At 37.1% G+C, this 72,089-nt stretch overlaps 1 protein-coding gene across 1 annotated transcript; it reads right to left on the bottom strand.

Moving 5' to 3' along the window:
• Positions 1 to 30,039: 30,039 nt before the first annotated feature.
• LOC125412047 (phospholipid scramblase 2-like) lies at positions 30,040 to 67,995 on the bottom strand. The gene is given in 8 exon segments (XM_087905923.1): positions 30,040 to 30,232; positions 32,850 to 33,011; positions 34,262 to 34,423; positions 35,762 to 35,982; positions 38,504 to 38,546; positions 42,104 to 42,141; positions 42,144 to 42,302; positions 67,767 to 67,995. Coding segments are annotated over 8 exon segments (1,074 nt in total). The 3' UTR covers positions 30,040 to 30,172.
• Between the last annotated feature and the right edge of the window lie 4,094 nt (positions 67,996 to 72,089).

The raw sequence follows: 72,089 nt of genomic DNA, 5'->3' as shown, positions 1-72,089 counted from the left end.
CTTGAGGGTCACAGGGGAAAGCAGAGAGGGAAGGGACTTCATAACACGAGCACTTGAACTGGTAAGAACTAAAACAACTATTCTTTCAAGGACGCCAGAGGACTTCTATTTCTAAAATGGAGACTGCCATACTTATCATGGGAGAAACATCCTCATGTTACATGTTACATGGCCATAGGGCTAATACACCGCTCTGTGAGCTGGCCCGCCTACATTCCGCACAACCTACCTACAGTGGACTCTTTGTTTGCAAAATTAACGTGTGTGCACTAGTGTAGGATGGTGAGAAATAAGTTTAATGGGTCTGTATTATGTGGCTTGCTGTTTTGCAAGGACTTCAGACACAAATTTTTAAGAAATTTGAGAAATATTTGTGAGAATTTATTTTATTTGTGAAAAACAATTATCTGAAGTAGTTGAGATAACCATAAAAAGATTTTTCACTGAAAAAACCCTGTAATATGACCATTGTAAGTTTTTCTGCCTTTTCATGTGTATATTTCTTGTAGACATGGACACTTGAACATATGACATGAACACTTGGCATAGGCATATGAAAGGCCTGAGATGTGTGGTATGCTTTGGATAATATCTGTGTTTTGATTACTTGGGTATTAAATTCTCTTCTATAATTCACAGCCAAAAACACTGAAAATTTTTGATGTGAGCTTTTATTCTGAGCATGAGACAGAGTGGAAGGTTTTGAGGATGGGGGAAACACAGAGATAATGGAGCCAAGGAGGAGCTGATTACTTACTAGGGCCCCGTGAGAAGCTAGAAAGCACCAAAATGAAGAGAATGTCTAGGCAATTTAAGGTAAGACCCTAGAAAGTGGGATGAGGAAACTGGACCTGAGCTAAGAAATCCAGGGATTTCTTTCATCCAATGCCTGGAGGAGGCTCCCTGAGCCATATAAATAAGCTTTAAAAGAAAAAGCTTCTTTTATTACCTAGTACTGAAGGCTACATGGACTAGGGACTGGGACTGAGTTTCTGCATTGTCCATTTTTTATAGGCTATTCAATCTATTGACTTGTAATTTCTCATAGTAGTCTAGTGAAAGAATAATTTTTGGACAAAGTTGTGTTCGTGTTTAGAGAAAAATTGATAATCCCATACCACTAAAGAACCATAGTAGGACCATTGGAATGAATTATTATTCAATCCCTATCTGTAGGCCTGTCTATCTATTATCTATTCATCTGTAAGGTATACTTGACATTGACTGAGAAATTTAGATAAAAATATATCTGCAAAATTTTTAAAAAGTTGCAATTATTTTGAAAATTATAGCATAAAGGTGTAAAATTCTAGATCAAACATTTAAGCAACATTTTCAGACACTCATGGTGAAAAATTTATTTTTAACCAAGGTCTCAGCCAGTTCTTATAATCAGAATGTTCTAGTAAGCTATACTATAAAATAATAACAGGTCTCATTAATTCATAGCTCTCAGTTTTATCTGTGTAGATTTTAAAATATGGGTTAATTAAGTTATAAGAACAAGTTAGGAACCATTCTAAGCTAAAGCCACACTTTCATAATTAATAATAAGTCTCCGAGTTATTGTTTGTGGGCTGGTAGTATAAAGATAGTTCAACAAGAAAGCCTGTTGAAACTATAAAGATATAAAGAAAGTTCTGTATCAATTTCAGTCTCTCTTCTTTTTCCGTATGTTCAGTATGCAGTTGTTAATGTATGGTATCTTTTGTATTGAAGGAAAGTGAGTTGGGTAGTTTTTTTTTTTTTTTTTAATCAAATTTACACAAACTACAGTCTGTTCTGGAATATTTTGATTAATCACACTCTGACAGCCCACCAAAGACTGCCAATAAAATTTACATTGAGTCTAAGAGTTGAACTAGCTACTAACCAGCTAAATTAGCCATAGAGGTTTTAGAGGACCCAGGACATATAGAGAGACACAGAAAATAGTAAGGAGGAGTTTAGAGAGGTGATTTTGGGTCAAGGATGGAGAGAAAGTGGAGGTAACTGTTTGCTTCTCAACCACTTTTCTGATCAATAAGGTTCTTACCCTGATACTTGACTCCTGAGTTTTTATTGATAAAGAATAAATAGATAAATGCCTGAACAGTAATTAAGGGGAGAGAACTTCAAGTGAAAAAATACCTCCATCAGATTTGTCTGTAAGCCATTTCCATGATAAAGCCAATAAATAAGCATCCCTCCACAGCCTTGCTTCAGATCCTGCATCCATAACCCTGCTTCCTTGGTTTCCTTCAGTGATAGGCTATAAGATAAAGTAAACTCCTTCTTCTCCAAGTTGCTTTTGGTCATGGTGTTTATTATAGAACTGGAAAACAACAAAGACAGTGAGATACTATGGAGGAACATAGAAGACTTGGTAGCTTGTGTGCCAGCGCATTTCAGACAGTAACTATAGTTCTCCGAAGGATGGGTACAAATCTCAGAGCTGTACTTAACATGGGAGAGACCATAATCACACCCCTATTTTCAATGGGCCAGCTATATGAAATGTTGACAAAAAATAGTAAATATTGATATTTAGGAGGAGTATTTTGAAAAAAATGTCAGTCATTCATGATTAAGCATTTATTACCAAACTTCCATATGTAAAACTCCATTCCTTTCTACTCCACAGTCTGTGGTATTGACAGCTAAGCTTTCCTGTGCACTGTTTATACTAAGCTTAAAACCTGGAAGAAGGAAAATGGAGACATGGCTGAAAGCTTACTTGTTCTTTCTACCTAAATGAAAGACAAATGAGTTGTAGTGCCACATCTGCTTTCACTCAAGATGGTGTCACCATCTAATACCATTCAGATGAGTGAGTTTCCCTGGCAACAGGCTTTCTTTTAAGGGAAACAACCTAATTAAAGTAGTTAGAACCATCTTTGGGAAACTAGGAAAACAATATTTATAAGCCTTTAATGTATAAAATACTGAGGGTGTTTCCATTTGTTTTGTATAGCTTGTACAGAGCTTACTGGAAAAAAAAAGACTCCATTTTGCTGCTGTCATTTTGAGAAGTAAATTGACTGTGTGTACTTGAATAGACACCCCTCTGATTCTTAGAAGTAGTTCATCACAAGACAATGCTGTTGCCTAGAAATAACCACAATGTGCAATCTTCTACCAACAACCTCCATCCATCAGCCCCAAATCAGAGCAAGTCACTCAGGATCTGACCATCGCTCCTTCAAATGTTTACCTATGTCTTCTGTGTGAGCACAACTTCAGCTGGATTTTGTTTGAATGATGGAATCACAATTTCCATTAAGTAACAAATGCTTCCTTTGCATACATGATAGACAGGCTCTTTTATGGTTGATAACTGAAATATAGATAGTTGATTACTTTTATTTTGTATTGTTCTAGTCTTTAATATTATAAAGCTAATATGTTTATTTATGTAAACTTTGATTAAGTTATTAGTAAGCATAAATATTCATACTCTGACAGTGTTCATATTTCATAACCTTCTGTTTCACGCCAAGAATCCATGTTGTGTCCTTTCAAATTCATGTGCCATCCAGGAAGAAAACAGAAACAGTAAGGTTGGTTCCCTGCATTTAAACGAAAGGGAGGTTTCTACCTGTCCACTTGAGAGTCCGCCTGAGAACTGGCTGTGAACATACTGTCCTTTGGCTAACCTTTAATGACCTTTCTTTGCTGTGAATGAGAGAGTCACAGATCTTTTCTAAAAGACATCTTCAGTTTTGCTACATTTTTGACAGCATCAATCAAAATTCCTGACAAACAAACACAGTGACTTCTAGCCTCCCATTTGGTTTAAGTCCTAAACAGAGTTTCCATTTTCTCTGAGCATGGAGATGCAATTTAAGCCTACTTGAATACATGTCTCCAAGGTTGCAGACCTAATTAGCCTCAAAGAAATTTGATCTTCTTTGTCCTCAGCCAGGCTGATTTTATTCTTCCTTGACAATGCTAACAGTCCTAATTAAGAAAATATGCTGTGCTTGAAAATGAAACTTTGGCCTTTGTAATAAAGGCTAAAGGTTATTCTTTCCATATCTCCAAGCATAAAGTCTATTCTGTGATGGATGCCAAGAAGCAAACATGTTGACAAAGCTAGATTTTTACATTAACATACACTTAGTATGCCTTGCTTACAAAACCAACATATTCTATCTATAAAAAATGAGAAACTGAGAAGTATAATTAAGAAATGAACAACACTGTTATCCTATTTTTTGAAATAACCATTCTTAATATAATATACAAATATTTTGTCTATATACAAATGTGTATAACAAATCTCTAAAGTTATATAGTCATATCTGTTGTGGTCAGAAAGAATGATAAGAGAAAGAGTATCATTCTTTCTTTACTTTTTTTTTTTTTTTTTGGTTTTTTGAGACAGGGCTTTGGAGCCTGTCCTGGAACTAGCTCTTGTAGAACAGGCAGGCCTCAAATTCACGAAGATCCACCTGTCTCTGCCTCTCAAGTTCTGGGATTAAAGGTGTGCACCACTACCACCCGGAAGAGTATCTCTCTGTGTCTCTCTCTTTCTCTTTCTCTTTCTCTTTCTCTTTCTCTTTCTCTTTCTCTGTCTCTGTCTTTCTCTCTCTCTCTCTCTCTCTCTCTCTCTCTCTCTCTCTCTCTCCTCTTGTTCACTGTGTGTGTGTGTGTGTGTGTGTGTGTGTGTGTGTGTGTGTGGGCGCACATGTGCATGCATGTATGACATGTTTGTGTGAGTGTGTTATATGTACATACCACAACACTTGTGGAGGCCATATGACAACCATGTACAGTAGAAATCCTTGACTTCATTTGTTTGGTTGGTTTTGGTTTTTGGGTGTTCTTTTGTTTTGTTTTTCTGATGTATACTGAAGCTATCTTGCTCAAGAACTCCTGGAAATTGCTGTGTTTCTCTCCCATCTACCCAGAAGAGCTATCACACCTGGTTTTTATATGGGTTCTGTGGATATGAACTCAAGTTTGTCAAGCCCCTTTACCCCCTGTGCCACCTTCCCAGCTTAATATAAAAGTTTCAATAAGGAACAAACACAGTGGACAGGAGGAATAGCACAATTCTTAGGAAGAATGGCATCTCTACAAGAAATGGGATTTATTATGTAAGTTAGGAGAATTTGTTGCTTGGCCATGCTTCCAGAGTCATTTGTGTGAGGTTTTGCTTTTATGGATAGTGAGCGGCTCACAATCACAATTTTGTTGTATGATAAGCTTTATAACATCATTTGCTCCTCAAGAGACAGACTATTCAGAGACGCTCAGCCCTTAAGGCTCTGAAACTCTGCCATTCAGGAGATCTACAGCTTCTGGTCTTCATCTCTTGTCTTCAGCTTCTGGTCTTCAGCTCTTCATAGACCTTGTCATCTGTTACCTCATCTCCTGCCCTACTGCTAAAGCTCTTATGCTGCCCTTCAATCACTGTTGCTCCTCTGGCTGTTGCTGCCACCATCATGGCAGTTACTGCTGAGGCTCTCCATGTTACCATGTCAGCACACTCTACTAATGGTGAAGCTTAAAAGTAACCAAGAAATTCCCACTCAACAGAAACCTGTGTTATAGTAACAGGGGAAAGCATAGGAGTGTCTTGGTGGCTTTTGAATTAGAGGACAGGCCTGCTTCCAAAGCCAGAAAGAAGGCGTGGAGAACATGTCTACTTCCATCACAGCAGGCTTTCCCTTTAATGCCAGACTGTTTGTACCAGTTACAGCACAGGTCTTCATCCAAATGAGATGTTTTAACAAATAAATCTTGCCTAAAGATCAAAATGCAGAGCTCAACAGCTAGAGGTCAGTGAGTGGTGGCAGGACTCAGGAGGCAGAGGCAGTGGGATTTCTGTTAGTTTAAGGCCATCCTGGTCTGCACAAGATGGACATTGTCTAAAAGAGAAACAGAGCTCACACAAAGGTGATCCCAGTACTTGGGATCACACGCCTTTAATCCCAGCACTAGGGAGGATGAGACAGTAATGATATGTTGGGTGGAGAGAAGAATATAAGGCAGAAAGAGAAAGGAGGTCAGGCAGTCTGAGGTTTGGTGGAGACAATTGCAGTCTGAGGATGAAGTCTGCAGACAAGATTGTCCCTTCAGTATGAGCGTTGGTAAAGTCCCTTAAGTGAGACTATCTGGAGGCATCTACTCCCTTGTATTTCCCTACCCCACTAGCTCTTACGTTCTTTCTGCACCCTCTTCTGCAATAATCCCCGAATTTTTGGAGGAGGGGACATAATATATATATGTTCTATCCAGTATTGAACATTCCTCAATCGTTGTTCTGTGTACTTTGGTCAATTCTGGGTCTCTGTAGTAACACCATAATGTACAATTAAAAGATTTTCTTATGAAAGCTGAGCAACACATTAATCCGTTGATATAATATTAAGTCATTTATCATTATAATTAGAAGTCAGTTTATTAGTTTTGGTTTGGTAGCATAATAGTGGTTCTCCCCTAGAGCCTAAGACCTGTCAAGACAAAGATTTATCGACAACAGTGGTGTCAGGTGCATGTTTCAACTTGAAGATTGAACCTTAAATCCAAGCAGGAAGCGTCTGGCTATGCCAATGATGTTTGTGCAACTGTTGTATGAGTGGCCATGTCTTGACAGGCTCGTCCGTCTTGAGCTAATGGGGTTCACAGCTGGGTAAGACTGATGAATACCTTGGTCCTCTGAGAGTGTACACAGAACATTCTAGCACTAGGAAAGCTAGAAAGCAGGCATGAGGCTTCTAGGTCAGGAAAAGCCTAATATCTCCACAATCTATTCCACAATAGGGTCTTTCTGTCCAGGTCTGGAAGGTAACCACTTCCAGCACTGACAATAGCTTTGGAGTTTTTCAGGGACCCCACTGAGCAACAGCTACAAAAGCAGCAACCCCTCTTGACACTGGGCTTTTTATTTATTTGTAGTAACACCATAATGTACAATTAAAAGATTTTAATTTTTTAAATTATTATTAGACTGTGGTGTCTAATAGTCATGCTGTTATCAGGTAACTGCATTCAACTCTTGTAATACATATATGTGAGTTAAATAAGGTACTTATGAGTTGTATAATATATTCATCCCTACTCATAGTTCCCTCCTCTATGCCACACCCCCACCCCCACCCTAATTTAATAGTTCCTGTTCCATTAATACCCTTTAAGACTTTATATCACAACTTTCTATAGCCTCTCTCTTGAACTGCCCCACCCATTGCTACTTGTGATTTTCATGACCTATGAGTACTCCAAATTAAATATCTGAAGCATCAACACTAACATCCCCATGTTAACATTTGAATGAGAGAACACATGTAACATCTTTTTAGGTCTGGGTTATCTCACTAGACTCATTGTTTTCAATTCCATACATTTACTGAAGTTTTCACTTTTATTTTTTTCTCTCATACATTGTATTCTGACCACAGTTTCCCCCCTTCTACTCCTTCCAGTTCCATACCACATCTACTCTTCCCCCAAATCTCCTCCTCCTCCATCTCCCTTAAAGAAAAAGAACAGGCCTCCCAGCAATATCAACTGAACATGGCATAACAAATTACAGTAAGTCTAGGCATTAACCCTCATATCAAAACTGTATGAGCAACCCAGTAGGAGGAAAAGGGTCCCAAGTGCAGGCAAAAGAGTTGAAGATACCCTACACTTCCAATGTTAGTAGTCTCACAAGAACATCAAGCTATACAATCATAACATATATGCAGAGGACTTAGTTCAGACCCATACAGTCTCCATGATGGCCACGTCAGTCTTTGTGAAGCACTAGGAGCCCTGCTTAGTTGATTCTGTGGGCTGTGTTCTCATGGTGTCCTTGACCTACTCTGGCTCCTACAATCCTTCCTCCCCCACCTCTGCTGCGTTTTCCTGGACTCCCCCTAGGGCTTGGCTGTGGGTCTCTGCATCTGTTTCTATCAGTTGCTGGATGATGTCTCTCTGATGACAATTGGGCTAGGCACTGATCTATGAGTATAGGGAAAAAGCAGAATATCATTAGAAATCATTTTATTGACAGTTTTCTTTTATTAGCCATGGGTGTTTCGGTCTATCCTGGGTCTCTGGGCTGTACAGGTCCACATCAGGCAATGCCAGACTTAGACTCCCTCTAGTGGTGTGGGTCTCAAGTTGGACCAGTCATTAGTTGGCCACTCCCACAAATTCTGTGCCACCCTTATCCAAGTACATACTGCAGGCAGGGAGATTGCAGGTCAAATGTTTTGTGACTGGGTTGATGTCACATCCCACTGCTGGGAACCTTGACACAGAAGACAACTTCCTGAACAGAACACTGATAGTGTAGGTACTAAGAACAACAATCAATAAATGGGAACTAGAGAAACCGAAACCTTCAGTAGGTCAAAGGTCACCATCAATAGGACAAAACAGCAGCCTACAGAATGATCTTAACCAACCCCACATCTGACAGAAGGCTAAAATCCAGAATATATGAAGAACTCAAGAAACTAGACAACAAACCAAGCAATCCAATTAAAAATGGGGTACAGATCTAAACAGAGACATCATAATAGAGGACTCTCAACTGGTCAAGAAATATATAAAGAAATGTTCAAATCCTTAGCCAGTAGGTAAGTATGAATAAAAACTACTTTGAGATTCCATCTCTTACTTGTCAAAATGACTAAGAATAATAAAAAAGCACAGTGACAACTCAAGCTGGCAAGAATGCAGAGCATTCACTCCATTGCTAGTAGAAGTGCAAATTTGTAGAGACACTATAGAAATCAATTTAGCAGTTTTTCAGAAAATTGGGAATCAATCTACCTCAAAACAGCTATACCACTCTTGGGCATATACCCAAAGAACACTCCATCCTACCACAAGGACACTTACTCAACTATGCTCATAGCAGCTTTATTCACAACAGTCAGAAATTGGAAACAGCCTAGATGTCTCTCAACCAAAGAATATATAAAGAAAGTGTGGTACATTTATACACAATGAGTGTTATGTAGCTGTTAAAAGCAATGACATCATTAAACTTTCAGACAAATGGACTAAGTTAGAAAAAAATCATCCTGAGTGAGGTAACTCAGACCGGGAAAGACATGCATGGTTTGTACTCTCTTATAGGTGTATTTCAATTTTTTTAATAGAATAATAATTTTCACTATGCAAATATACAATGTTCATTATTCATTCATCAATTGATGGAGACAGCTCTACTCCTAACATTTCCTGGCTATTGTGACGAGAACAGCAAGGAACATTAATCAGTAGGTACATTTATAGAAAGATGCAGACTTCTTTGAGGATAAGCCCAAGAATGGCATAGCTGGATCGTGTGATAGATCAATTTTTAGGTTTTTGAGGAACTGATTTTCATAGAATCTGCACTAATTTGGACATAGTGACTAAATGTTCTCATCTCCTCGAAGCACACCCATGCCAGCACTATTTGATCTTAGCCCCTCTAACTGGAGTAAAATGGAATCTCAAAAATTGCCTGATTGTGGAGTGTGTGTGTGTGTGTGTGTGTGTGTGTGTATGTGCGCGCGCGTGTGTGTAAGGCATAACATTACTCTTAATCAAGGAAGAATAAACAAAATAAGAAAAGTACCCATCCCTGCCCCCTCCCAACGTAGGTGGCTACTGAGTCTTTTCCTCATTGACTGGTGTCTAACCTTATCGTCTTTTGAGATTTAGTTTTAAAATAGTCAGTAGAAAGAGTATAAATGGGGAAGAGGGCAGGAGCCTCTGCTATCTGTGGGGACATAAGAAATGAATGCCATCCTGAAAGAGTGAGTACTATTGACATGTGTATGGCCATGTCAGGGACCCAATTCCTCAGGCTGATGAGAAACTGTCAAATATTTCACCATGGGTCTGACTCAGAATTGTCTATGCCTTACTCTGGTCCATGTACAAGTATTTATGATTAAAGGCAATGTATGCAAATACTACAACAGCAATGAATAAGCTTAGGTTGCAGTTGTAGTTGGTACCCCTTAATCAGAATGCTCACATCCCTCCTGACCTCAGCTTTTCTGCGTACGTGTCTATGTAGACACAAAGCCCTTTCTTAATTTCCTTTAAATCCCAGCCAAGTTTCCAGAGCCAAGGTCTGCAGGTCACAGCACAATACGACAAAGGGAAAAGGGCCACCACTCTAGGCCATCACATTCCTGAAAAAGAGCAGAGGGTTTTTGAGCAAACAAAGGTTTTACTAAGTGTACTTTCAAGTTGTTTCCTTGACTGTCGAGAACAAAGAAAACATTTAGAAGTGCCATGTATTTAGTGTAAAAGCAGGTTAATGAGAGCAGTGGGTGATAGTACTGAATCACCTGACTGTGCAGAGCCATAGAGATATGCTGACCTCTATCCAGAGATGACTGATGAGGTAAAAACAAGCAAGACACTTATGTCAGATGCAGCTTGAGGAAAATTTTCAAAATCCAAATCAGTTAAGGCTTTTTCAAGCAGAGGAGAATGAAAGCCAAGTTATCTATGCATGAGATGCCTGGCCAATGTGATTATCCAGTTCAGTGAACATGGCTCTGTATTTGTTATGGGGCCATAAGGAGCCAGAGCATGTCTCCTGTGGACCTAGCAGTCCATGAAGATGCTGTCAGGTACTTGTGGATGAAACAAAGACATGTAGGGAGGGTTTACTGTGGAGCCAACATGCAGTCAGCACATTTACAGAGTTCTCTCTTACAGTTCTAGCTATTTCCTTTGTTGAAGTCTTGAGGTTTATTACTGTTTGTCTCTGAAACTTACTTTAAAAGTTGTGTTGAAGGCATGGACTCCAATGTAACCACGTACAGAGTTGGGGGTCCTGATGGTGATTGGGTTACGAGGGCTCTAACCTTATCGATGGGTTACATGATTGATCAGTTCACAGCTTAGGGACTAGTAGGAAATGGGGACAAGTTGGAGGAAGTTGGCTTTAAGTTGATTTTCTCGTTTATTTTTTCACAGCAGCAGAAAGCTGACTCCCATAGGGTTGGAAACTGTTTCTTCCTTGCTCCTGTACTACCAATTACTTTGACATTCCACAAACCACAAATGTTTCCAAGGGCTTTGAGAACAGTGGATAATTTCCAGATGGTTTTAATCTCCTACCCATATCTCTAAGAAGAATCAATACCTAGGGCAGCTAAAGTCAAACAAAAGGTGTTCTTCACACCATTCAATGTGAAAGTCAGAATTACTCCTTAGACGGCAGAATTTAAGTTGTATATGGATATGGAAACAAGAAAAATGTTAGCCTTATTATGTCTTCCCGTTTGTGCTCTTCAGCAACTAAGAGAATTGTCAATTGGTGGTAACATTCTCAAAGCAGGCTTTCTTCTGGGCAATAGAGTTCAATGGTCAATATGTGCAAATCTTCGCTGTAAATAGATGTGCTCTCATCCAGGCTTGGTTTTTCATGTAGGCAGCATAGGCACATTAAACTGATTATAATTTTTGAAGTCTTGAGGTTTGTTTTGGTTTATCTCTGTCATTTACTTCCAAACTTGTGTTGAAAGCTTAAACCTAAATGAAGCAGTGTACAGAGTCGGGTCCCTAGATGCTTATCAAGTTATGAGGGTTCTACCCTCGTTAATGGGTTATTGGTTGATCAGTTCATAGCTTAAGAACTTTTAGGATGTGGGGTCCTTGAATAAGGTTGGGTTATGATGTGCATCAGCAGGAAAAGTCCTAGGACTTTTCATATTAGAAATCATTTGTTTATACTTCAGTTGCAAATGAATTAGGCCTATATCATTTAGTCTTGTGCCTCTGGGACAACATGCTTAGCATAAGTATTAAGGGAGTAAGGCAGCTCCAGCTGGAGTTAGAATTGAAGCAAAAAAAATGGGGGGTAAAGAAGTGAAGTCAGATGCCCTACAACTATCCTAGTGTGTAAACGATTAAGGCCAGGAGACTCTGGGCCAAGGCCAATCTGTGTGCTTTGGGAGACCCTTTCTCAAAAGATGGGAAGAGGGAGAACAGTGTTAGACAACACGGACCCACAGAATTAAAGTTAGTAACCATCAAGCCGTGGAAGTTTAAGAGTAGAGGAATGAGGACAAGATAGGCGTGCAGTCTCTCTCTGTGCTGTCACTTACATTAAATCGAGTTCTGGGTATGTCTCGCTGGAGTCACTCGCGTGGATGTAGCTGCAGTTCGTCCCTGAGCCCTTACATACCTGTCACAGGTTCATATTCTGGCTCTACGTGACCAGCTGTGGAGGCCCACAGATGTAGATCCGTTCTATCTTGACTAAAGATCAGAGGGTTTAGACCTATTCTTGCTCCTTAAATGAAACAGAATGTTTTGACCTAAGGCATGGCTACTGGATGTCTTACTCTTCAAAGACCAGCCAATAGGCTGTTTTGACTCAGAGCATGGTTAGCAGATGTTTGGAGATGAAAGAAGGTAATTGGGCTTACTTATTCTTTGAATCAGGGAAATCTTTTGTCTTCCCCCTCTTGATTGGGGTATATAAGAACTTTGAGTTATAAACTTGGAGCTGATCACAGTATTCACTGTATGTCCTCATGATTCTATCTTCTATTTCTCATCTATTTCTTTCCTCAATCCACACTATCCTCCTCTGGAACATACAGACCCATTGGGCTGGACTCAACACCCAGTCAAGAGGGCATAGGTACACGGTCCATCTTTGTGCCATCCATTGTTTGAGCATAGGTGCAATTTGTCTGTATCATTGTACATTTTCTTCTCTGGGCCCTTGAATTGGTGTCCTCCAATGGAGATCAAATCTTCGTGGTATTCTCATTCTGTACTGATCTTTGTGGATTCTGCCCTATAACCAGAGCATGTCATTTTGGGGTTGGTTGGTCAGTTTGATTGCTCAAGATGTCTTTCAGTCTCTAAGTACTGGATAGACAGATAGAGTTCTTCTATGGGACAATGATCTTTTATCCTGTCACTTGTATTATTTTTTAATAAAATGCTGATTGACAAGTAGTCAGGCAGGAAGTATAAGTGGGATGACAGCAACCAGGCAGGAAGTAGAGGCAGGGCAATGAGAATTATGGGAAGAGGGAAGTTTCAGTCTGCAGTCATCACCCAGACACAGAGGAAGCCAGACACAGAGGATACAAGATGTGACTGCCTCACCGAAAAAGGTACCAAGCCAAGTGATTAATGTAGACAAGAAGTATGGGCTAATATAAGTTACAAAAGTTAATAAGAAGCCTGAGCTACTAGGCCAACAGTTTATAATTAATGTAAACCTTTGGGTGATTTCTTTGAGACTTAATAACTGTGGGAACCGGGTGGGACAGAAACCTCAGTCAACAGAGTTCTCAGCTTGCTTTATGTTTGTGTATATTATACCCTATGATCATTCAGCAATTGCCACTGTTCACCCTTTTTCTGGTGAGTCGGTGAGTCAAATACTAGTCTATAGTTCACACAGTTGTCCAGCACATAGGACATTGTGTAGTTATGACTCACCTAAACTATCTCTAGGTAGAGATAATCTTCTGGCCCAGTCTTACTGTATAGTTCCCTGATATTTGCCTTATTTGCCCAAATGAGCTGTGAGGGGAAGGACTTTTACCTTTGGAATCTATGAGACACCAAAAGCAGAAGTCTTTTGATAATGGCTTCTTGCCATGGCTCTAGTGGAGTATGGAAAGGGAATAATTTTTGTTATACCTACATAGCACATGAATTCCAGGATTCTCGTCCGGTTGGGCTGTAGCCTAGACTTCTTATTAACTTCTATAATTTATATTAACCCATAATTCTTGTCTGCATTAGCCACTTGGATTGGTACCTTTTGTGGTGAGGCAGTCACATCTTGCTTGCTCTGTATCTGGTTTCCTCTGTGTCTGGGTGATGACTGCAGACTGAAACTTTCCTCAATAGTAAATTCAATGTTGACAGTGTTTTTGAATATTTGTTCTGTATTATACTTAGACCCCCCCCCTTCTCTCCAGTCCAGTTCTCTCTCTAAAGTGCCTAAAGTTTTTGTGCCATTGTAGGTGTCGGTCTGTCTGTAAGCCATTCTTATATACTACATAAATGGCATATATTTAAAAAGTAAAGTCAAATGAAGAAAAGCATAGGAAAATCCTACAACTATCCAACAGCTACATTGTAGGCAGTTAGGTAATTATAAGTGATTATTGTCAAATGCTATTGGAGAGATTTATGCTAATGGATGCTCACTTTATTTCACAGTAAGGTGTTAATTTAATAAGTTACTTACTCTCTTTTTACTTAGAACATTAACTAACTCACTTTGGAAAAATAAAACCTAGAAGCAGAATCTAATTGGAAACACTGTTAAGCAAGGAAGCACTCCTGTATCTGTTGAGGGTTTCATTATGCTTCAGCTGGGGGAAGTTCCATAAAACCTACCTGAAGTCTTCACAGTTCTAGCTAAAATTCATACTTACCAAAGATGCAAGTGGAAGAATGATCCTGGAATTTTACTCCTTTTATTTCAACAAATAATGCAATTAAAAATTTCACTAAGTTTCTGGGACCCAAGAATATAAAAGTTGATCAAGCATGTATTCAAATACTTATGGAACCTAGCCAGGGAAGAAGAAAAAAATTAAACCAATAGTAATGTTTCCAGGTAACAGAAAATTTAAATACATTTGCATGAAAAGCTATGGAAACAGGGCCAGGACAAGAGAACAAAGGGCATAGAGTCTTCAGTGTCATTTTAGCCCCCCAGACATGGTACTTTAAAGATCATTTTTACATGGTTCAAGTTATCTTTAAATAAATTATAGGAAGTCACATTGATTCCTGTGATTTGCTCAAACTGAAGGAGCACCATCTAGACAACTACAAAGGGACCTGGAACTCCAGGAGGTAGCATCCTTGGAAGGGAGAATTTGAGGAGCAAATGAACACTTTAGAACCACTCAATCTGGGAAAGAGAAAAGTGAAATTGGAGAGAGAAAGTTGCTTCACAAAAAGTTACAACAAATGAATCAGTACAAAGAGTGCTTAAGAGCAAGCTTGCTTATTGATTAGGAAAGACTGTACCATAGAAGTTAAAAATAGACTTTCCAGAGAAATACTGAGATATTTGTTCAGAAGCAGGAACACTTAAATATACTTTTTAGCTCAGTGAAAAGTAAAAGTGGAATATTGTCTGTTCACATATCACCAAATTTCCAGGGTAGAAACAGCAGCCTTCATCTGACCTCCAGGTCCATTAAAGAACTGAAGGTCCAAGAAGCCAATATTGACTTCTCTTTGGTGATTCTGCCTTATGCACTGTAGGAGCTGCAATCTCTCTCATTTGGTCTAGAATGGGAAGCTACACGCTTTGAGGTAGAGTAAATGCAGATCTAAATCCCAGATCCACCAATTTGCTGAGCAGAGGATAAATTCTAAAATTTACCATTTTCTCTTTGAAACATGGTCATGCAATTTAAAGTTTCCACCTAAGTTCCATTTTACATAGGAATTTATGTAAATGTTTTCTTCTGATGAAGATTCAAATTAACAAAGAATTGCATTTTAAAAGCATATGGTGGTGAGCTGCCACGTGGTTGCTGGGAATTGAAAAACTACCTTATCATCTCATTAGATGCTGAAAAAGCCTTCAACAAAGTACAATATCCCTTCATGATAAAGGTCTGTACATATCTATCTGAAGGACTCCGCATCAACATATCAGAGATGCTTGCACATCCATGTTTATTGCAACATTCTTGAGAAGAGCCAAGTTATGAAATCTGATTCACTCTCAACAGATAAACTGATACAGAAAATGTGGCAAATGTATGCTCTAGGTTTTTAATCAACTGTGAAGAAGAATGAAATTAGGTTGTTTTCAGAAAATGGACACAACTGTGGACATCACATTATGTGAAATAATGCCCGCTCAGAATGGCAAATATCAGATATCTTCATACATTTGTGGACACTAGATTTTATACAGATTCACAAAATCATATATATATATATATATGAATATATGTATATATGTGAATATATGTATACATACATACATGTATAAATATATGAATGTATATATAATTTACAGGGGTAGCAGAAGTAAAACTGTGTGTAGAAAGATGACATGGGAAAAGGAAAGAGAGAAAGTGAGGGAGGTGAATATAAGGAAAACACAGGATGCACTTGAATGAGTGTGCCTTTATGCACAGTATCATTCTAGCAATGAATGTATACCAGTTAATGCCCCTGAGAGGAGTAAAAGCATGTCCCACTGCAGCCCTAAAGCTGTTGAGCTCCAGTGACTACTGTCCATTGCATTTGTTGGCAATGCCTCCTTGTTTTGTTCTGCTTGTTGTTGTCATTATTTTGTTGTACTGAAAGACCCCTGGAGCAGGGAGACTCTCACTCAAGTCTCAGGATAACATGACCCCCCAGAAACTCACAAGAGACCATCCTTGCTGCAATCACACGAGGTTTATTAACAGGACAGGAACCAGTGCACTGGGACCGAGATTCATATCCCACACAGAGGAGGAGTTCGACCCTGAGTAGCTGGGAGAAGGGGTATTTAAGGGAAGAAACCATAACCCGGTAATCCAAAGGGGGTAGGGAGGGCACCACTGGAAAATTCCGAAAATACCAGTGATAATCACAGGGGTAACTCCCCGGTTCTTAAGATTATAATCTAACTTTATGGTCAGCTAATTCCTGGAACAGAATCACTAAACTGGCTAACCAAGATTTTTGGCTCTTCTCTTCCTGCTAGATTTTTGGCTCTATTTTTCCTGCTAGAGGGGTCTGGATTTTTCCGGGTCTTTCAGTACCTCAAGCTCAGGATCCATGTTTTTGCAAAAGATCCTGAGAATGTAATAACAGTTTTGAGTGATCCAAATTCAAAAATTCAAATAGACTTTTGAAGATTCCTGGGGAGTGTGTAAAATCTTTGCATAGAGGTAGAGGGAAGGTAATTGTGATCATAGAGCAGCTAGAGAGAGAAGGTGACACAGGTGGGAAGCACACTGTTCTTCAGGAGCTAAAATCATGAGATTGAGTGCAGTTTCCAACTTGGCATGTAGGAGTTGTTTCAGTTTTGAATGAACATTTAGATTACTTCATTGCTCCTTTGGTGTCACAGCCATCACATACAAAAAACTTTGACTGGTCTTCTAGGTGATGAAAGGTCTGTGGCCTGTTGTCCCTTCTGCCCTAGCTACAAGCAGCTATATGAATGAGGACTCTGAGAGAGCTAGTACCAGTCTGTCAGCTGACTATAGACATACCACAAAGGAATCAGAACTGGGCAGTAAAATCTTGAGTTGAATATAATAATTACTTAGTAAATTTAATGTGGTTTACTATTTAATAAAACATGGTACTAACAGTTTTAGTGAAATAAAACTTTAAATATTATTGGCAGAGGCTGCTTGTTTCTTTCCTGGCCACCCTGAATATAGCCAGACTGAAAAAGATATATAGAGAAAGTAGGTGGAGTCAGAAAGAAGCCATAGGGTTTCCAGAAGAAAAAGAACCAAGCCACCAGCTGTAATTTAAGCCTCAAGCCTCATGGTAAAATATAAAATAATAGAAATGAGTTGATTTTAGATACAAGAGTAATATGCTTAAGTGATTGGCCAAGCAGTGATTTGTTAAAAAAAAAAAAAAAAAAAAAAAAAAAAAAAAAAAAAAAAGAGGAGGAAGTGGTGCTGGAGAATTGTCTTTATTCTGTCAATCATGTTTTAAATAAATGCTGATTGGCCAGGCAGGGAGTATAGGTGGGTCAACCAGACAGGAAGTAGAGGCAGGATGATGAGAACAGAAGTATTCTGGGAAGAAGGAAGCTCCTTTGCCAGTCCTGCTCAGATCACCGAAGAAGCAACATGTGAGCTGCTCCTGCTGTGAAAGGTACCAAGTCATGTTGCTAACACAGATAAAAACAATGAGTTAATATAAGCTACAAGGTCTAATAAGAAGACTGAGCTAATGGGCCAATCCGTTATATAACTTATAGAGATCTCTGTGTGATTTTCTTTGAGGCTTGTGGACTGTGGGGCATGGGGCAGGACAGAAACCCTAACAAGCAGGCCCTGCATGTTACAGAAAAACATGTAAACAGAAAAGGGGGAAATGATGTAGCTGGAACATCTATGTGTTACTTTCATTGGTCAAATAAAAAGACTGCGTTGGCCTTTGATAGGACAGCAGCTTAGATAGACGGAGTAGACAGAACAGAATGCTGGGAGAAAGAAGCAGAGTCAGGCAGACACCATGAAGCTCCAGCCAGAGATGGACGTAGGTTAGAATCTTCCCAGTAAGCCACAACCCCATGGTGATATATAGATTACTAGATATGGGTTAAAGCAAGATGTGAGAGCTAGCCAAGAAGAGGCTAGATATAATGGACCAGACAGTGTTTAAAAGAATACAGTTTTCGTGTAATTTATAAATAGACATATGCAAACTTGTTGGTTTAACAAAAGTTTTATGTTTTGTCTATTTGTAATATACTCAATATGATGGATAACAAATATTTACTAACCACATCTTAGTTAAATATTATTAGAAATTTTGGTGTAGGAGGTCCTTCTCTTTATGTGTTGCTCTCATTGGTTAATCAATAATGAAACTGCTTGGTCTGATAGGGCAAAACTTAGGTAGGTGGAAAAGACAGAACTGAATTCTGGGAGGAAGAAAGCAGAGTGAGAAAGCTGCCATGGAGCTAAATGCTAAATCTTTCCTGGTAAGCCACAACCTCATGGTGAACACAGATTAAGAGAAATGGGTTAAATCAAGATGTGAGAGTTGGCCAATAGGAGCCTAGAACTAATGGTCAAGTAGTGTTTTTAATTAATACAGTTTCTGTGTGATTATTTTGGGTGTAAGTTAGCTGGGTGGCAGGGACAAACAAAGGACCCCCGTTCTCTACAACAGAAATTATTTTGAACTTTACAGAGAAATGTTTATTGCATAATTTGAAGTGATCCGTTTAAAATAGTTTTTATCTAAGTTATAAAAGATTTTTTTTATATACATTCTCATTTTCTAAGGAAAAAGTTTTCTTTGGCCCACAGTTTTGGAGGTTTCCAACCTTGGTCCTTGTTCTTGTGTCTGTGGAGAGGCAAGCACAACCTGGCAGACAGTGCTTGATAAAATAAAGCCACTCACCTCAGTGCAAAAAAGAAAAAAAAATGAGAAAACAAACAAGAGACTATGTCTCACAGCCCCTAGGAATGCCTGTCCCCAGTGGCTCAAAACTGCCACAAGGGTTCCACCTCTTCCCGAAAGTGTCACAAGCTAGGGACCAAGTCCTTTGTGGGAAATTTCCTACAGAAGTAGAAATTTCTTACTGGCAACATTTGTCGGCATGTTTTTATGTAAACATGTTTTTTGCTAATTAGATTGTAGGTCTAGGAGCTTTTATTTAAAATTTATATTCATGTGATAAACATACCATAATCAATTGAGGGTATAAAACCTCCTTCCAGGAGCAAAATTCCATTTCATTAAGTATTATAAATAAGATCTGGCCAGTGGTTGCAGACATCAGAATTATATAAGTTAATTATTGATGCTATCTCAGGAAATTAATATTAATAGCATAAATAGCAATTCAATTTCATACAACTTGCTGCAGAATAAGATGTTTTCCTAATAAAAATGTCCATCGTTCAAAGCTGCATACTAGGCTTCTAACACCCAAGTATGAAAGCAACATGAAACTGAAGCAGCATTTGTCGAGTTACCCCTAGTTACATTCTCAAAATGCAGACTATAAATTTTAAAAATCATAATATTTTAAATACATTTCACTACATCTATAAATATGAAAGTTTAAAGTCAAATAAAACAAAAAATATTTTATTAGACCTATAATGATTTAGTATTCTGAAAATAACTAAGTTATATTTTCATAGATCAAATAACTTCCAAAACACCTTAGTATACTACAGCCAGATGTTCCAATTCCGATGGGCAGATGGGTCCTGTCCTGGGTGCCCACATCCATTTCATTATGAATTCTAGATTATGTGTGTTTGAATAGATAGACAGACAGATAGAAAGATTGATAGATAGATAGATAGATAGATAGATAGATAGATAGATAGATAGTGAATTCTGTAAAGTGACATAGACTAAATTGATTTAAACATTTAGTTTTAAATTTAACACTTACTGAAATGATGTGACCAGAGTCAGAAATCAGTGTAAAGATTTTATTTTCTCTTTATGGTATGTACATCATTTATGCTCTATTTTTTAAAAAATATTATTTGTGGACATATTTATATTTTGCATTTGTATTCTATACTTGAACTAGTCAATAATAATCTTAGAAATACAACATGGTTCAGTTAACCCTATCATTACCAGTTAAGTCAATCCTTATCAATATTTCCATGTGATTACTTCTATATCCATTAATAATTGTTTTTCTATTTCAGAATTATTAGAAAACAGATGAATTCTTTCTCCTCTGTAATATCCAATAATAAAGGAAAGATGGGCTGACATTTTGTCTAAGCAAGAAACGGATAAAACATTTAAAATATGGCTGTGGTAAATATTCACCTTCAGTACCCTTATTCCCATGAAACTATAATCTCCATGGCAACAAGATGCACTATTGACCCTAATTTATGGTTAATCATGCTTTCTTTTCTTTGTATTGTACAGAATTAGACTTAAGAAATAAATATAGAAACCCAGATTCCAGCTCAATATTTCAGAAGATGATTCTGGCAGTGTCTCTGAAGGTGCTAAAGTTCTTACAAAATCTACTCTTATCATTTTGGGGACAAATATTGTGTGATCAACTCTTTTGCATATTGAAAAATGCAGTCAGACAAATATCTAAGACAACCATGGGTTTTTTAAATAAAAATCCCCCCAAAAGGATAAACTTGTAAACTTCAGACTTTGGATGCATTATATCATACCTTTCTTTAAAAGTTTGCAGAAATGAAAAATGATGTTTTGGAGGTGGCCGTGATCTTTCATACCATATAAGAAGGCTCTACAATCTCTGTTTTCCCACAACCACTAGGGATTGCCTATCTTTGGAATTTTAATCACCATCATGGGTGTAAATCAAAGATCATAATTCTGACTCATTTTTATGATGACTGATACTCTTGAATGTTGTTTTTTATACCATTGATTGTCTGTAATCTTCTATGGCTAAGCATCTACTCAAATCTTTTGCCCATTTTTTATTTATGTTGTATTGTTATTTACTGAATTGTCAGAATTTTCCTATATAATAGATAACATGTCTTTAAAAGATTTGTAAACATTTCCTCCAATTATGTGCATTGTCATCTTCTTACTAGATGGCTTCCATTAGAGTACATAAGTTTCTAATTTTGATGTAGCAAACTTACTTGTCTGGTGTTATCACTACTGTTTGTTAGCTTTATGTATTGTAATAGAAAACCATCCCTTAATCCAGGGTTAATATTTTATTCTTATGTCTTACTTCTACTATTAAAGTTTCAGTTGTGTTTTTTTTTCTTTTGCCTTTTATCCACTTTGAAAGAATGTCTGTCTACGGTGTGATACAATCTTCCAACTTGACTAGTACATGTGTAGATGTCCAGGTGTTTCAAAAAAAATCTGTGGTTGATACTCTTTCTCCCTTTGACTTTGCTTTCTGAATTCTATAGCAAGTCAACTGTTCATAACATAAACTATATTTCTGGACATTAAAATCCTCCACTGGTCTGTATGCCTATTTCATGTCAAGTCCAGACTATCTTATTATAATTTTTGAAATGAGAAGGTGTTAGTCCTTCAAATTAAACTTTAAAAAAAAAGATTGTTTTGTAAACTAACTTTTAAAAAAATCAATAAAAATGAAGTCTTATATGTTTACTACTTTTAAGTTCATCTTTCCAAACAGTTTCTGGTTGGAGAAACTAAGTGTCGTATACAGAATTGCCTTCCTCTTGCTTGCAGTAACACCCAACATTTAATTGGAGTAGCTTGCATGGTCAGAGCTTGAGTCCATTGCCATCACAGTGGTGCGACATGGTGGTTTGCAGGCAGACATGGTGCTGGAGAAGTTGAGAGTCCTACATCTTGACTTTCAGGCAACAGAAAATGTTCTGAAACACTGGGCATGACTTGACCATACATGAGACATCAGAGCTTACCCCCACAGTGACACACTTTCTTGAACAAGGCCATGCCTATTGCAACAAAACCACAACTCCTATGAGCTTATTGGGCACAATTACATTCAAACTACGAGATTTCACTCCCTTCTTCCCATAAGCACATAACAATATCAAAATGTAAAATGCATTTAGTTAAACTTTGAAAGTCCCCATAGTCTATCACAATCTCAAGAATGCATCAAAGTCCAAAGTTCAAAGTCTCTTCTGAGATTCATGTAATCTCTTAATTTAATAACCTATAAAATCAAAATCAAAACCAGATCACATACTTATAAGATGCAATGGCACAGGACATACATAAACATTTCAAAATGTAGACAATGGAGCATAGTGAGGAAATACAGGACTAAAGCAATACCGAAAGCAAACTGGGCAAACTCCAAACATCTTCGTCATTCCTGTTATCTAAACACTCTTCAGATTGCTAACTACTTTCAGCTTTGTTGGCTGTTACACACTCCTTTCTCCTGGGCTGGTTCCACTCCCTGTTAGTAGCTTTCCTGGGCACGTATCCAGATGACTCTGGCATCTTCAATATCTTGGCATCTGTAAGGCAATCCAGGGTTCACTTTCGCAGCTTCACACAATGGCCTCTCTAGGACTCCATTAGGACGTTGGGGATACCCCATGTGTGACCTCAACAGCTTTCCTTAGTTGTGAAGGAAGGTTTCATACACTTTTCGTCTAGCAATGACGCTACAACCAGAACAAAATTACTGAAGCTGACAAGTTCTGTTTGCCGGGGCTGAATATGGCCCACTCAGCTTGCTCCTTTTTATTAGAAATATTTATTAAGGTTAACACTAGTAATCCACACAGCAGAATCTATACTAGACTGTTTTGAGATTTCTGGAGCCAATGCAGTTAATCTAAAACTCTTCACTTTAACTTCAGGCAGACATTTTAAAGAAGAGTAAAAAGCAGTCACATTCTTCACCAAAATATCACAAGAAGTATCTCTAGGCAACACACTAAGATTCTTCTCCTCTTCGCATTCTTCTACATGTTGATATCCAGTCATGCCAGACCCATTTGTTGAATATGCTTTCTTTTTCTCTTGTTATATTTTTAACTTCTTTGCCAAAAATCTTATGTTCATAAGTGTGTGGATTGATATTTGGGTCTTCATTTCGATACCATTGGTCCTCCTTTCCACTTTTATGCCAATACCAGGCTATTTTCATTTCTATAGCTATATAGAAGAGTTTGAAGTCAGGGATGGTGATCCCTATCTATCACCATGCACAAAACACAAATCCAAATGGACTGAAGACCTCAACATAAAACCAACCGCACTGAATCTCATAGATGAGAAAGTGGGAAGTATACTGGAACACAGTGGTACAAGAAACCACTTCCTAAATATAATCCCAGTAATATAGACACTGAGAGAAAAATTAATAAATGGTACCTCCTAAAAGTGAGAAGCTTCTGTAAACCAAAGGATATGATCAACAAGACAAAAAAGTAGGCTACAGAATGGGAACTTATCTTCACCAAACTCACATTGAACAGAGTACCAATATAAAAAATATACAAAGAACTCAAGAAACTTGATATCAAAAGAACAAATAATCCAATAAAATGTGGTACAGATCTGAACAGAGAACTCTCAACAGAGTAATCTAAAATGGCTGAAAGACACTTAAGGAAATGCTCAACATCCTTAGCCATCAGAGAAATGCAAATCAAAACAACTGAGACTCCATTTTATACCTATGAGAATGTCCAATATCAAAAACACTGATGACAGCTTATGCTGCAGAGTATGTGGGGTTAGGGGAACACTCCTCCATTGCTGATGGGAGTGCAAGCTGGTACAGTCACGTTGGAAACCAATATGACAATTTCTCAGAAAATTAGGAAACAATCTGCCTCAAGACACAGAAATATTACTCTTGGGCATATACTCAAAGGATGCTCAATCATGTTGTAAGGACATTTGTTCAACTATGTTCATAGGAGTATTATTTGTCATAGCTAGAACCTGAAAACAACCTAGATGCCCCTCAACTTCAGAACAGATAAAGAAAATGTGGTACATTTATACAATGGAGTACTACTCAGGGGTTAAAAAATGACATCTTGAAATAAATAGGCAAATAGATGGATCTAGAAAAAACATATTGAGTGAGGTAACCCAGACCCAGAAAAATAAGTATAATATGTATTCATTCATCAGTGGCTTTTAGATATAAATCTTAAAAAAAAATCCTACCATCCACAACCTCAGAGAACCTAGACAACAAAGAGGACTCTAAGATAGACATACATGAATCTAAACAGGAAGAAGAAAAAGACAAGATGATCTCCTGAGTAAATTGGGAGCGTGGGGTTCATTAGAGAGAGAAGAAGGGGAGAGAGGAGGGAGGGGAGTAGAAAATATATAGCTCAATAAAAACAATTTAAAAAAGATTCTTCTCCTCTAAATCCTCAAGATCCAGGCCCCCATAGTTTATCAAATCATACAGAGCACCACCATCTTCCATGCTCTTACTAGCATGGCCCATTAAGCAACACTTAATATAGTCACCCGTTTTCTCTAATCCACAGTCCCAAGGTTCATATTTCTCCAAACAAAAACATGGTGTGCAGATATACATGGTACAGAAGAAGGAGCTGAGAGTCCTACATCTTGATCTGCAGGCAAGAAATGGTCTGAAACGCTGGTCATAGCTTGAGCAAATATGAGACCTCAAAGCCCACCTCCACAGTGACACACTTCCTTAAAGAGGCCATACCTATTGCAGCAAAACCATACCTCCTAGTGCCACTCCCAATGAGCTTATGTTAGCCAATTACATTCAAGACACCACAATCTTCAAGACTTAAAATCAGTTCCTCAAGAACCTCAAATATAAGCTGGGTTTGAAATAATTTTCCAGATACCATTCTAAACAGAGTTCACTTGCCTGGCTTGGTGATGGGAGACATCACTTGCCTAGAAACAAGGATGAACTGAAAGAATAAAGGTTTTTCTTCCAAAACTTGAGTATACTAGGTCTTCTTATTCTAATACTCTGGGACACAAAAACCAATAAATAACAAGAGTGGTGAAAATCAATGTTTTCCCTTAAGGATGTGATTGTTTCAGTGTCTTCATCTACATATCCCACAAGGCAGGGAAATGTTTATAATGTTCAGCATAACTTTAAATTTTCCTTTACCCAGATTTTCAAAAATTCAAAAGCAAAATGACAAGAATTGACTACATGAACACCATTCTTGGTAAAATTGGAACATCATATCCCTGGATATGAACCTACCTACCAATTCTACAGTCTAAAGGGGGTCCAATAAATCTTTCCTCTTTTGTTTTACAATGTAACTTATACAACTTTTGGGGGAAAAAAAACCTTGTTGCCAGGAGGCTGCTAGTCAGTTTCCAGCTGCTCAGCTCTGAAACAATCACACAGAAACTACATCAATTAAAGCACTGCTTGGCCCATTAGCTCTAGCTTCTTATTGGCTAACTCTTACATCTTAATTTAACCCATTTATAGTAATCTGTGTATTGTTATACGGCTGTGGCTTACAGGCTAAAGATCCTGCATCTGTCTCCAGTGGGGCTATACTGCTTCTCTTGACTCTGTCTCCTTTCTCCCAACATTTAGTTTAGTTTTCCCTGCCTGCTTCTGTTCTGCCCTGCTCTGCTATAGGATCAAAGCAGTTCTTTATTAATCAATGGTAATCACAGCATACACAGGGGAATTCTACATCACCTCTCCTCTTCTGCTTTAAATGAAAAGGAAGGTTTTAATTTTAACATGGTAAAATTACATATAACAAAACAGGTAGCAAGTAAGAATTGCAGTTACAATATTTATATCTATTTTATCTTTTATCATAACTAAGAAAAACTATAACTATCAATTGTTCAACTCCATCAAATACTCCAGAAGGATATAATATTACCTAAGTAAACAATAAGTTTATTGCAAGCAACTTCCAAAACTTGAGAATTGAAGGAGACGTCTCACTGCCTGGACAGTCACCCAAAATTCTTCTGTACCATTGGGGCATCCATCTTCAGCCTACAAGGCCATAGTATCTGGTAGACTTTTCTATAAAGCAGGACATTTCAAAGACAGGTCTGCCTACATTGGCAGTTTGTCAGTCACTTTTTTCTGTGTTCTGCAGAATGTCTAGCAGACTCTTTATTGAAGCAGAAACCTTGAAGGATTGTTTCACATTTAGGCAAGTTCAGGGATCATCTCTCATGGGTCCTGCATGTTTAATTCACCCAACATACCATCAAGCAGTTCAGGCAAGAGCAGTTTCTTGTTCAAATGGCTAACAAACTCTATAAGTAGCCTCTTCAATGGCCATCTTCCTTTTGAAGTAATTAGTGTTGTCAGGAGTAGATGTGTCTCAATGTCATGAAAAGCCCTAAATTCTTAAAACATTTAAATGTCATATTTTGAAGGTTTCTGGAAGATTTGAAGGATACCTGGCTAATTGAAATATATCTCTATGTATCTAGAAAACTTAACTGACTACAATCTTGACTATTATAGATGATTATCTATTAACCTATATTTCTTAAATTATACATCACATTTTTAAATGAGCTTCACAATCAAAATACCTTAATCAAGAGCAGAAATTTATATATATATATATATATACATATATATATATAAACAAAATTAACCTTAAATTTGTATCAATAAACCAAAATCCATACCAATGCAGATCTCTATAGCATATCCATCTTTAAATATAAACAAACATTTATAAGCAATCATTTAGAATCTGGGCATAGTTCTCTTCAAAATGCTTCCTGCTCTTTGTTGAGTGAAGTATTTTTAAGGGGGGGGGGCGGTGTTCACAGCGACCTTTCTGGGGATCTTGGTGCATCAAACCACATTAGTCTGGAAGTATTCCATGGGTTCTCATCCTCTGTGGAAACAAAGGAGCCTCTTTTCCAAAGCAACATATCCTTAGACCCAAATGTTGAAGACAAGTTACCTTTAAAATATGTATGTTAATTACTTAGATCCTTCACAGTCAAAAAATTCAAAGAAAACACAATAATTTGCATGATCCAGACTCTCTATGTATATTCCATCTTTACGTGGCTGATCTTCTTTATTTCTTTAATCTATGACTGTCTCTGTCTCTTTAAAGACTTAAATTTTTGAGCCATTTACTTTTTTTTATAACTCTCTATACTCTTTTTTTCTTTTTCTCTCCCAAGCCTATGTACATTTATCGAACACTGTGACCCATTTAAAGATCATTTTTATTTGGATTTTTCTTTATTGCATATCTATAATTATTTCCTGACCAGACGTGCTTCTTAAAATGCTAAGTGCTCTAAAAAATCTAAGTTGTGACATTGCTAGGGTATATACAGCACTGCCAGCTTGTCCTGCCCAGTCCAGCATGGTGGAGCTGTTTTGTGCTTCTGAAAGCTAAGTACATTGCACCATTTTTAGGCACACAGCCAATCTATGTTGCCATTAAGCAAGTTGTAGCACTCTGGTTACAAACCCCATTTAAATGCTCCATAGCCGGGTCTCCAGAAAGAGTCAGAATTTGCACAGGCAGCACAGTCCAGAAAGCTGGCATTTCAAAATGGTGTGGCTTTATTTCTGCTATTATTGAATCAGTAAGACCTCTCTTAAAGGAGCCATGCCTCTGCTTTCTTCTAGCAAACAGAGCAAGAAGCTGCGTTAAACTCTGTGTGTGTGTGTGTGTGTGTGTGTGTGTAGAATTCCTTCCCAAACTCTTGCAGGTTTTAAGTGGATTTAGTTATCCATGTGGGCTCCAATTTGATGCAAGGAATCCACTAGTTAGTTGCCGGCTGCTCAGCTCTGAAATAATTACACAGAAACTACATTATTTAAAACACTGATTGGCCCATTAGCTCTAGCTTCTTATTGGCTAACTCTTACATCTTAATTTAACCCACTTCTAGTAATCTGTGTATCACCACGTGGCTGTAGATTACTGGCTACATTTCTGACGTTTGTCTCCAGTAGGGCTACATGACTTCTCTCTGACTCTGTCTTCTTCCTCGCAACATTCAGTTTAGTTTTCCCCACCTACTTCTGTTCTGCCCTGCTCTGCTATAGGCTCAAAGCAGTTCTTTTTAATTGATGGTAATCATAGCATACAGAGGGAAATTCCACATCACAAACTCATTCACAACACAGAACTAATTAGTTCAAATCTCTACTTGAAATTAAAGCTCATCAATTCATCCAGGCTATTTGACCATTGAGCTCCGGGAATTGGGATATCTGCAGCTGCTCTATCTCTATTTCCCCAGAGTAACGGGCATGATCAAGAATAGTTATGTGGTTGTTGAGATTTGAACTTAGGCACTCATTTTTGGAAAGCAGGCACTTTAACTACTAATATTCCCAGTGCTAATTAAAAACCTGTAAAAATATATTATCTATTTATTTATGTGCATGCACTCTCATTTTACAGTGCACATACGAAACTTAGATAATGTTCAAAGTTCTCTTCCACCATGTGTGTTCTGAGGATTGAACTCAGGTCATCAGCTTTGGCAGCAGTAGATAACTTTGTGGTGTTATCTCACTGGACCCCAAAAAAGCCCCAAAGCTTCTTCAGAGAGAGTAGGATAGAAATCAATAATACAGGCAGATTACCAAGAAGATTCTCTACCCAGAAATATTATTTACAATTCATAGATCCTATATGGGTTAATTTAAACCTTTGGGGGAGCTAATAAATCCAATATTTGTTGAGTGAACCATTTTTAAAGCATCTCTGATGATACTTGTGTAACATACATAGATGTATGTTACATAATACTTGGATAAGTCTTATGTTTAAACTACATGGTGAATCTTAATAACTTTGCACATGTGTCAGATTATATATTAGATATGGATGCACACACACAGAGAGAGAAATGAGGAAGCAAACAGGAATTGGCAGGAGTTGCTTGAGAATTCAGGTCTGCCATGAGCCAATGGGTTCAGTTCACGCAAATCCTTTGGGAAAAGTCGTTTTTCTGTTGTAAGCTAGCAATCTGTATCAACTAAGACTTTTTTTTTTAAATGAAATTCACATATGGCTGAAACTCCTGGTAAATAGATAGCATAGTCTTCTAATTGAAAAAAGTGGCAGCTGTTCATAGTCACCGCAAATACACTCCCACTCTAGACAGCTTTTGGTTTCTCATGCCAGACATTGTGTTCTTATTCCATGGAGCAAACACTTGGGAGGTGGAGAAATATCAGATCAGAACTGACACGAACAGTAGGCTGCAGATGATTCTTACTGTATGGCAGGGGGTAATCAGTCAGAGCTCTGTGGCTGGTCTCTTAGGGATCAACTTTCTATCCCCATCTCTATCTTTTCCCATTCAAGCCCTGTGTTGTCTACTGACTTTTAGCCTATTCCAGATTTTACACTCCCCACTTCAAGGCCTTTACATTTTTAGGTGTTAAGGGTCAGGGAGGAACATCAGAGTGCACAGGAAGCTCTCTTTCCCTTAAAAGGAGAATTAGTGTCTGCCCAGTATTCAGAGTGAATCTGATGCAAATTCGAAGCTATGGAACAGAAATCCCATACCCAAAGTTCTCGTCATTGGCCTGAGCCATTTTCCTGTATTTTGAAATCCCTGGTCTTCACAATGAAGCCTTTTCCCCATTATCTACTATGATTTTAATTTGAGAAACCACTCATGTTCCAGGGCATGCATTAGATTTCCGTAGTCCTTACACAGACCTTAAAAGTTTGATACTATTACAATTGGAAATTTTCCTACCAGCAGTTAAGTAAATTAAGGCCCAAGGATCATCACAGACCTTGGAAGATAAAGGATCAAGTATGGGGACACTCCTTTCAAGTGTTTTTTGATGACAGGATGAGAGCAGGATCAGGAAAGTTTTTAACTCTTATGCTGATTTTTCCAAGGAAAAAGTGAGTAGTCCCTATAGTATATGAAACGGTCTATAATCTAATGAGCTAGAAAATAAATTGTGATAACTTGAAAAGCCAATCATATGACAGTGGAGTTGTGCACATCCTAGTTTAATTCAAGGATAGATGCATGACTTCAACGAAAAAAAAAAAAACATCTTTTCTTTGAGTCTTAACGTTCCGGCTTCACATTGTCTAAGGACACAGTCATTGATTCAGTAAGATAATTGTAGATGTGGTCTCTGGCCTCTACCGCTTTCAAAAAACATGAAGTCCTAGATAAGAAGAAAAGTAATAAAGTCAATTTTCAGCAACAAAAGTGAGGCTACTTTTCAAATTAAGAAAACTGAGAGAACCCAGGAATGGGAGGCAGTAGATTTGAGTTTAATGAAACAGTGGTCTGTGTGGTGAGAACTTTTCTCAAGCAAAGTAAAGACAAACAAGACAATCAGACAAGCAATAATAATCAAAGTATAAACCAAACCAAAGGGAAAAGAAGAATAACCAAGGGAAATGGGGTATGTATACTACTACTTTATGTTCATAATAATGAAACCTTTTAAAAAACAACAAAATGGATAATCCTGCAAGATGGTATATGACATGAAATGAGTCAAAAAAGAAAATAAAATATAGCATACTCTTCATCTGTGACGTGTAAAAATGTTGAACTCTTCATTCTAAACAAAGGGAGTAGAATTGTACCCTGAGGTTGAAAGCTGAACTGGGAAAATAAGGGTTGTACCAAAGACTCTAAATGTTCATTAATGAAGAATAAATTCTAGTGATTCACACAAGGCACTGGAACTGGAGGTGTATCACTGTCCTGTATATTCCAAAATTGCTAAAGAGTAGATTTTAAGTATTCATATTGCAAAATAAAGAGAATCCTTGAGGTGATTGATATTTCAGTTAGTTTGATTATCTCACAACATATACTTTTACTAGAAAATCATTTAACCCAATGATTGTATAACACACAATATTTGTCTGTTGAAGTAAATGGAAGTGCTACAATATTGAAGCTTTAATTAGGAATTAGTTATTGCACATATCTCAAATTTGTGAGAATAGCATGCTAAATTTAGTTATTCCCAGCCTGGTTTTATAATTACTACCATGACTATGCTTGGCTAACCTATTATTTTATTTCTTAGATCTTTATGACTTTACTCTCATTATTGAAGAGCAAATTTTTTTTAAATAAAATCTCACCTGTGATGAAACTCATACCTTAGGAGACTCATGCAAGAGGATTGCCATAACAGATTCTAGTTTAGACTATATAAGAAAATTAAAAACAAATATGAAATGCCTCATGTCTTAGGGTTTCTATTACTGTGATAAAACACCATGATCTAAAACGACACGGTTTATTTTAGCGTAGAGTTCACATAGTCCTTCACTGAGGAAAGACAAGTCAGGAACCCAAATACACTAGGGACCTGTAGGCAGGATCTGATGCCATGAAAGGATGCTGCTTACTGGCTTGTTTGTAATGGTTTAGTTTGCCCTCTTATAGAATCTGGAACTAACACCTTAGAGGTAGTACTGTTCCCAGTAATCTGGTTCCTCCCACATTAACCATCAATCAAGAAAATGGATGACCAGAGGCAAAACCAATGGGGGCATTTACTCAGTTGAGGTTCCCTCTTCCAAACTGACTCCTATCTGTGTCACGCTGACATAAAATTAGCCAACATCCCATGATATGTTCCTTCAGATATATATGGACTTCATGAAGCATATTTACAGCCACAATACCATTGCTGCATAAGAAATCAATAGTTTATTTTAGCATCATATAGAAAGTGTTCATTTTTCCCTGAATGCCACACAAAGATTTCACTAATTTGATAAAATAATCTGTTTATGTAACCTTTAACTTTGATTACATGAGAGAATTTCTTGGATTACAAACTTCTGATTTTGAGCTTGGAACTTAGTATGGGCACTGAAAAAAATCTCAGGACCACTGCTTTATCCCAAATATTTCCTGTAACATGTTAACTAGATCTAGAGATTTTATTGAAAGTATATTATTGATGATTACACTTTATTTTGTTTGGTATTTAATCAAATAATATGTCAAGATAAAACTCTTTGATTCAGCAACTTCTATTCCATATAAGTATTAATTCTTTGAAGTCTCAAGTTAACTTTCTGTTTTGTAAAGTCAGAACCTCTCAATGGATGGGCTTTGAATCTTTGATTTGAAGCTGTGTGGATTCTTTAAATAGAAAATATGTCCCTGGATCCAAATTTTAAGGAAGACCTGAAATCATCTCAGAGCTGGGGGTGTACATCACCTCTTCTATAAAACCTTGGAAGTAAGAATGTATTACTTACACTGTTTAGTTTTCTTTTTCCTATTTTTTTAGAATCTCACACATATATACAATGAAATATAAACATACCCACTTCCTATCTCCCTAACTAGAAAGAGATCTTTGAGTGTGCAGTTTTCTGCATTTTCTCCATATGGTTCTGAGATTCAATCTGAAATAGTAATTACAAGGATGGTGTGGGAGGTCCTTCTGTCTTCATGCTGCTTTTATTGGTTAATGAATAAAGAAACTGTCTTGGCCTGTGATAGGTCAAAAGAACAGAGCAAGGCATGGAAAACTAAACTGAATGCTGGAGAAAGGAGGCAGAGTCAGGGAGAAACCAAGGAGCTGCCACCAGAGACAGATGTGCTGAAGCTTTGCTGGTAGGCCACAACCTCGTGGTGATGCACAGATTAATGAAAATGGGTTAAATTAAGATGTAAGAGTTAGCCAATAAGAACCTAGAGCTAATGGACCAAGCAGTAATTTTGGTTGATTATTTCAGGGCTGAGCAGTCACAAACCAACAAGTGACTATCCCCTTCCAACACAAGGAGTCAACTTACAATGAGGAAACATGCTCCGAGCAAGACAGCCTTCATCTTCACATCAAGGTCTAGTGGGAACTGGATCCCAAAACTGTCCACATCTGTCAGTAACTCCTTCAGAAAACCAGACCAATGCTTAGAAATCCTACCAATCACATTTTTTTCGTCAAGAGACATGATCTGAATTGAAAACAAAAATCAGTGAACGAAAGGAGAAGTTCAAAATGTTCTAGAAAACTAATAATAAACTACTTTCAGAGATGAATATCATCAATGCGCCATTCAAATCATGCTCTCATGTAACTAAACATTGGAAGGGTTGTTGCATAAAATAGGAATTTTTTGCATTATATATGAAAAATTCACAACGTTTCCCCAGTGCTTTCTCTTATTTCCTAAAAGTAGATTGTATGTCAGCTTAAATTCTGTTAATGTTCCTGAAAACAAAAATAATAACTTTGCACATATCAAGACACTTTCTCAAATAGATCTATTTTACTCCTACTAGTATATAAAGTCTTTGTAAGATATATATATATACATATATATATGTATATATATATTTTTTTTTCTTAGAACTACACATGTTTGTGATTGACCATGCTTTGGTCATTGTAGGCAAGGCTTCATGTACCCATAACTGGATTCTAAGTGAGGAATGAAAACTCCGCAGTTACCAAGTGCAGCAGGCAGTGTGACAGAGTGAACACAGAGACCAGCATTCACTGGCACAAAGAGAGGGTTCTAAACATGGAGACAGGCATTCGCCAGCATGGGGAGAGGGTTCTAAAGGTGTATCAGGAAGTGATAATCCTCATCTGCTTTAGAGTATTTATGACTGTTCTGTGACAATGTAGGCCTCATTTGTTTTCAGGTTTTCTGACTTTCAAAGAGAATCAGAGTGTTAAATTCCCTTAGTTTTAAAAAGTCCTCCAGGAAATAAATGTAAAAACATGTTTTCCAATGGACTGACTGATCGGGGAGATCCCAGAGAAGCATGACTGGACAGTAACCACTATACCTGCACTAAACTTTTTCTTCTAAAAAAAGATTCACTCATTTTTATTTTATATATGTAGGTGTTTTGCTTGCATGTAGGTCTATGTAGCATGTGCATGCAGTGCCTGAAGGGTACTGTGCCCTTAAAACCCCTTTTTCCTCTACATTGCTTCTTGTCAGGTATTGGTCATAGCAATTTGAAAAGTAGCCAATACAGGAATTGTGGATATTTTTCAGATGACTGCACCTTGTTCTTATTTAACAGCATCAGCAAGGACCTGTCATTGGACCAGAAAAGATTTCTCTAACCACATTATTTCTCTTTTGAAATATTTGTAGAAAAATCTCCATTTAATACAACCATAGTTTACTGCAAAATATGTTCTACTTATAAGGAAATGAAATTCAATAAACATGATCACATCTGTTACCTCAAAATCAATATTTCCTACAAAGCTGCACGTGATACATGGGCCAACAATTTTTAGAACAGCCTGTTTTTTCTCATCTTGAATTGTAAATGTTGGAAGACATGGGTGCCAGGTCTGAACAACATAACCTATTGGCACACCAGGAGGAGCTTGGACTTCTATCTACAAAGGAAAAAAAACATTGATAAATATGTTTATGGTCATATTGTCTATTTGTGCCATCATTTACTAAGAATGACACATAGTGCTCCAATCTGCAACACCTGTTATTTAGATCAATGTTATTTCTATTCTTAATTCATGGAGGAAGTAACTGCCCCAAAGAAAAGTGAATTAGGTTGCATCAGATTCCTCAGCTAATACATAGAAGGGACAAATTGAACGCTTGACAGTTTGCATGTTTCATTACTATCTCCATTTATAAAAAAAAACTGTCAAAATTATTAACAAACTCTTTTTCTTAAACTTGTTTATTAACAGTAACTTATCTATATGGACAGAGTTCTGATTGATGGTCAGTTTTCAACTGTGAGTCTTGATATTGTGTAAGGAAAGGATGCTGAGCACTAGATTTATGGCCCTGCTATTTGTTTACTAGGAGGACATCACATTCCATGATTGAGCTTCATGACCATGTTATACTGGTTATATAGTACTTTCCTCAGATCCTTTCTCCTCACATACTGCTATGCATGTAAGATTATACCTTATCTAAATAACATGGACAACACTTTCTTTATACATAAACTTATTCTCTCAGAGTATAGTAAGTACAGTTTTAAACCTCAAATAACTTTTTCCTGTGTTCTCTGAGTCACACTTTTAGGATATTATCGGCAGAATCGCTGGGATATGCAGGCAGAACTGGTCATGAGCTAGTGAAATCCAGGTAAAAACTACCTTCCCTAAAAAGTCTGTATGCCCTGGTATCTGCTCTAAAGGACACCTTTGCAATGATTAGACCACCAAGTACTATGAACCAGACAGCAGAACTTTAGCTAAAGATATCTTCATCTGGAGAATGTTTACTACAGAGGACATAACTTGCTGTGTTTATTACAAGAGAAGAAATGAAAAATACAGGAGATGATATTTTTTCTGTTTGTCCCTCAGTGGAGTATTCAAATCAGACAAATCACAAGATGAACACATCTATCCTTCTCCCAGCTCCTCTGTCAGTGCACTCTATTTCTGGAAAATTGTTCCCAGACATCCTCAGACATGGAGCTCCACTAGTTTGATCCATGCCAGTCATGATCATTTCTGAGAAGAGATGTGACCAAAATGTCCTCCCTGGAACATCAGAAAGTGCCACTCAACCACTGTCACTCAACCACTAAGTGGAGATTAGCCAAGGGCGTAGGCTTAGTCATTCAACTTCCTTCCTACTGTTGAAGGAAGACCAAATATTGTTCATCGGTCACTTTTAAAATTATCAATAACGTGGTAAAAGTTGTCACTAAACTATGTTGTAAACTGTGTTGGTAAGTGTTCACAGACCTTCTGGAGGCAGCAGGGGCAGAAACAAGACCTACATCTTAGTGGTCGATTCAAATTTATAACTTCGCGACCTGAGTTATCAAGAATCCTCATGGAGAAACTCCTGCAATTCCCACAGCAATTGCGTGTGCAGAAATTAGACTCCTCTACTGCGTAGTAAACCTTCTGCCCAAGTTGGTTCTGAATTTTGTATTTGTTAGCTGTTTCAAAACCTAAAATGGCTAAAAGAAAAAAAAATCATGAAAACATCATCAATGGTGCATTAAAATCCTCAACCTATCCTAAGATCGTATAATATCTAGATATTCTGGGTCTAGATGATAATCCAGATAGCACAAGGAGAAAAAAAAAGGAAGGAGGTATATATAGACAATTCAGTCTGAAGGAAGGAAAGGCAGAAGGAAAGGAAGAGAGGCCAGGAAACTAAGAAGAAATCGAATAGCTCTGGGAGACAACAGAAAACAAAACGGTCATTTTTGATACCGCTATGGTTTAATTCATGAAGGAGACTGCTGCACAGGGCACACACAGTAGTGATAGGTGTGTGGATAAATGTCCACTTCTCAAGCATAGTGTCCATGTATTATGGATAAACTATAGAACGGCTGATGTTTTTAAAATCATATGAGTCAATAAAGCAAATCAGTTGGTTTGAGACTTTTTTATAAACAGTACTTTTTTTGCATTATCATTAAGCAATGGGGAGACTTACTCTCCATGCAAACCGATAAAATGAGAGCAATTGAAAGTGAAAAGAGAAGAGCAACCCTGCACTGAGCCAGGGTCCCCTTGTGGAGGGTAGGGAAGTACTGGACATGGGGTGAGTGTGAGAAAGGTGCATGGCAACTCAGCTCCGATTTCAACTGTCTTATCACAGTGCCATGTCGTGAGACCACAAAGCCAAAGGCATCCCAAATGAACTCTGCCTTACTGATTTTTTTTTTTCAGTGCTAAAAACAGACAGGTGCCAAATGCAGATTCTCAAGTATCATCTGACCAAAGTCTAGCTATGGAGGACTTCTCTTATTTAGAGACAGAAAGAGTTGTTAATAGTCAAATTTGACCATAGAAAAATGTCCTTCAGAAGCCCTAGCACTATGGACTCATTTTAGAGTCCTTGATGAGACTTGAAGATGCCTTGAATTCGGTCTCTTAAAAACTGGCATGGTAACAATACCTGCCACAAATATTTTTGTGAAGATTTAAAAAACTGAAAATTATTTTATTTTTACCATGAGGACATCTATTATTGAAATAGCAGTTCAATTGTGTAAACTATACTTGTTTTATCCAACTTCTAGTGTTCTGCCAGCTCATTGGAAAATTAAATCCAACAAAATGAATCTATGCAGGATGACAATGCAGTTCAGTTGTAGTACATTTGCTTACTATGCACAAGACCCTAGATTTGAGTCCTAAGAGTGTGAAAGAAAAAGAAATGATGGAACTCTATCCATAGCATCTATTTACTTTTCAGTAAGATGAAAGTACAAATGCTGGTTATAAACTCGGATGCTGAAAGCGAACAGAGAATTTGTTATATTTTTATATTATTTGTAATATTAAAAATGACTCCATTTGAGAAAATAAGTAAAATTTGAAGATGTGGGTTTTCTTTTTAATCACAAACTGAAGAGCTAGTGAATGTGGATTAATAACACAGTGAGTGTAATTGCTGAGCAAATAATTTGAAACTTGCATATCTTAAATTTAGTAATGCAAGGCTACATAGTATATAAAATCTGACTTTGAAGATTAAAATTCTCAAAATATATACTGTGGAATTGAATATTTACAAATATTCAAATTATAAAACTTTATAAAAAAGATAGTGTTTGTTTTCAAAGAAAAACTTCGTTTAGAAAAACTTTAGCCCCAAAATATTTTAATATGTAATAATATACATAAAGGCAATTTAAATGAAATAGGGGAAACTATGTATTTTAATAAGTCCAGAAGTGTGCCATGCAACACATGGCCCAATTTTCCAACAAAGAGTGACTTTGTAAACAGGTGACCATGAATTAGAAGGTGTATTCTAAACGTCAGTTGTTATCATGTTCTGGTAGATAGGTGACACGGTAGCTCACACATCTCCCCACAGGCTCAATCCACTCGGCAATTATCATAGTTTTCTAGCAGCTTCTTTAGTTCCTTCTTGCACTTGGAGACACTGGACCTGTGGAGACTTCTGTAGGCACTTGACCATGCTCTGCACAGCATCTCTAAGACAACGGACCCCTGTGCTGAGCTAGGAAGTGCTGAGGAGCCCTATAACACATAGATGTCATGGTCCTGCAAGGCATTAAGAGTGATTTTACAGAGCACCGCTACCCTAATTCCAAAGATCATTCACTGTATGACCTGAACCATTGCCCAAGGTGCTGTGCAAGCTTCACCCTGGTTACAACTTAGTAGACAGCAGCTAAGAAACCAAGTAGGGTGGTAAAACATGGGGCAATTTTTAGATATAAGAGCAAAGGTAAGTTTTCAGTGTTCCTTTTCAAATTAGTATCTGTATTATGAGGGCAGTTTGCCATCATAATATTTACCAAGAGGTCCTTAATTTATCGAAATGAAAATTTCTAGACACAACTGCTTGTTTGAAGAGTACAAGGAAAGACATTGTAAGCAACCGAGTTCTCCATCCTGCGTCCTCCAGAATGTTGTATTTGTGGTCTTCAGTGTGCCCTTACTTTCATTGTCTTTCTAGAAATACGAAGACTAGAACAGAATACACACCTTCCACAAACTCGAACTGCTGGTGAATCAGAATGTGATCTATCTGTCACAGAGAAAAGAAAATGAAGAATTTCAGATACTTTAGCTAACCAACTTCAGATACATATTTTAGTATTTATAACCAGCTGCCAGCAATTATCAGTATCAAATTCTCACAACTGTTTATTTTTGGATAAAACCATATTTAACAACTTTTTTTCATTAAAATGTATCTACTGAAAGAATTTATTATTATTAATGTGTGGAAATTAGGTCAGTCCTCCCTGGATGACTTTTGTGAAATATGAAAACATTTTTATCCACTTACTGAATCTGACCTCTATGATTTACTAAGCTATTTAACACACCAAGACATTTATTCAGTATTGTGATTGCGGAGTACAGAATATAGAATCAAGGCATGAGATTTAGGAAGGCAGGTCTGCTTTCATAGGCTTATAATGCTGAGTGGCTGAGGTAACTATAAGGTTTCCTCCTACGTAAATGGCTGTATTTATAGTACTTCTGCATCACAAAGGTTCTGTAAAGAAAAAAGAGTTAAGCCTTATAGCATATGTATAAGCATGACCCTTCTCCATGGCCATGCCAGATTTTATTGTCAATTATCTTCTTGATAATGGCTCTGGGTGAGGTAGAATCTCAAAAATGTTTTTAAGCTATATTTTACAGCTAAGGATAGAGAACACTTTTAGTGATGTTTACTAGCCACATGTATTTCTTCCTTTTGAGAACTCTCTGTTCAATTCTACAGTTTCACTTTTTTTGGTTAGGTGCTTTGTTTTCTTGATGTTTAGGTTTTTGAGTTCTTACTATGCTCCATACACTAATCGTCTGTCAAATGTATAGGTAGCAAAGATTCTCTTCTGTTCTCTGTGCTGCCTCTGCACTCATTAACACTTTGTTTGTGATAAGAAGATTTAGTTTTATGAGAAACCATTGGTTGGTTTCTGATCTTGTGTCCTGTGCAACTGGAGGGAGTCCTATTTAGAAAACCCTCACCATGCCTATGTGTGGACGTGTACTCATTAGAAGTCTTATGCAGAAAACGCTAGCCATGCCTACATGTAGAAGTGCACTCATTACTTCTTTTCTAGCACTTTCAGAACACCAGATCTTATGATCCTTGGTCCACACTCTTGGCAGGATTGTAATGAATGCAGACACAATAAAAATCAATCTGGAAGTTTTGCAAAAGACTGAAAACAAAACTTCAATATGTCCCATGTATGTCACTTCTGGACATAAACTCAAAAGACTCTACATTTTATTGCAGAGATGTCTGCACGCATATGGTCACTGCTGTGCTTTTCAAAATAGCTAAGAGATGGAATCACCCTAGGTGTGCATAACTGATGACTGGAAAAGGAAAATGCAGTCCATGCACACAATGGGATTTTCCATCTGCAAAGAAATTTGAAGCAATAAAATTTGAAAGTGAATTGATGGAACTGGAAAATATCAAAGTGAGTGAGGTAATCTCTAACCTGGAAAATCAAACACCATTATGTTCTCTCTCAAATGTGGATAGGTTTGGATCTTTATGGGTGTGTTTATTTAAATTATACTGTCTGTAGAAACCCCAAAGCAAGGAGAAGAGGGGATGGAAGAGCTATGAGTGATGAACAGGTTTTATAGAAACTGAGGAAAGTAGCAAATATGCGATATGAAAGCTGAAGAAATACTGAAAGTGGCAAATTTTAAACAAAGACCAGGCGTTGAGGAGAGCAGGAGGTACAGAGAGAGGGTTAACAAAAACTAAAGATGAAGAATTCACATCAAAACTTACTAATTTATAAGCTTCATAATTTTTTCCTTTTTTAATTATTTTTATTGAGCTGTATATTTTTCTCTGCTCCCCTCCCTATCTATTCCTTCCCCTTCTACCCTCTCCCATAGTCCCCATGCTCTTTACTCAGGAGATTTTGTCTTTTTCTACTTCCCATGTAGATTAGATCCATGTAGCTTCATAATTTTTAACTGTCAAAATGAATATACCATGCATGGTCGATAATGCTTATCCCAGAAGCCATGGGTGATAATGCTTATCTCAGAAGCCATGGGTTATAAAACTAAAATCCAAGGGCCAAGTGTGTAACATCTTCCTAGGAATTATTGACCAAGAAAGTCCCAGAGGCTCCCCAAACTCTACAGGTTATGACCATTGCTTACTGCACACTTTGATTCCAGAACTCAAGGAAATCATAATTCAACTGAGCTGAAAACTTTCTTCTTGCTGCTAGATTTAATACAGTTTGTAATCTTCAGACTTTATATTCTCTAACACCATCTTGTCAAGCAAGGCGTTTCTACTGCTATTATGGAGGTAAACTACTGATTTCCTATAGGATCTGAAGTCTGTCAAAAACAAATTTATGATTTTAACCAGGGACCAGGTTCAAAATCCTTTAGTTGGGGAAGTTACACGCACCAGCAATCAACCTACTACTTTCATTTTGCTAAAATGGACATATCATCAAACTTCCTTCAAAGTATTTATATTTATATCAACAGACCAGTGCTGCCTTCAGTCTTGATCAAAGATACTTCTCTCTGCCATGAATGGTGAATTAATGCAGAAACCCACTGCTGGTTAAGGTGCTGAGAACAAATGACTGATGATACGAAATAGCCATGTCCCCATTTCACCAACTCCAAGTCTCAGAGAGCATCACAGAAGATGGGGGAGAGAGGAGGAGCCACACAATGAGAAGAGACCTATGAACTCACAGCAGCTGTGTTTTCCCGGATAGGGTCTACACAGTACTGATCTGGTAAACATTTAGTCACAGATAATAAAGCGGTTCATGGTTCTCAACAGTCCTCTGAGAACTACTTTTGGTCTCAGGCTCTCAGATTGCTGGGAGAGAGGAAATCATTGTCTTTAGTAATTTTCCCACTAGTACCTTACGCTTGTACCTGTGGATAGTGCAATTCTCAAGCCCAGGGGTAGGTCTGTTGAAACTCAGTGGTTTTCAAACAAACAGTCAAACATACATACACACACACACACACACACACACACACTAAATAAATAAATAAATAAATAAATAAATAGGACAGAAAAGTTGGATGAGGATTTGGCTTGGAAATAGTTGTCAGTGTAAGAGTGAGACAAAAAAAGGTAGGTGGATTAATGGGACCAGAATTTTATTGTAGACATGTATGAAATTTTTAAATATCAGTTAATGGGGAATATATTGTATAGTATATTATTTAAAAAAACTAAAAATGTGCTAAATATTTACTAGCATTTGACTATTATCATAAATCACTTCCAAGGTAATAGAAAGTGCAACTTCCTAAGACATTCACATTTTACTTCAAAAAGAAAATAAATCCATAAAAATCAGTGACTCATTTTAGAATAGATGCTCATGTTTTATGGGTTATATCATAATCTCTACCCCTGGAACACTGAGGTAGATGAATTAGGAGGAATTCAAAACAGTGGGTCCTAAGCCAGACTATAGCATTGAGTAACACCCTTTATCAAAAAAATCTGTTTACTAACTATAACTTTTATGAACCACAGTGATTGCCTACCCATAAGTAAACTAGAAGCATGGTCTTATTTATGAACCTTTATCTTTTTTAACTTACATGAATTAAATATTCCAATCCAGGTGGCACTTCAGAATAGGTGGAGCTGAAATCCATGGGGTCACAGCAGGTCCACCTGGCTGGTGAGATTCTGGCTGACTTTGGGTAATAAAGAAGGCTGGGTCTTCATCAGCATAGATGGCTGGTGGGACTGGACAGCCAGCCTGAGGTCCTGAGTAACCAGGATGTCCACTAGTTCCTGAAACAGGAGCAAACCAAATAGTTGTTACTGCATAGAAAAATGGAACAACAAATCCTTTTGGAAATTACCTTAATTAGCTCTAAGTTGCATTTCAGCAATAGTATCTATGAACTTTAAAGTGTCATTGTTATTTTTTATAGCTACTTCAACAAAGTCCATGGGATTTCACATCTTCACTTATTTTTGAGAGTTCTGGATGTGATGAACGAACAGACAACCTTTCCTTTGGCTCTGTAGCAATTTCCCCAAAACTGTCACATTCCCCTCTAGAGGGAAAAGGGGAACTCGTAAGCCTCATCAAGTAAACAAATCTCACTGATTAAAGAAAGCTGAAATGTACAACAGCAAGGCCCCTCCTCAAGAGTATAGGATCAGTTACCAAAGCCTTGGTGGAGAGACCTCCTCGCCTTTTGAGTTGCCTGCAAGCTGTGCTGAGAGCTGTAGGGATGTACCATGTGTGAGTTGTCAATCAACAAGGATGAGCTGGGCTTTGCCATGCTGCAGTTGCTTAAGAGATGTTCAAGCTCCTATTTGTAATCTTTCACCAACTCTCAGATCCTCAACTTGGACTTCAGTGAAGTTGTTACTTTGATATGTTAATGGTACCCTCTCTTGAGGGAGAAGACATCTGTTCACGCCTCCATGGAAAACGTTAACACAACACCCTTGCCACTCAGCCTTGAATGTAAAATATGTGAGACAAAATCATGAATGATTAGAGTTATTTATATGAAGATTTGGCATGAGTTCATGGGAAAAGATGTTAATGAGAAAACCAAAGCGAAGGATGTAATTACTATTTCTAGGACCAAAGCATCTTGCAAAAATGAATAATTTGGAAACCTGAACAATAACTTCTCTTATATGTATAGAACAGGGGAAGGTTTTCTACTGTAGTGATTGTTAAGTAAAAATAATAAGAAAGGAGACTCCGCCAGTGGAAGAAATCCAATTAGGTTAAATCAAACCAAATCAAAAAGCCCATCATTTTATTAAGTAAGACATTCTCAGGTGGCCGAGTGCATGGTGGGGAGACAGGACAACAGGGAGCCCACACAGACCTGAAAACCACATGTTTCTCCTCTGGGAACCCACTTAAATACACTGTGGGAGTGCTACCCAGGGTATGGGGGGGTCAGGACTTGGCATGCTGGGATTTGGAGTCCAGATAAATGCAACTTTCAGGTCAGGGGACTGGGATAGATGCCAGGGGCTGGGGGCTATGCTCCCAACTTAACAGTGATATTTGTCAAGGTCTGCAATCGTTTGTCTATTTTTCACAACTTATGAGAAGGTGTCACTGAAATGTGGCAGATAGAAACCAGGAATGCCACCACCGTCCCCACATGCCCAGAGTGACTTACTTGAAAATAAATTCTCTATTCCAAATTTTATAGTTCTATATGCAGTAATATGTATGACTGCAATTAAGTTTCACAGTGTTATTTTTATAGTTTATAGAAGAGCAGTTTCTAGGCTCCATAATATAATAGCACTGATAGCTAGGGGGAACCAAATCCTCAGAATAGACAACACATTTAAGTAGAACACAGATGAGGAAATCCACACATCATTAACAGTAGGGTTGAGCTAAAAGAAAATATATAAATGTCTCATAAACATGGCTTTTATTGTCAATTCCTTCTAAATAAATGAACATTCACAGATGATCTATCATGTGATGTATCTGTTGTATAATAAAGAGAAACAATTATCAAGAAGATAATTTGCACTTAAGCAACTTACAATTAACTTCCAGGAGAAAGAAAATGTTTCTAAAATAAAGTTTTCAGACACAAGGCAGCCACTTCAGATAGATATAACTTGAATGGAGATGGAAATGCCGGGAAGGGAGAAGCTTTATAAGATGCTGGAGGGAGAAACAGTGGAGAAGGAAAGGGAAGGAAAAGTGAAAGAGCTAAGTTAGAATGGGACTTCGGCAGGTCTACCAAGAGAGACAACCAAAGAAGAATAGAAAGCTCTGATTGTAACACAACAGCACACAATTTGCCTTCAGAAGTCCTTTGTAAGGTGTTTTCACTTACAAAGTTTGCTTGACAGACAATGAAGTACTCTGGGGAGAAGGATGAGTTCATGATATCATTTATATCTTAAAAATGTTGAGCGTTCACATTCCCAGTGTGAAAAACAAACTGAAATGATAACCTTTTTAAAAAGCAACAGATATACATGAGAAGGGACAAGCTAGCAATTTGCTACTATAGGGAGGAGAGGAGAACAAAACAAAACAACAAAGAAAAACTGTTGCTTTGTGTAGGAGGTTCTTCTGTCGGTGTGTTGCTTTCATTGGTTGAATAAGGAAACTGCCTTGGCCTTTTGATAGGGCAGCACTTAGGTAGGCAGAGTAGACAGAACTGAATGCTGGGAAGAAGGGCAGAAAGAAAGCTACCACGAAGCTGCCAGGTCAGACATGCTGAATCTTTCCTGGTAAGCCATGACTTCATGGTGATATACAGATTGTTAAAAATGGGTTAAATCAAGATGTGAGAGTTAGCCAACAAGAGGCTAGAACTAATGGGCCAGGCAGTGTTTAAATGAATACAGTTTCTGTGTGATTATTTTGGGGGTTAAACTAGCCAGAAGGTCAGGACAAAAAGCAGGCCCTCTCTCACTCAACAGTTGTTCTTTCTAATTGGTCTTAATAATAAAAACCCAGAGTCAGATATCAGGGTAAATGCAGAAAGAACAGAGAAACAAAGGAGTCAGTTTTACCCCTATGAAATCCTCAATCCAAGTCCTCAGACTGAATGCCTTGAAGTCCTGTCTCCTGCCACTTTATAGTCCTTTCTCTGCCCAGCCAGATCTCTTTCTGTCTTAGAGAGCAGCAGAAATAGAGAAAAATTTTAGATAGACAGGTCATCTTCAGACATTTCAGAGATCTACAGAACATGGTGTAGTGTCATTTCATTTGTATTTTAATAAATCAAACTTGCTTGAAGATCAGAGAATAAAACAGCTCCATTGGTCAGCCTTACATACCAGACAGTGGTAACACACACCTTTAATCCCAGTAGCCAGGCTAGTTTGCCATAGAAACTCAGCAGTAATGGTGCCTGCCTTTAATCCTAGGCCTAGAGATGAATATAAAAGGAGATAGCTCTTGGACACAGTCTCATTCTGAGATTCCTGGAGACAGGATTGCTATTTCAGACTGAGGTAGAGGTAAGAGCCAGTCCCTGGCTGTTTTGCTTTTCTGACTTTCAGGTTGAACCACAATATTTGTCTCTAGGTTTTTATAAATCATGCTACAATGTGGCATTTAAGATGTTTTAATATCATAGGTTCTTTTTTCATGCCAGTGAGACATGTCTACTCCTGGCAGTACCAATCTACTTCAGAGTAGAAGATGGGCATTACAGATACTCGAAATGGAATTTATGTTCTTTGCGGCAAAAGTAAGCCACTGGGCAAAAAAGTGTTCTTACCTCAGCTGTTGACAGTATGCTGTCCATATTGAACAAGCAGGACACAAAAGAGAGTGAGTGCCAAACCTTGCCAAAATAAAGAGGAACAGTCCTTCAAATATTCTGTTTCATAGAAAAGTTTGTTGAGTATTCTAGGCCTTTAGATTGAAGATGAATGCCCCAATATTGCAAAAGAACCTTGAATGACTGTCCAGGCAGCCAGTTGTTTCTGTCATTTCTCACATTTTGGAAGTCGATTGTTTGCCCTTCCTGATTACTCACTTAATATTATTTCTTTCTCAGGTCTCTGAGGCAGTTGAAGACTAGATAGTTATAGTTTTCTTTGTTCACCAGACTCAGAAAAGAAACTCACTCAAGAGGTGTGATTTGCGTAAAGATGAGAGACGTTGAGAAAAAGGTTTGGTAATGCAAATTCGTATAGAAATTTAATTAGGTACAATTCTTTGAACTCACCAAGACATGACCAATAATGGAGTATTTTCTCTGATTTTTTTCAAATATAAAAACTAGACATTGCTGATGTATTTATTGCCTGTATATATTTTATACAGTTATTCTACTTATTGTATATAGTTTTTCTTGTATTAGTTATAACTGTTTTATTTTAGACAAAAAGTAGGAATTGTGGTGATATTTTGTTTGTGCTTGCCTGAAGATCAAAGTGTGGAACTAGCAGTTAGTCATAAAGGTCAGGCAGCAGTGGCACACACATTCAGTCCCAGTACTCAGAAGACAGAGAAAGATGGATCTCTGTGAGGTATCTCAAGGATACCCTGGTCTACACAAAATTGCTCTAGTCTAAAAGAAAATCAGAGGCAGATAGTGGTGGCTCACACCTTTAATCCCAGCACTTGGGAGTCACACACCTTTAATCCCAGCACTTGGGAGAAGGAGATAGAAAGTGATATTGCTGGGTGGAGAGAAGAATATAAAGCGGGTGGAGACAGGAACTCACAACATTCAGCCTGAGGTTTTGCAGAGGCCCATTCAATCTGAGGACTTGTAGAAACAGGATACCACATTCATTCTGAGATTTTCATAGAGGTAAAAACTAGTGGGTGACTGTTCAGCTTTTCTGATCTTTCAGCTTTCACCCACTAATATCTTTCATATAGTCTAGACTTGTGACTTGATCATCATTCACCTGCTGTTTATTGGAAGGATTTCAGAAGCTCTTGGCCAACACATGATGGTGACATCTCTTTTAAAAATCTTTGAAGAGTATATACAATAAAGCAGAAATTCAACAAGGAACACCATAAACCTAAAATCCCAAATGACAGCCAAGGCAAAAACTACAGCCTTCACAATCCACACATCTAAAGAAAGTTTTGGCTCAGTTCTCAGCATTAGTATTGGGCTCCTGGAGTCATCAAGCAGGATATCAGGAATGAACTCCAGTTGAACCATGATTGTATCTGGAATTCAGGAATCTGGTCTGTTCAACTCGAGCAGCCATTGAGAAGGTCTGACATCCAGATCTGTCTGATGAAATACCTGCCTCAAATTCTCAAAATGTGTTTGCCTGGTCTGTTCTCAGGGACCATTTCTTTTTGCATAGACATCCCCAGAAGAAAACTAAATGTATTCTAAACAGTGCTCACTTGTTCATGCTTTCTTGTTTTTTCCTACTTTTTAAACCTTAGATATTAAGGTACACTTAGTGAGGAGAAGTACCTTCTGGCAAAACAGCTGCAGGATAAATTTTCAGTTCTTATCAGACACACACACATACACTCACACACACACACACACACACATTTCCCTATATTTTACATAATTATAACATGACCTTGCCTGCTTACTCAGCCTAGTCCAACATGCTAGAGGCATGTTTGTTGCCTTTGAGAGCCATGCACATTGCCCCATTTTTAGGCACACAGTGGGTCTATGTCTCCATTAAGCAAGTTGTAGCACTCTGCTCACAGACCCCATTTAAATGCTCAGTCTCATGAAAGAACCAGAGTTTGTGCTGGCAGCACAGCCCAGGAAGCTGGCATCTTGAAACCACATGAATTTTTTTTCTGCTACCACTGAGTCAAGAAGACCTCTCTTAAAGGAACTGCAGCATGCCGCCAGCAAGCAGAGCCCATCCAAACAACAAAAAAAAAATTTGGCTAAACTTTGCTTTTTAGTGTCTAGAATTTCTTTCCAAGCCCTCTCAGGTTTTATGTGGATTTTGTTACTCATGCTGGGCACCAGACACTCAGACTACTGAAATAACCAAACAGAAACTGTACTAAGTAAATCACTGCTTGGCCCATTAGCTCTAGCTTCTTATTAGCTAACTCTTACATCTTAATTTAACCCATTTTTATTAATCTGTATATCACAACAAAACTGTGACTTATCAGGTAAAGTTTCAACATCTGTCTGTGGAGGGAGCTACATGGCTTCTCTCCACTCCACCTCCTTCCTCCCAGCATCCAGCTTAGCTTTCCCTGCCTAGCTCTACTCTTTTGCTTTATCAAAGGCCAAGCCAGTTTCTTTATTAACCAATGATATGCACAGCTTACTGAGGGGAATCCCACATCAATTGTTTGTTTGTTTTCTCACTTGCTCAGATACATTCTTATACAGCCCAGGCATACCTGCCAATGGATGATGCCACCCACAGTGCCTTAAGACTCCTGTGTCAGGTAGCAATTTGCAAAAAACTCACAGACCAGTTTAACGGAAGCAGTTCCTGAATAGAGGTTTTCTCCACGGGTAACTATTGTGTCCAGTTGACCCAAACTTCCTGGCACAGTTGACCCCTAGTAAACTTGACACACAAATGCTTCACTGCTCAACCATGTTTCCTTTCTTGTTTGCCCTCAAGATCTCAAGTAATATCACAATATAAAACAGTCCTTGGAACTCATTCAAGATCTTTATGGGTGCTTAAGCGTTTGGGTAGCCCCACCTTTCTTACTCTCACATCTGGAGCACACAATTTGTCTTGTAGGCTTGAGTTTGCACCACTCCACACTTGTCTCTGTCTTTGGTGCATGTTCTACTGTCTCCAATATGCTAGTGTCTTCACTGCAGCTGAGAATGTATCTTTACCAATGACTTCTCAGCCTCCAATAGTGCCAAGCCTCAGCTTTTCTTAATGACCCCTTCAAGCCTTTCAAAACCAGACTATGTGGGAGACTCTTATACATTATCAAATTCAACTTCCAGATTGAGATATGTCCTTGGTCACCTCAGTGAGTCACAGATTCTGTGCACTGACCTTAAAGAAATACTTTCCAAACGATTTACCCTTAGTGAAATTAATAAGTGGTCTCTTATTAATCACAATTGATTTTTTTAGCTCCAGATAATCACCATCAATTGTCCCAGTAAAGCAAAGATTTCAGTTCAGTTGTGGTGGCCACTTTTTAATCATAGTCAATTAGAGACTAGATTATCAGAAACGACAGATTCTTATTTCAAATTATCATAAGACCATCCCTCACAGTATTTAAGGGATTCTCAATATTTCCTCTGGAACTCCATGCCCTAAGCCTATCTCACATGTAGTGATCCAAGCATTGTCCTCTAAGTTTCAGTAATAGCTTACTAAACTCTCAATGCCTTTTCCAGGCAAAAGCTCAAAATTTCTCCATCTTTTTCCATAAAACATTCCAAGGCCTAAAAGCCTGGATAGATTCTACACCAATATGCTATTCTCTAGTAACAATCTCCTCTGCAGTTCACGTTCTGCTGCTGTGATAAATAGCATGACCAAGAAAAACTTGTGGAAGAAAGGGGTTGTTAGTTCTACACATCCTAATCTCAGACCATCATTGAGGGACCTCAGGGCAAGAACTCTGGTAGACGCCAGAAACATGAAGGAAAGCTGAATATCGGCGTACTTTACCTGACATTTTCTGGTCCCATTCTTATACATTCCAGGTATAGCTGCAAAGGTGTGGTACCAACCCACAGTGGTTCAGGTCCTCACACTTGCATCAGTAATCAATCAATCATTCAATAAAAAAAATGCTGTATACACATGCCCACAGGCCAATCTAGGAGAGATAATTCTTTAATTAAAGTTCTCTTTCCAGGTGATTCTAGTTTCTGTCATGGTGAGAAAACTAACCTTGTCTTTTTTTTTAAAGTTAAGTATAGTTAAAATTAGATGTATGCAAATAACACAAATTATCTAGGATTAACTCTAACAAAACAAGTGTAAGACCTGTATGACAAGAACTTTAAATCTTTGAAGAAAGAAATTGAAGAAGACACCAGAAAATGGAAAGATCGCCCATGTTCTTGGGTATGTAGAATTAACATAGTAAAAAATGACAATCTTCCAAAACCAATTTACAGATTTAATGCAATGCCAATCAAAATCCCAGCAAAATTTTCTTCACGGACCTCGAAAGAACAATACTCAACTTCATATGAAAAAGCAAAATAATTCAGGATAGTGAAAACAATCCTGTACAATAAAGGAATTTCTGGAGGCATCACAATCCCTGGCTTCAAACTCCACTACAGAACTACAGTACTGAAAACAGCCTGGCACTGGCCTAAAAGCAGACAGGAGCACCAATGTAACCCAATTGAAGACCTGGATATCAATCCACACACTTACAAACTCCTGATTTTTGACAAAGACACACAAAAGGATACATAAAATGGCAAAAATAACATTTAACAAATGGTGCTGGCATAACTGGATATCAACATGTAGAAGAATGAAAATAGACCCATATCTATCACCATGCTCACTTCCAAATGAATCAAAGACCTCAACATAAAGCCAGCCACACTGAACCTCATAAAAAAGAAAATGGGACGTATACTTGAACACATTGGTCCAGGAAACCTCTTCCTAAATATAACCCAAGTAGCACAGACACTGAGAAAAAACAATTAATAATGGAACATTCTGAAACTCAGAAGCTTCTGTAAAGCAAAGGACATGGTCAACAAGACAAAATGGGAGCCTACAGAATGGAAGAAGATCTTTACCAACCCCACATCGGACAGAGGGTTGATCTCCAAATATACAAAGAACTCAAGAAATTTGTCATCAAAATACCAAACAATCCAACTAAAAAAATGGGACACAGGCCTAAACATAGAAATCTCAACAGAGGAATCTAAAATGGCTGGAAGACACTTAAGGAAATGTTCAACATCCTTAGCCATCAGAGAAATGCAAATCAAAACAACTCTGAGATTTCATCTTACTCCTGTATGAATGGCCAAGATAAAACACACTGATAAGAACTTATGCTGGAGAGGATGTTGGGTAAGGGAATACTTCTGCATTGCTGGTGGGAGTGCAAGCTAGTATAGCCATTTTGGAAATCAGTATGGTCATTTCTCAGAAAATTAGGAAACAGTCAACCTCAAGACCCAGCAATGCTCATTCATCCCACAAGAACATGTGCTCAACTATGTTCATAGTACCATTATTTGTCATAGCTAGAACCTGGAAACAACCTGAATGCTCCTCTACTGAAGAATGGATATGGAAAATGTGGTACATTTACACAATGGAGTACTACACAGCAAAAAAAAAAAAATAATGACATCTTGAAATTTGTAGACAAATGGATGGATCTAGAACAAAAACATATTGAGTGAGGTAACCCAGACACAGAAAGACAAATATCATAAGTGACTTTTAGACATAAATAAAACAAAGAAAAACCAGCCTACAATTAACAGACCCAGAGAACAAAGACAACAAAGAGGACCCTAAGAGAGAGAGAGAGAGAGATACCTGGTTCTAATCTATATGGGAAGTAGAAAAAGACAAGATCTCCTGAGTAAATTGGGAGAGTGGGGCACATGGAAGAGGGTAGAACGGGGGAGAGAAATTGGCGGGGGGGGGGGGAGAAAAATATATAGCTCAATAAAAACAATTTTTAAAAAAGTAGATATATGGCTCATGGTGTTTAATTCTGTCAACCTTATAATGGTCACAGCATTTTCAAACACAATTTCAAACTGGATGTCTTCCAGGTTGAGATGAGCATTTGAATGTGTGGACTGAATAGCTAGGTTTTCCCCATCCTATGTAGATAGGCTTGCTCTACTCTTTTGAGAGTATAAACAGTGGAGAAGAAAAATCTCTGCTGCTTTTCTTGGGTTAGAAAATGAGTATTCTGCTCTTAATACTCCTGGTTTTGGGATCTGTAGACCCAAAATGGACTCTAATTCACTGGTTTCCCTGATTCTTAGACGGAATTACACAATGGAATGCTTTTGATTTCCTTTTTAGAATTAACTTTGACTCTTAAACTTTGTGTAAAAGTAATTTATAGCTTTATGTCTCTTTTAAAACTTACTTTTGCTTACGTTTAGCGTAGTATATGTGTGAATGTGTGAGAATGTTCATGTACCAAGGGGCCTCTGTGAATTTCAGAGGAGAGCTTTTGATAAACAGTATCCCTCTTCAACATGTGTGCCCTAGGGACCAAACTTAGGTCATCAGGCTTGAGGCCATGAAACCTACGTGCTGAACAATCTCACCAGCCCAACCTCATATCTCAAGCTACATATTTCTCACTGTTCTTTTCTCTAGAGGACTCTGATTAATTTAATGGATCTTCTCCAAGATGTAGTAGCATCACAAAGTTGGAGAAATGATTGGACTGTGTTATAGTTCGGTTAATTAAACATAGCCAGATAATTGTTTCCCCATTCTTGTATTTTTAAAGATGCCAAAAGACACAGAAGCATTTATACTTTACTAAAAAATAAAAAAAATCTTGAACAAAACAATGTTAACAAATTCATGCCCTATAATTAGCCATAAGAATGATAATTACTCTAGAACATACACAGAATTTCACATCACAACTTGATTGGCATATGCTCCTTTCCAACAGTTGAGTGAAGCTCTAGGAGTGAGAATCATCACACCTAATATACATTTAACTTTTGTGAACTCCTTTGTTGAACTCATTCCATCAGAAATCACAAATTAGCTTTGCTGCTGGTTTATTTAATCACTGTGTCCCTTTACTACAAGGGGAAGAAGAAGCTGTGCAGTTGGTAGACAAAGTTGACCTCCTAATTTATATTGAGGCAGGATTTTGAAAGAGAGAAAAAAATAATAGTGATTTGAGAAGGAGAAGGAGATTTTAACCCCAGGTTCTGACTGACACCTCTTTCCAGCTGTGACAGAAGGGATTTGAACACAGTTACCTCCCCAATCCTAAACCTAACAGTTGTCTAGGAATATAGGCAGTAACACGCTAGATTCAATACCATGATCAGATGGAACAGAGAAGATAGTGTTTATTTCGGCTTAGAGTTCCAGAGATGATACAGTCCATCATGAAAGGAGGGGCAGGAGCAAGAGATCAATGTGATGTTGAGGGAGCCAAGTGATCATACTCCATCAGCACACAGGAGACAGGGAGAAAGAGAGAACAGTAAATACAGCTAGGCTATAGAATTTCAAAGCCTACCCCAGTGATATACTTCCTCCAACAAAGCTCCACCTCCTAAAGGTTCCAGAACCTTCCCAAACAGTCCTACCAGCTAGGTACCAAGTGCTCAAAAACATGAACATATAAAAGATATTTTGCATCCAAATCATAACTTAAGGTTAATATTTACACACACATATAATTATGTATGTGTGGATTATTTGCATATGCACAAATTATATAAGACTATGTCAAGTGACAGAAAATTTGAAAGCCTAAGTACTTTAGTTAACTAGCAATATTGTATTTTGATATTATAAATATTCTTTTTACAAATATTTAGAAAAAATGTTTTGTTTCTCAGAGTAAAATTTATATGGACAGAGGAGTACATTGAAATTCAAGACTTTCAGTCTTACCCATAAAAAAATAGCCCTGGCACACGAGCAGCTGAAGCCAAAGGATTATGATTTCAAGGCCTGTCTCCAACACAAACAGTAAATCAAATACCTTAAAGAGAGATATTAATAAACATTGTCTCTAACATAAATAGTTAATTGAATACCTTGACGAAAGACATTAATAACTTTCTGGGAACATGGGGAAGTTGAGAGATTTAATTTCACCTGAGTCATCTTTGTTCACTTGCTTAGAACATCGTTTAGTATCAAAGCAACTTTCTTGTTGTTGCCTTTGTTTGCTTCTACATCGATGAGAGGGAGTAGGGCAGAATAGCAGGAGAGCACCGTAGGTCAGAGAGGCCGTCTGTGACCCCCACAGCAAGCTGAGGAGAGTTACAGGTTCTGAAGAGCAGCTGCTTGGCCATTGTCTTTGGTTTGCTTGTTAGTTTTGGAAAACAGCCAATTAATGTTTGATCTGTTGTTTTACAGACAGTTGGGTAAAATACTATACAAAGCTGTCTGTAATTAGTTCTTACCCTATATGTGTTGTTTTCTTGACCTAAAATGTAGATTTTATTTTCAGGCAGACTGGTTTACAAGATACACCTCATTTATAATCCACACCACCACAGCACTTTTGACTTGGGCTTTTCAGTTCCATGTTCTGTGTGTTCCATGGCATGGTTGTCTACAAGGTCCTCTTTTTATTCTGCCCTTCATCTTGATCTTGGGTTCTAGATTCCTATAATTCCTTTTTTCTTTCTTTTCTTTTTCTTTCTTTCTTCCTTTCTCTCTTTTTTTTTGAGATAGGATCCAAATCCAATCTAAGGGTGAATATTCAAGAAGGAGACCTGTAAAACAACTTAATCTCCTCCATTCATCTGCCCTTTACTTATTTCCAGCATCCTTAAAGAGCTTCTGGGTGTCCCCTCCTAGGTGTTTAGTTCTATTATATTGGAGAGCAGGATACAGCACGCCTCCATCTCTCCTGGGTCTGGAACCTTTCCTGTGTTTTTGAAAATCCTATTCCATTTGTACTACACTGCCTATTAGGTATGCATTCACACACATGAACTAAGACCTATGCAACAAATATATATTTTATAAGGATTGATTACAATTCATACAAATTGAAAATATTTGACAGTTGCCAAGAATTATACTTCATGATCTATATTTGGGGTGAATGTTATATATACAGAAGAAAGAGTTTCAGTGAATCAACACAATTGTTTTTAAAATATTTCAGACTTGGGTCAGGAGAGATGACTTTTTAGTTAATAGATCATGGTGCTGTTGCAGAAGACCTGAATGTACCTGTGGAAGGCAGCTCTTGAGTGACTGTGACTATGGATCCAAGCCGTCAAACATCCTCTTTTGGCATCTACAGGCAGCTTCATTCACATACACACATGTTCTCCTCTCTCTCTCTCTCTCTCTCTCTCTCTCTCTTTCTCTCTCTCTCTACACACACACACACACACACACACACACGAGAGAAAGGATGAGGTAAGAATGTAATTTATAAGAACTGTTTTATAAATGTAAATATGATTCCTGACCACTAGATGGCTCAGTGTAAACTTTAACTTGGCTCGCTCCTTTTCTTACTGGATTGAACTGGTTCTACTATTCTGCCTCAGATTCTTTCAATGTGATCTCATTTCTTTAGCACTGATAAGGAAGTATAAAGATATTAGAAAGAAGACAGAGTGCTTAGTGTATTTACTGATCCCGCAGAAGTACTTGGTGACTATCAGCACTGGCATAATTATTACAGAAAGATCTGCTTGGGGTTTTGTTCATTTCTTATGTCCTTACTATTTTTCACCCACACATGTTTTGAAATAAGGTATTTTTGCTCTACACTAAATCAGATTTTTTTCCCATGGAAAAATTCAATTGGCATCTTAAAGAAGGTGCTTATACTTCTACAAAGATGCACTACCTGAAAACTTGGCCCAGTGTCATTTGAATGATACTCTCTAAAATCTTTGTTTTAGGATAAAATTATAGGAATTAGATTTTGAAATGCTTATGTAGTTCCGCTTGCTGTAATCTAAGCAGTTCATCCGTGAGATCTGCTTGGTCTTCCCTGATGTTAGACTTCTGCTTAGACACTGCCTCTGCCTTCTGATTTTCTGTCCTCAGCGGATTCATTAACTCCTCCTACGGTGGGGGACAGATATGAGCACACTCCCCTTTCTCTTATTTATTAGTTTATTTTTATTTTGTGTTCTTTGTCATGTAGTTTAGAATTCAATGATTCTAAATGAACTGATATTAAGTCAGAAGAATCAACCTTAGACATTTTCAAATTAACCCTTTCAGCTAAATGAACTCCTTATGAGTTTTGAACCCATATTTACATGATCCTAATAGATGCAGCCATGTTGATCATTTCAGGGTCTATTCACAATTATTCAGAATCAGATGGGGGTAACAAAAGATATTACTCAGCATTAAATACTTTCTGTTTCTGTAGGGTTTATTTCATTCATTGCCAGGAAATAGATGCAAGCAATAAATAAATATATCTATATAAATAAATTTATATATTCTGGAACATACATCTAGTTGATTTTCAGTGGGAACGTCAGTTTCAGGCTTCTTTCATAATCAAGAGCTATGAAAAGCTTTGGTTTTCACAGTTTAAAAGGACCACTGGTCTAATGCTGGGAAACAGAAACTGTGAACAGATGCTTGAAAGAACACACTGGCATGAATGAAAAGTGACCCGTTTACGTCGGCTCCCTGTAAGTTACCATGCTAAAATCAAGATGACCTTTAAAGACTGAGTATAAGTTACACTTTTTGCCCCTTGTTGGTGGTTAGTTAAGGATTTCAGCTTTTGAAAATTGCTATGCATATTTTGGAAAATGTTAAGAAACTTCTATCTTGTTTTCTGCAATGACTATATATGGAGAGCATGCCAGGCTTCCCTTCTCTGCACATCCCCGCCACACCTGCCATTTTCAGTTTTCTGGATAAGAACAGCTTTTGCTTGGGGGATGGTAACAGCTCATTGTGGTTTGGATTAGAGGTCTCTTGCTGAATCCTGGGAGTGATGCTAGCTCCTTTGAATTAGTTGGGAGGGGTTCATCTCTCTCAGACTTCTTTTTAAAGAACTGCTGTTATTTTTAAAGAGACTTTAGGATATGATCACATTTCACTATATACATGTTCAAAAGCACCAAGAATAAATTTTACTTAGAAAGTTTTAGATAATTTGCCTTGGAACCATCTGGTCCTTAGTTTTTCTTTGCCAAGGAATTGATTCAACCTACTATTGTTACAAGTCTATTCAGATATTTATGTCCTTCTCATTTCATTTGCATAGGTCAAATATGCCAGAATTTTGTCCATCAACTTCTAAATTTTCCAGTTTGCAACACACAAATGTTTGTACCAATACCTAATAATTGATCGATTTTATTTCCTTGGTATTACTTTCAATGTCTACACTTTCTTATGTAATTTTAATTATTTGAGACTATTTTTCATTTATTATGGTCTCCCTCCCTGTTCCTCTCCACCTCCCTTTTATCTGGATCCACCCCCTTTCCATCTCTCATTAGAAAACAAACAGACTTCTAAAGGATAACAATAAAATAATAAAATAAAACAAAAATTAATATATGAGAATAGGACAGAACAAATATTCAAAAGGAAAAGAACTCAAGAAAGGGCACAGGAAACAGTTATAAATTCGGAAACACACTTGTTTACACACTCAGGAGTCCCCTAAAATTACTAAACTAGAAGCCATAATAGATATGTAAATGACTTATAGGGTAAAAAAGGTATTGTGCATATATATGTATATATAATATATAATAAAATCAAATCAAATCAAATCAAATATAAGAAACCAAGATAGAATTTTTTAACACATGCCTTGGTACAATATTATGGGACAAGATAAGATGCCATTGAGTTTGTTTTCTGTTGACTGCCTACTGCTGGGCATGCATCCTACCCTTAAGAGTAGTTTGTTTCCCTAGTAAGACTCCTTCGGGAAAAACTAGATTTTCATTTGCAAGTGGCTTTCAATTTGCAATAGCTTCTGGCTTAGGGATGGGGACATTATCCTCTTCCAAACTTTCTTTTATCTTGGTGAGTCTGGCTAGCGGTTTGTCAATTTTGTTTGTTTTTACAAAAGCCTACTTTTTAAGTTCATGTTTTATTTTTAGTGTATAATTCTCATATTTTTGCTTTTATCTGTTCTATCTTTCCTGTTACTAATTTGGGATTTGATTTATTCTTTGTTATCTATTTCTCTGAAATCAATTCAGTATGTTCTGTATCTGGAATCTTTCTATTTTTGATACAGGAAGTTATTGCTATACACCCTCCCTGCAAGTTTTCAAATGTATTTTCATTTATTTTGGGAACTTTAAAACATTAAGTCTTATTTGTTTGTTTGGTTGTTTGTTTGTTTTTTGATGACCAATTGTTCTTTCAAAAATGTGGTGTTCAGTCTCCATATGTTTGGGCAATTTCAAACTTTATATCTTTCTGTTGACTTCTAGTTTTATGAATTGGGATTAAAACATTTCCTGGATGTGTCAAGAAATCGGGAGAGGACTGGGCGTGATAGCATACACCTTTAATCCCAGCACTCAGGGGGCTATAATAAATGTCTTAACTGCTTACAGTAAAGTTTAACATTTTTTTTGCTGAAATGTTCTGGTCTGTATACTGATCAAAGTCAGATGCTGAACCCTCAATTATTTTACACTGGAGCATATTTCTTTCTTTCAGTTTAGCAGTTTTGTTTTATAAAGTTAGGCATATTCATATTAGATGGACACAGATTTATGTCATTATATCTTCTTGCTGAACTGATCCATTAAACATTATGTAGTAATCTGTTTTTTCTTGAAGTTTGACCTAGAAGTCGAGCAGAAATGTAGGTATTTCAGAGTTATGCTTTCTTTGAATATCATTTCCCATTCCTGTACTTTCTGTACATGGTTTTCCTGACTCAGTGTGTAATTTTATTGCATTGCTAGGTTTTTTTTTTCATCTGTTAATTGAGCCTGGGTAATTTCACTTCAGAATTTTATCTACTTACAGTCAATGCATTATCTATATGGAAATATTAACTTAAGAGGGCAATTTTCTTCTAATTATGAAAAGATTCTTTCCCTTTTTTATTGTTGTCATATGTGACTTGATTGTCTGGATAACATTTGATACTTTGTATTTATATCCTGTGTATCTTATCTCCTGGTGGGATGTTTCAAGTACTTTGAAATGTTATTCAACATTCTTTGCTTCTAAATATAGTACGCACTCAAGTGTATGTTCTAAGATCCTTGTTGATCATGGATTTTCAGTTTTTGTTTTGAAAGACCTTTATTTACCAATTATTGTTGAAAGAAACTCTTTCCCAAAATAGTATTCTTATGTGGTAGTTATTTTCCTTCAGCATTTTATAATACATCTTTAAATTTTCCAAGTCTTTGTGTTTTTTGTGGTATTAATCTAATGGGGATATCCTCAGTGTGACAATGTTTGGATTTTTTCCCATTTGAGAACTTTTTATCTTGTACTTTTGAGAATTTGACTGTCACGTACTATGATGAAGATCTTTTCCATTTATATCTTTTTGTGATCTTATGGGCTTCTTGGCTAAGAATATTCATGACTTTCTCCCCAAATAGGAATGGTTATATTATTTCATTGAATAGGTTTTAGATGTATTTAATCTTCAAATCTTTTCCTTTAGTATTCCAAAAATATAGATATTTTATGTACTAGTGTGGGTTTGAAGGATCTCTTCAATTCTTCTCCCTTTCTTCTTTTGTCTTCTTCTTCTTTTTTTCTTCTTTTTCTTTCTTCTTTCCTCCTCCTCCTCCTCCTCCTCCTCCTACTACTACTACTACTACTATTCTTCTCCTCCTCCTCCTTCTACTTCATCTTCTTCTTCTTTTTCCTATTGGTCTCAGGATTGATTATTTCCATTTTGCGCTGATAGGATATGACCAATGTAACTTACAGATGAAAGAGTTGTTTTGGGCTTAAGGTCCAAGAGTGAGGCATCCACCAACATCCCAGTCAAAAAGATGAAAGCAGAAAGCAGACAGACATGGTGGCTGGGGCAGCAAGCTGAAAGCTCACATCTTAAGCCACAAGCAGAAAACAGAATTGAACTGGGAATACTATGTAGCCTTTTAAAACTCAAAACTTGGCTTCCATGACATACTTCTTTTTTTTTTTCTCTTTTTACATTCACAAGGCTCAGTTTATTTATATTTGGCATATTCAGAGAAAATACTCTATTATCTATCTTATCTTGAAGTTAAAGTTTTGTATTGATTTTTATTTAGCTTTACATTTTTCTCTGCTCCCCTCCCTGCCTTTCCCCTCCCTTTCAACCCTCCCCCAAGATCCTCATGCTCCCAATTTACTCAGGAGATCTTGTCTTTATCTACTTCCTGTGTAGATTAGTTCTATGTAACTCTCTCTTACTATCCTCATTGTTGTCTAAATTCTCTGGGATTGTGGTTTGTAGGCTGGTTTTCTTTGCTTTGTGTTAAAAAACCACCTATGAGTTATATGTGCATATGTGATAACTGTCTTTCTGTGTCTGGGTTATATCACTCAAAACAATGTTTTCTAGCTCCATCTATTTTCCTGAAAAATTCAAGATGTTGTTTTTTTCTGCTGTGTAGTACTCCATTGTGTAAATATACCACATTTTACTTATCCATTCTTTGGTTCAGGAGCATTTAGGTTGTTTCCAGGTTCTGGCTATGGCAAACAAAGCTGCTATGAGCATAGTTGAGCACATGTCCTTGTGGCACAATTGAGTATCCTTTGGATATATACCCAAAAGTGGTATTACTGGGTCTTGAGGAAGGTTGTTTTCTAATTTTCTAAGAAATCGCCACACTGACATCCAAAGGGGTTGTACCAGCTTGTATTCCCACCAGCAATACAAAAGTGTTCCCTTTTCCCCACAACCTCTCCAACATAAGTTGTCATCAGTGTTTGTGATCTTGGTCATTCTTACAGGTGTGAGATAGAATCTCAGAGCTGTTTTGATTTGCCTTTCTCTGATGACTAAAGATGTTGAATATTTTTTTAAGTGTCATTTTAGCCATTTTAGATTCCTCTGTTGAGAGTTCTCTGTTTAGGTCTGTACTCCACTTTTTTTTATTGGTTTATGTGTTCTTTTGATGACCAATTTCTTGAGTTCTTTGTATATTTTGGAGATCAGACCTCTGTCTGATGTAGGGCTGATGAAGATCTTTTCCCATTCTGTAGGCTGCAATAACATACTTCTAAACCTCACAAATGTGTCCAGATAGCTTTACCAACAGGGGACCAAGTGTTCCACCATCTAGGCTTATGGGGGGCCATTCTCACTCAAACCACCATAATCTGTCTAGACTATTGTAAAGGATCTGCCTCTAAGTTCAGCTATTCTTGCTTCTGCTTAATGGGATCTGTTTGTATGTGTTCTGGTTATTGATACATTTTGTTCTTTTTTATAATTTTTATCTTTGCTCAATTTCACATTCCAATCTGGCACATACTTCCCTCCTAATTTTACTTACTGTTCACTTGCATATTTATCGGACACTTTGCCTATGCTAAGTTCTTTGGGAATACAGAGATTCTCCAGCAACACGTACTTGCTTTTCCATACTTTCTAAGTACGACTTGTCTATCTGGTGGATGAATTATCCCCACTATTTTGGGGGGAGGGTAGTATTCTTAGTAACAACTTTCCTGTTGAAGATACGTTTTGGAGTATCAGTTGTTACACAGTGCTAGCAAGACATCCTTCTTGTAGCCTCAACAACTGTGAAAACTGTAGTACAGTCAGATATATTTACTGTCTCTATAGACCATGCAACACTGGAGATACTAGCAAAGCAGGCAACTGAGTGTGGATAAAGGATGATATGTAGCTCACATTGTGAGGACTCCAGTGAAGGGAATCATTACAGTAACTAGAGGGGCCAGTATCTGCACAGCGTTTTACAGTAGAGTAGCTAGAGGGACCAGTATCTGCACAGCGTGTTACAGTAGTGAAAGGGGCCAGTATATGCATAGACTGTTGTCAGGACTCTCTTTTATTCTTAATTATACAAAGGGGTGTAACATGAGAGGCTGTTTGTTTGTTGGGGTTTCTGTCCTGCCCAGTACCCCACAGCTGGCAAATCCCAAAGAAAATCACACAGAGCCTACATTAGGTTATAAACTGATTGGCTCATTAGCTCAGTCTTCTTATTAACTAATTCTTACATCTTATGGTAATCCATAATTCTTGTCTGTGTTAGCTATGTGGCTCAGTACCTTTTCCAGCAGGGCAGGTTACATCTTGCTTCTCTGTGGTCTGGGCAGGAATGTGGAAGAAGCTTCCTGCTTCCCAGAATACTCCTGTTCTTTTTGCTCCACCTCTACTTCCTGTCTGGTTTTCCCACCTATACTTTCTGCCTGGCCAATCAGCATTTATTTAAAATACATGATTGACAGAATACAGATAATTCTTTCACACCAAAGGGGGTCTTTAACTTCTCAACTCATGGAGTGTAAGTGGCAGATTCTTTCCTTCCTTCCTTCCTTCCTTTCTTCTTTCATTTTCCGTGCTTTCTATGTTGTCACAGGTTACTACATCTGACAAGGTTGTCATGACTCACTTGCTGATTTCCAGTGTTTTTCAATGGTCGCTCATCTCAAAATATGTCATACATATTACTTTAGGGATTCTCATGTGGAGGAAATGAATTTGGGGCATCCTTAAATTTAGCTATCTCAGATTGCTATAACATGATCAATCATGATTTTTATGTGGAGCTCTTAAATATTTATTTTGTTATTTATCTTACAGCATTTTTAGTATTCCCAGTAAATTTTAAATGAACCATTTATTATTATTTTAATTTCTTAAATAGTATTTTGTTTTTGTTTGTTTGTTTTTTATTTTGCTTTGTTTTTCAAGATGTTTCTCTGTAGCTTTGGAGCCTGTCCTGGAACCAGCTCTTGTAGACCAGGCTTACCCTGAACTCAGAGATCTGCCTGTCTCTGCCTCCTGGGTGTTAAGAGAAAAGGCGTGTGCCACCACAGTCAGCTCAATTCATATTATTTTCAAAAATAATCTTTCAGAGTATATTAAAAATCTTATTGTATTATAATTATATTTGGTCTTTTCTAAAAGTCAAGCAGCAATCTGAAATCATGACAATCTTGTGTCTCCTCTCAAATATACCCATTTAGTCCTTTTTCCAATTCTGCTTATTGTTTAGAACTTTAAAATTTTGATAAACTAGTATTATCCTTTGAACATGCTTCTACATTTTATTCTTACCTGTGAGAGGGATGATTCTGATACATAAGCATATATTATGCTTTCCTATTAATTTTATCATGATCGAAAGTGGCTTTCTTACAAATGTTATCTAGGAGAGGTATAAAATTAACAGACAACAACCTTCTGAAATGGAAACATGTTTCTTCTTGTTTTAATTATGAATGAAAATTCATACTATTTCCAAATACAAGATCTTCAGTTCTTTTCTCTTGTAATAAATTTTAATTTCACCAAAAGTTATTGTGTACTAAGGGAATCAGGAGTAAACAGTGAAATTTTCCTTTTCAATGCAGAATTCTTTGAATTAATTTTAAGCCATTCCACTCTTAAAAAAATATTTCTCTACCCCTTATAATAACATTAGTTAAAATATATTTTAAATATATAAAATAATTTATTTTAATGCTATTTTAGAAGGAATAGTTATTTCGAAAGAGTTGTAAAAGCTAGGGGTTTATTTGATTATCAAGTATTTTTGTGTTCTGCTTTGAAACAGCTGCACTGGAAACTGGAAAAGGGCTTACGAAATACATGGCATCCCTCGTCCTTGGTGTCACAGAATGGAAGTAAGATTGACTCTGCATCTCATCATTACATCATTCATGTCATTAAAGCATTTGTAAACATTGGTCCTGAAAACCTCAAGCTCCATGCTTTGGGAACAACTGTTCACCTGTTAGTCTCTCCATTACTCCGGCAACAACAATGCTTTTGTCTATAGTGTATATATAGCTTAGAACATTAAAACTCCAATAAAAATGTAATTACCACCTAAACAAATGTCACTGGTGTTTATTGCCATTTCTAATTAACTCTTGATAGAACTGATCATGGAGTCTTCAGGTGCTTTTCTAAGATTAGCCACATCTGTGTTGTATGAGTTCTGTCTTGTCTCTTTACATTCTACTTTCACAATGTTTTTACATTTTATGTTTACAATTTCCTCCCAACTTAATTATTCCCTAAAGCTCCAACTCTACCAGATGAGATTAAAAATGAAACAGATAAAAGGAGAACAAATTTAAAATAGTTGGCAGTTTTCCCACATTTGTACTTTAATTTTCTTCACATGGTGTGCTTAATCCTTTTATGCTCTTGTGAATTCCTAATATCTTCCTCCACACTCGCCCTGCTATTCTCTATCCCACATAGGACACTGAAGCAGGTCTTGGTTGGTTTTTGTCAACTTGACACAACATAGACATATCTGGGGTGAGGAGATCTTGATTGAGAAATGTCTCCATCAAGATTGACTATAGGCAAGTCTGTGGGAGAATTTTTTGATTAATGACTGGCTTGGGAGGGCCCAGGTCACTGTTGATTCTGCCACCCCTGGGCAGGTGGGATTTACAAGAAAGCAAACTGAAACACAAAGTATGAAGAAGAACACAAACAGCAGAATAAATCAATAAAGCGACTACAATCAAAACTCACTTTTCAATAATAATTATAAGTTGTTAAGGGCTTCAACTCTTCAGTCAAAAGACAGAGGATGATGGAATGGGCAAGGGAACAAAAGCCATCTTTCTGTTATGTACAAGAAACTCATCTTAAGTTTAAAGACAGAAATCACCTTAAAGTAAAGGGGTGAAAAAATGTATACAAAACAAATGGACTATGTAATAAGCAGAATTGCTGCCCTAATATCTGACAAAATAGATTTCAACCTAAAACTAATCACAATAGATAACAAAGGATACTCCATTCTAATATAGGGAACAATCAATCAAGATGACATTACAATAATGAACCAAATTCTGATGTTTAACATTTCTTTTAAAAATTACTATTGTAAACAAAGACATAGATAAACACCAATCCACTAATAGATGATCTTTGTACCCCGATTATTCAGGTAGGCAAGTCACCTGAAAAAAGTTAAGAGAAATATTAAAATTTAATGATGCCATACATCAAATGTACTTAACATATCTACAGAATATTTTATCCAAGCACCAAAGAATGTATTTCATATTCAGCATTCCATGGAAAATTTTTCCATGGAAAATAGGCCACATTCTGGGACACAAGACAAAGCTCACCAAATTCAGAAAGGTTAAAAAAACTCAATGTATCCTATCTGATCATAATTTAATAAAACTTAACAGCAAATAAATCGCTGGTAGTTCACAAACTCATGGAAATTAAACATTTGTTTAGGGAGTAATGAATGGGAAAAGACAAAAATCAATAAAGAAATTTAAAAGTCCTAGATTTAAATAAAAATGAACACAACAAAACAAACCTCTGGAGCACATTAACAGGAGTCCTGCCAGGGAGATTTATAGCTCTAAGAACTTACATTTAATGAGATCAAAAGGAACATAAAATGACTTGAGATGCAATGTAAGAATTTGGAAAAACATCAAAAAATTAAATCCAATTCCAGTTGATGACAAGAAAGACAAAAATAAGAGCAGGAAATAATAAAATGGAAACAAAGAAACAAATGAAAATAATCAATGAATCTAAGAACTGGGTCCTTGAGAAGCCAAACTATTTACAGATCTTTGGCTGAACTAAAAAAAAGAAAAAAGAAAGAGATGGCCTAATTCACAAATCAACAATGAACAGGAACCATTAAAACAGACACTAAATAAATTTAGAACATTATAAGGAAATAACTTAAAAATATGTACTCAATTAAATCAGAAAATCTAAAAAAAGAGAAAGAAGATTTTCTAGATTCATCAAAACCACCAAAGTTAAAAAAAGAAGAGATCAACAACCTAAACAGTCACCAAGAACAAAGGAGACTGAAATAGTAATAAAAGGCCTTCTGGCTAGGAAAAGCACAAACTGAGATGGATTCACAAAGAATTCTACCAGACTTTCACAGAAGATCTACAACTAATAGTACTTCAATCTTTCAAAGAAAAATTAGGACTTCTAAGTCCCTTTTATGAAGTTAGTATTACTGTAATACCAAAAACAAGCAAAGAAAAAACAACAAATTGAAAACTACAGGCCAATATCTGATTAACATAGATCCAAAAATCGATCCACAGCAAAATATTTGGGAAATGAGTATAGACATATACCAAAGTGAACATTCACCATGTTCAAGTTAGCTTATCCCAGAGATGTAAGGACGGTTAAATGTATATAAACAAACACTATAATAAATCATACAAATTGATTTATGAACAAAAATCTTTTGATCATCATAATATATGCAGAAAACAACAAAATCCAGCATGCCTTCATGATGAAAATCCTAGAGAAAGTAGGACAAAAAAGAACATACACCAACATAATGGTTACATGAGAAACTCTCAGCCAACACCGTTCTAAATGGAGAGAAACTGAAGCAATTCTACTAAAATCAGGCACATGACAGGGCTGTCCACTATCTCTAGCCCTTTTCAATATAGTAATGAAGGCACTTGTTGGAGCAATAAAGCAAGAATAAGAATGTAAAGAAGTATAAACAGGAGAAGGAAAAACCAAATCAGTCTTACTTGCAGACGATATATTACATTACATAAAAAATCTAAAACAGTTCCACCAGAAAACTTAATATGCCAAGATTTGTTGACTTCCCATAGGAGGTCTTTCCCTTTAGGAAAAGTGAATGGGGGTTGGGCTGAGGGAGAGGCATGGGGGAAGGGCAGAAGGAGGGGTTGAAGGGAGAACTTTGATTGGAATGTAAAATGAAATTTAAAAAAATAAAGTAATAACCTTTACATACATTGAACACAAATAAGCTAATAAAAATTTCATGGATGCTTTCCTATTGACAAGAGCCTAAAAGCAAATAAATATCTAGGAATAAGTTTGACGAAGGAGGTAAAATTAAAATGTCAAAATTACAATAAAAATATCAAATCTCTGAGGAATGAGATTGAGATTGGTGTTAGGAAATGGAAAATCCCATTAATTAATAGTGTAAAAGAAAAATGACAATCACAGATTCAATGCAATCCCAATCAAATTTCCAACATTTTACACAGAAACGGGTAGGGGGAGTTCTAAAATTCACTTAGGACCACAAAAAAATTTTTCATTAGTCAAATTATTCCCGAGGAAAAGAAAAAAGAGGACAATATTGTTGGAGGGCCTACCATTTCAAATCTCAAGACATATTACAGAACTAAAATAATAAAAACAATATGATGTGGGCTCAGAAGCTGAAATAAAGATCAACGAAACAAAATAGAAAGCCAAACAGTAGAAGGATAGTACAGTGGTCCACCTAAGTAAAGCCACATGATTTCTGACAAGGATTCCAGAATCATCTACAGGAGAAGAGAGCATCTTTGACAAACACAGATACATGCTAGGAATATTGGATATCCACGTGTAGAATAGAATTGGAGACATATCTATCACCCTGCACAAAACTTAATTTCAAATTGATCAAAGAGCTCACTGTGAAACCCAAAACACTGAAACTGCAAGAATAAACCTAGGCAGTGTCCTAATATGCACAGGTTAGAGAGAGAATTTCTGAATATGACTGCATTTGCCCAAGATTTAAGGCCAACAAATAACAAGTGAGCCTTCGTTAAAAAGAAAAAAAAAACTTGTACATAACTAAGAAAACAATTAAATGAAGAGCCACAGAGTGGGAAAGAATCTCTATCAGGTCTACATCTGACAGTAGATTAAAGTCCATATTGTGGACTTTAGACTTAAAAAATAGTCAAGAAAATAAATGACCAAATTTAAAAAATGGCTATGAATTTGAACAAGGAGTTTTCAAAAGAAAAAATAAAATGTGTAACATGAGGGGCCGGCTTGTTGGGGTTTCTGTCCCGCCCGGGTACCCCATAATCGGCAAGCCCCAGAAAATCAATCACACAGAGATCTCTATAAGTTATAAAGCTGATTGGCCCATTAGGTCAGGCTTCTTGTTAACTCTTATAACATATATTACCCCATTATCCTTATCTATGTTAGCCACATGGGCTCAGTACCTTTCTCAGTGTGACAGCTTACATGTTGCCTCTTCAGTGGTCTGCGCAGGAGTGGCGAGAGAGCTTCCTGTGTCCCAGAAAACTCCCAGTCTCTTTGCTCCACCCTTACTTCCTGTCTGGCTTTCCTGCCTATACTGCCTGCCTGGCCAATCAGTGTTTTATTAAAATATGATTGACAGAATACAGACAATTCTCCCACACCAAAAATGACTAAGAAATATAGTGGCATATTATTTGTTTTTTAATAAATAAAACTTCCCTCAAGATCAGAAAGCAAAACAGCCACACTAGTCAGCCATACAGGCCAGGGAGTGGTGGCATACACCTTTAATCCCAGGATTCAGAAAACAGAGGCAGATGGATCTCTGTGAGATCTTGCATTGCACAAGATTGAATCTGTCTAAAAGAGAAACAGAGCTCACACAAAGGTGATCCCAGCACTTCGGATCACACACCTTTAATCCCAGCACTAGAGAGGTGGAAACAGGAGCCATATGGCTGGGCAGAGAAAGGAATATAAGACAGGAGACAGGAGCTCAGTGGAGTGTGGTGTCTGAGGTTGGTATTGCAAGATCACCCCTTTGTTTGAACCTTGGTAGAGGTAAGATCTCTCTAATGGCTTGGCTGCTTTGCTCATCTGATCTTCAGCTTGAACCCCATTATCTGTCTCTGAATTTTTATTATTTGTGCTACAAAGAAATATTTCAAAAAGTATATATTGTCCTCAGCAATTAGGGAAATGAAAACTAAAACAACCTTGAGATTTCATTATATACTGGTGAGAATGGCTAAGATAACAAAACAACCAAAAACGAAGACCGGAAAATATTCATGCACTATTTTGCAGTAGTAAATTGTTGTATCCAGTCTAGAAATCAGTCTGGAAACCAGGGGAGAACTCTCAAAAAGTTATAATTAAACTGCCATATGAATTAGCAAAACTATTCCACAGTGTATGCCCAAAGGATGAAACATCCTTCTCCACAGAATCTTGCTCAGCGATGTTCATTGACACTTTATGCACAAGAACAAGGAGATGAAAACAATATAAATATCCATCAGCCAGTGGAGAGATAGCAAAAAATGTGTCACATATAAATCATGGATTACAATTAATCTATAAAGAAAAATAAAATCTGCATGTAAGCAGATATAACTAAAGAACATATTAGATGAGGTAGCCCAAAGCCATAGAGGCAAATGCCACGTGTTCTCTCTCGTTGGTAGTTCTTAGCTCCAAATCTTCACGTGTGATTACATAAATGATTTCTGCCCTGATCTTGTTTTTTCTTTTTTCCTGTCTACTATAGTTGTATTTTGTTTGATGCTGTTTTTTTTTCAGGGCATTATGAAGCATCAGCAAACTATTTATTTGAGATTTCTCTGAGAATGTAAGGTTGGCATTTAGTGCTTGTCTTAGTAACTTTTCTATTGCCATAACAAGCCACCATAACTGAGGCAACTTAAAAGAGAAAGAGTTATAGTATCAGAGGGTGAGTCGATGATCATCACAGTGGAGGAGCGTATGCTAGAGCAGTAGCTGGAACTTACATCTTACAGAAGCCCAAGAGAGAGCTAACAGGAATAACGTGGTCTTTTTAGACATCAAAGCCCATTCCAGTGATATATTTCCTCCAACAAGGCCACACCTCCAAATTCTTCCCCAACAGCTCCATTAACTTGAGACCAAGCATTCAAATATGAGCCTATGCAGGCCATTCTCATTCAAGTTACCATATTACTATAACTTTTGTATTGGGATTTCCTTCCTTGCATCCTGTAGATACTGTGTTTTCTTTTATATTTAATTCCAGCACATTTTGATTTCTTGATTTCTTGAAAGACCCATTCATTTCTTAAAGAACCAGCAATAATCACACAATTATTTCTATTAAAATATTCTTTTGAGTTGTTGGAGAGAATGTGGATTTTTCATGACCCCTAAGCCAGAGATAAAATATTCTTAATTTTGAAGAAATTTTTGACTTTGTCCCATGAGATTATTAATAGATGTCTAGAAAGTACTGTTAATGAGAAATAATTCACTTATAACTTAGCCCATAGTATAGAGATAATCAGGACAAAGCCATGGCATTTTTAATTTCATTTGTATCTTTACTTTGGGGTAAGCGTACAGAGTTCTGTACAAAATATAATAATAATTTATAGATATTTTCAACTCTTATGAAATTGAACATATTCCATCCTCTTTCAAGATTTATGTTATAAAGATCATAGTAGCTCAGGTAATTAGTTTTTGGATTTAGTATTATCTAACTCTAGATTAGATAGAAATATCTCCAGAAAACATCTAGTCATTGTTCTAAACCTATAACCTCCTTGGATTCGAGGAATATTAAAGCTTTGAGATATCCTCATGATGAACACCCTCTCCCTATGCCCAGTGGGAGCATTAACCCCCTGGGAGACAACTTCTCCCATTAAAATACTTCATTAGGAGTGATTTACAGAACCCAAACTGAGATGATCATCACCACACCAGTTTGATCAAGACTGCTCAGTTATGTATACTCTCACCCCCTACCCAGTTCTCCTTAATGTTAAAGCTCACAACTATCCCAAAGAGACTCTCTGAAGTTTAATTTTCTCCTTTCTAAATTGTACATTTTGCATAAAGTCCTGCCTTGCTTCTTCATCATCACTTTTGTTTGCTTTCTTGAAAACTACTGCCTAGTCCTTACATACTGGAACTCTTAGAATTGAGCCTCTGACTTAGGTTCTGGTTGTATAATCGCACACCTATTAAATATCTTATCTCTGAAAGGATTGTTATTTCAAGTTGAGAACTTCTTGTTCATTTCTCGGTCAAGAGTCACTCTATTTTTAAAGACTGAAACATGATTCTAAGGAATGTCTTCTCACATTAGATTTATATGTGGAACAGTTGAGAGAAGAACCCACATGTCCCTAGAAAGATAGTGAAAATGGGAGCATTTGACTTAGATCTTTGCATGGGTATGAACAGTATGAAAAGATAGCGGAAAAGCATAAGGCCTCTTGAGGGTCGTGTAAGTTTCATAAATATTATTATTTATGTCAGAAGTAAAATGTGTTTGGAAGTAAATAGCATTTGTTATACTCCAACTAGGGCATTTGATTCTTTTTACTCTAGACAGAAACATAAAAGCCTAATTCCTAATTAAGAGACTAAATTCCAACATAAAAGCTTAAGAACTCAGAATCTTAGCCAGTGTCTCCAAAAGGCTTCATACCATACCACACCAGCATCAATGAGGCATCAATAGAATATGATTCCTTGTGTCTGAACACTAGTTTCTTAGTTCAATAGCCTGAATATATACCTGTCAAATAGCAAGAAATGAAACCCATAAAGTGATGGCTATATGAAGAAATGATTAAGTCTTGAGGAAAGAACTTTCATGGATAGGATTCAGGGTTTTATACAATAGACCTCCAGGAGAGATTTTCCCTTAAGCCCTATGAGGATATAAGAGAAGTTAGAGATTATGAGGGAACAGGGTCTTATTCTTATCAGATATCAAATCTCGGCATCTTAATCTTGAGTACCCATCCTCCAGACTGTAAAAAGTAATTTTCTATTATTATAACACATCCAGATGTGGTCTTGTTATAATGGCCAAAAAAAAAGAAAAAGATAAAAAGAAAAAAGAAAACCTCATACACCTGATATGAGTTTTAAAGACTGGTATGGATAGGATCCCAGGCATAAATGTATATAGTCACTTATGATTGGCAATATTTCAAAGTCTCTGAAAGATACATATGAAATGGTTACCTTAGACAACAGTGCGAAGAAGATTGGACCTTCATCTTGGCTTCATCTTGGTTTTTTCAAGTTGCTATTAGGAACAGTCTAGGATGAGCAGGTCTCCGCAACTACAACAATTAACATTCCATTCAGAACCTAGAACCTAACTAGTTCTATGGCCACATGGAGGTGCTTAGGGATGTATAGATAATAAGTTTTTGTGATCTTGAAGTAATTTGCTTTCAAATAATTGAGTAACTTTCTGTCATATCTCCATGAGGTTTGTGATAGCTAAAGGCATCATTATTTTTGTAGGACAAGCACCATGGAAATGAAACATTTATAGCTCATGACATGGTTGATGGGCATTGCAAGTTGTCTTCCATTTTACCAATACTATACAAGGGAATAATGTTGAGAAATATCCTTCTTGGTCACACATGAAAAAGACAAAGGTGGGAAAGAATGTAAATAGAACATTACATTATGGAAAGCAGAATTTGAGTTGAGGAAAGGGTGTAAAACCTTCACATCTTAGAAAAAAGAAAAATATTTAACAGTAAGATGGAATA

This window comes from Myodes glareolus, chromosome 4, assembly GCF_982192425.1.
Source record: "Myodes glareolus chromosome 4, mMyoGla1.1, whole genome shotgun sequence".
Taxonomy (NCBI): domain Eukaryota; kingdom Metazoa; phylum Chordata; class Mammalia; order Rodentia; family Cricetidae; genus Myodes; species Myodes glareolus.
The sequence above is the reverse complement of the archived record's forward strand: the minus strand, read 5'-3'. Positions and strand labels throughout refer to the sequence as shown.